General features: G+C 30.0%; 2 protein-coding genes across 2 annotated transcripts; both read right to left on the bottom strand.

Annotated features, from left to right (window-relative positions):
* Positions 1–9,728: 9,728 nt before the first annotated feature.
* Positions 9,729–10,471, bottom strand: LOC124370694 (protein gustavus-like; the record flags this gene model as incomplete). Its single annotated transcript, XM_046828980.1, has 3 exons — positions 10,287–10,471; positions 9,999–10,169; positions 9,729–9,837 (listed from the first exon to the last, which is right to left on the bottom strand). Coding segments are annotated over exons 1-3 (347 nt in total), but the record flags the coding sequence as incomplete, so codon positions are not given.
* A 47,174-nt stretch (positions 10,472–57,645) lies between these two features.
* On the bottom strand, positions 57,646–61,707 carry LOC124370693. Its single transcript, XM_046828979.1, has 5 exons — positions 61,684–61,707; positions 60,234–60,427; positions 58,938–59,089; positions 58,496–58,671; positions 57,646–57,870 (listed from the first exon to the last, which is right to left on the bottom strand). The coding sequence occupies exons 1-5, from the start codon at positions 61,705–61,707 to the stop codon at positions 57,646–57,648; spliced, it is 771 nt and encodes a 256-aa protein (XP_046684935.1).
* Positions 61,708–67,280: the final 5,573 nt, after the last annotated feature.

Raw genomic sequence — 67,280 nt, forward strand, 5'->3', positions numbered from 1 at the left:
TTTTACGTTTCGTGTTCACGTTTTACGTTTCGTGTTCACGGTTTTACGTTCCACGTTCACGTTTTACGTGTCGTGTTCACGTTTTTACGTTCCACGTTCATGTTTTCATGTTCCACGTTTTCAAAATTTTTCTAATTAAATGGTGAACGTAACTTCTGAAGAAGCGAAAAAACTTGATCAAATCGAAAAGAAATTAATCAAAGAATTTAAAGAACAGATTCGAATTGATGAAAAAGAACAAGAATTTATTCAAAAAATTAATCAACCTGTAACTTCTGCAATTAAAAATGTTGAAGGTAAAATTGAAAACGTTTTAAGCGATAATCAAAAATTTGATGAATTTGGTTCCAGTTGTACGACAATTTGCTGATATTTCGATTCCAGAATCTGAAGTAGAAGAGTTTGAAATTGCCAAAATTACCATCTTCAACACCATTTAGACCTCGAATCATTGAACACTCTACCATAGTTGAACCAATAAGTCCTGGAACAACGGATATAATAATTGGTAAAAAATTCCTTCCTAGAGTAAAAGATGATAAATTTGGTTTGTATTGGGATAAAAAAAAGAAAAGTTTTTATGATTGGAAATTTGCCCGTGAATTTTGAACATAATGATATCATTATTAATGAAAAAACATATGAAGGAACTCAAGGTTTATGGAGATTATTAACAGACTATGACGCTCCTAAAGATAATTTATATTCTGAAGAAGATTTGAAAAAGTATACAGAAATTTTATGGGAATCTGACTCAATTTACAAAAATAATGATCCATCTACTAAGAAGCCTAAGTCAAGTAGAGGTAAAAAATATATTAAATTAATTAAACCAATTTGGGAAAAACGAATCGAAGGATCTGGTATAAGAAAATACAGTGATAATAAGATTGAGTACAGATATATCGACGATTTGACAAAACTCGATGGAATTATTAATTATATTTATGCTCAAGAAAAGGCTGGAAACAACAATTTTTTGAACGAAAAGAAAGCGATTAAAGATTTTATTTCGAACAAACTTGATGAAATGATTGAAAAACCTGATGGAATTAAATATTTAAAACGAGTTTTGCCGGCAATAAGTTCATCTATGATTGAAGGTAGCGGACTTTTGAATGATTTTATCAACAATTTACCTTTTGAATTACACGTACCAACTTATCAGTATCTGGGGCCTGGCACAAAACTCGAAAAAAGACTAAAAAGAGGAGATACTGGTATAATTAAATTAGATCAAGCTGCTATGGAACACGATATTTTTTATGCAAAACATAGAGACACAAATTCCCAGACATATCGCAGATAAAGTTTTGCAAGATAAGGCAATGGATAGATTTTTATCAAAAGATGCTAGTTTAGGTGAAAGATTTGTTGCGCTTCCAACAGCTGGAGCAATGTTTTTGAAGAGAAAACTAGGAATGGGAATCGAAGAGAACTTGAAAATTTTAACTATATAAATGGAGGTGAACGTAAATTTCAGCAAAAAATCAGAAAGAAAAAATAAAATCCGCTTTTAAGAAGAAAATACCCGTTAGTATTCAATTTAAAATAGATCAACTAAAAAATGGCGAAGATAAGATATTTTTAACAAATAGACAATACAATAAACTCGAAAAACATAAGAAAAACGATAAAGGTGTCAGAATAGAATTTTCGTATAATCAGTTGAAAGAACTCAAAAATGGTGGACTTTTGAAAGATTTATTAGATTTTGGAGAAAATATTCCAGTTGTTAAAAATGTTTTTTCCTTATGTTCGTAAAAGCTGCTCCCAATCGTTAAAAAAGATGTGATTCCTATTGTTCGAAACATTTTAAATTGGTTAGATAAAGAGTTGGAAGATGTTACAGGATCTGGATTAGATGAAAAAACTTTGAATTACGTGAAATCAAACATTGAAAAAAAAATTTAAACCTTTAACATTCGGAGAATTGGAAGAAATCTGCAAAAATATTAAACATTTTAGAGGAATCTTCATGAGAGATACATTACCTGAAAAAGTTAAGAAATTTGAGTGTGGAATTGTGAATTTAGACTCGATTATGGGAAGTGGAACACATTGGATTTGTTATTATAAAAATGATAAGAATGCATATTATTTTGATTCGTATGGAAGAATTGAGGACAAACCACCTATAGAATTGATTAAATATTTGAAAAAATCAAGCGTCTACTACAATGATTCTCAGATTCAAGACTATAAAGATCCCCCCATTTGTGGCCATTTATGTGTTTTTGTTTTGAATGAACTGAGTAATGGTAAAGATTTTAAAGAAGTTGTTAACAAATTATTGCTTAATAAATATGGATTTACAAAATATTTTTGACGTATTTGGTACACAAATTATTCCAAAATGTAGATAATAGTTTCAATTTTGATAGTTTGAGAAATGAGTTTGATAACAAGTTAGAAAATTTATTACAAAACCTTCCAGATTCAGATATGTTTGCTGTCGAGATTGAAGATTTTAAAGCAGAATATGATAACAAACTTGCAAATTTCATGAGTTCAAATAAAGTTGCTGATAAAATAAAAACATTGGAAAAAGAAGTTGATGATGGTGTAAAAAATTATTTACCAATTTAATGTCTCATATCGAAAAAGCTGATAAAATTACTGAAGCGATCAAAGTTGAAAAGAATTATGTTAGTTTGGCTAATAAAAAAAGAATTGTCGGTGTTCGACCTGGTATTGACAAACATGATGTTGTTGTTAAAGAACAAATTTTAAAACCTCTAAAATTATCAGAAAACATCGATATTGTTGATTTACATGATCCGAATGTTAAAAATGCCTTAGATTTTAAAGGAAAAAGAAATTAGCAGTGTTAGTAAAGGAATTAATCCATTTGATGCTGTTGTAATGATTCAATTCGAAGATCATATTAAAATGTTAAATGAACTAAAACAAAATTATGAGAATCATAAACAGCATGTTAAAGATTTTACAACAGAAGTCTATGACAAGTTAGAAGCCAGAAATAGAAGATCAGTAGACGATGTTGGTGAAATTAATGAAAAACTTACTAAATTTAAAGAGTCTTTTGATAAGTTTTAGTTTAGATGCTACGAAAACTTTTGAGAATATTGGTCATAAATTTGTTGAATACAATGATTCTTATGCTGTCAAATTTAAAAAATTAGAAGAACAATTAAATTTTATTACAGAAAATTTTGAATTTTTTAGATTAAAACGTTACAAAGAAATTATTTCCTGAAGTAATAGAAGAAGCAGAAGGATCAGATTTTCCCTAAATAAATGACGCTCGTATATTGTGTGAGGTGCAAAGAGAAAACTGCCACAAATGATATAAAATACTATGCAAACATTAACGGAGTTAAAAGAATTTCGGGAAAATGTGCTGAATGTAACTCAAAAAAGAGTCAATTTATAAAAACTTGAAATTTTTCCCTAATAAATAGAGATGGCGGGACATTACAGTGCTTTCGATCTTTTTATAATGCAACACGAAAGAGATTTGAAAAAAGAACATTGGGATGACATTTCTCAAAAATATGAATTATCCGAGGATATGATGAGATTATACGTAAACAAATTGAATTGGTATAACATTGCAAAATATCAAACTCTGTCCCCAGAGTTCATTCAAGAAAATATACATTATCAATTAAAAGATCATATGTCTGTTCTTTGCCTCTATCAACACTTGAGTATAAAGTTTTTTGGATGAAAATAAAGAGACAGTTGATTGGAATAATATTATAGATAGCGGTTACTATCCTGTGCAGATTTTATTGAAATATGTGGCCGAAATTGCAAAATTTAAGGAAGAGAATCCTGAATATGACGAAGTAGATCATTAAAAATGACTCTAATCTTTTTAATTATTTTACTAAAATTTATATCTTTTCTTATAAAAACGTACATTAATTCGAAAAAAAAATGATACATGATGTTTAAAATTTCTAAATTTTCTCTTATTAAATGGCGGACTACAGAAAATATGCTAGTGATATTGAAAGGGCGGAGTTTAAAAATTTCTATCCAATTAGTAAACAACATTTGAATGAACCGAATAAAAAGAACTGAGTTTAATATTGATTTTGGAGATAACTTTTGCTCGTCTAACTTCCAGTTTTATATTTCTGGAACTTTAACAAAACAAGATGGTCAAGCATATCTTGGAACTGATAATGTAAGATTAATCGATAATTTTAATACCGTTTTTATTTTCTAAGATTGAAGTAAGAAAACACAATAAATTGATAGAAGAAGTCGAAAACTGTGGCCAATTAAGCACAATTAAAGGAACTATTTCGTATTCAAAAAGTGATGTTATTTCTCAAAACTTCTAATGGCTTTGAATCAGATTTTAAATTTGGTGTTTTTGAAGCAGCTGGAAATTTATCTCATTTTGGATTAGGATTTTTTGAAAATGTTACTATTCCGATCTATAAAGGAGGATTTTATCTAAGTTTTATAAGAGCAGAAGACGATGATGTGATTCTGAAGACTGCAACTGGGAAATGTTATGCCTGTTGATGGAAAAATAACAATTACAGATTTTTTTTATTAGAGTTCCAATGATTGATTATAAAACCACGAGTAAAATTAGGTTGATTGATGAAAATTACAAAAAGTCAAAACATTATGTTTAAGTTTCTAGATTGGCAATGTATTGAACAAAAAGGTATTTCCGGAACAACTTATTCGTTCGATATTACAAACATTTATAGAAATATCTTCAATCCCAAGTTCGTTATTATAGGTTTTTCAAACAGATAGACAGAATAATCAAGAAAAAAAATCCTTCAAAGTTTGATAGTTTGAATGTAAAAAATATCAGAGTAAAATTGAACGGTTCTTATTATCCAGATGAATTACAAAACTTAAACATTTCAGGAGGTCTTTTCAGAATCATGTATCAGATGTATCAAGATTTTAAGAAAGTTTACTGTAATAATAAGGAAATGTATTACAATCCTAAAGAATTTTTAGCGAATAGGACCTATTTATGTCATTGATACAACAAAGAGTTTGACAAATATTTCTGGTTTCAAAGAACGATATAATTATCAATATGGATTTTCAAAAAGCTGTTACAAACGCGATTTGTTTATGTTGTTGTTGTCTCTGAGAAATTTTTAGCCTATGACGTGATTAAGAACGATATTAGAGAAATTCAGTAGTTAATGATGTTCATATTATTCTCTTTCATTCCTTCTAATATTTCAAAAATATACTCTTTCGCCACTGAAAAATCCCGATTTCTCCCGTAATAATCTTTATAATCGTACACATAATATCCTAAATAGTTGTACAATAGAATGAAATTATTTCTATTTATCTCTGTTGTAGAAATGTAAACACAAACATTTGCGCTGAAAAATTTATATCTCGGCAGACTTAGTTCCATAATCTCCATTTATAAAAAAAATCTTTTTTGTTTAAATGGAAGAGTATAATGCCAACTGTTACACGTGTTATAATAGAGGAGAAATTATTGATAAAAAATATTTAGTTTGTAGAGATTGTAATTTAATTTTGTACGAAAGACCTAAACCTAAGAAATTTCGAAATAAACTAACACATTTGAATAATCTGCTTACAAAATTGCAATATGAAGGACAAGAAGCAAACAAAATTTGTTACAGAATTTAGAAAACAGAATAAAAATCTCTTGGAACCATTGACAAAATTATTTTCCTTTTCAAAGAATACATTAGGTTTGTAGGTATCGATACACACGTTTATTATGAAAAAGATATTACCTGTATTTTTTCATTATCTGGATGTTGAATTTGTCTACGATTTTAAGCCAGAAATCCTCGATGATTTTATAGTACATTTGGAGAAAGTAAATGAAGAACCTCGTCAAACAATGAAGATGTTGGCAATTCCCTCGACTTCTCGAGTGATTGTTAGCAAATTTCATTTTTTTCCGTCTTTGAATTTTTTCTATTTAAATGGAGTTCTTGAAGGAGTTAAATGATATTGGAGAATGTAAGTTTAAAGAGCATAAGAAGTTAAAATGAATTGGAAGAAAATAAGAAATACAAAATTTTGAATTTGGAGAAAATGAAGGATAAATTCGGGTTTACAATAATTGCCGAGTTGGAAGATTATAAAGTACACTTACCGAACAGACTTTTGACTGTTTTTGGATGAAAAAAAGATTAAAGAATTGAATAAACATGATAAATTACACTTGGTTGTTACTGGAAAGAAGACTATTAAAGATAAAGACTGTGTTACTATCAATTTTGTAGAATAAGGATTTTATTTCGTGGCTTGATCAATATACTTCCAACTCCTCGGGGCTCCAACCGCCATGTAAACGCTTGAATTTTTCAAGAATTAGATTTTCTCTTTCTTCTTTAGAATCACAAGGAATATTACGAACATTAATGTGTTTCATTTCATCCAAAATGTCATCAAAAACGAAAAGCAAGAATTCTTTGTTTTGTTTAATGAATTTTATTGATAAATCTTGATATTGACAAAGAGTTCTCTAGTAATGCTGTATAATTCCTACATCCTCTTTCATAAACACTTCTGTAGCTCCAATCCTTCATAGTTTTGATCAAATTATGGTGGATAAAGTTATAATAGTGCCCAAAAAACTCCATACAAAATTGCTTAAAATATTCTGTTTGCTGTTTTTCTTTTAACCTTTGTCCAAGATCTTTTGAAATTAATTCATACATGTCCGCTAGAGCTATCCGTGTTTGAAATATATTTGGAATCCAAGTCCTTTAAATTTAATGCTGATATCAATTGTAGTTTTGCAATATTCTGGTAACTCTTTGAACTCTTTACAATTTTCCCCCCTGGCAACTTCTTGAAATGCTAGAAAACTGAAGAGAGCTTGGTGAGTTCATGTTTTGCTATTTAGTAGAAAAGTTTTTTTATTAAAGTATGTTTTTAGTAAAAATGTTTTAAATTGATTAAATTTTATTAAGATTTCGAAGATTTTTCCTTTATTCGTAGCAGATTTGACAACATTTTACAAAGCACAGCTCAAGAAAGTAGAAGCTCAGATTCGGTTAATTTTTCATTCCTCAGGAGTAGATAGTAATGAACCGATCCTGGATCGCTTTTGGAGACGAACGACTGTAAATTCGGTTAATTTTTCATTGAGATTTGCTGTGTTATTTTCTCAGCTTCCTTTATGGTACATTGAACAGTATTTTACATTGCTTTTCGGTCGGCTCCGAAAGTGCGCTAGGACCGCCATATTATTATCTACTAACATATCCAAGTGTAACTGATGTGTCAAATACCTGAGACTTTATAAATCTATTCTTTCTGTGCGCTTTTGGTTTAAGAGACAATTAAAAAAGACCCCTTTCATGTATTTTCCAAAAGAGTACAAATGAATTGTTGTATTATGATAATCTCCATAAACAATCATTAAATTTAGAAAAATACAACATTAATATAAAATATATGATTTAAAAAAAAAAAATACTTATTTCCAAGTACTGATGTAATTATATGCCTCAGTAGATAGACTGAGACAATTTTAACTTTTCCACAACACAAAAGAGCTCTCGAGTAAGGTTTAGTAACTAACTGAATGAGTACAATATTATAGACTATATTTTCTTGAAAAGCTGTTCATTACTGCATATAAAATTGATTATTTTTAACAGTTAAACAAGAATTAGTAAGGCATTGCTAATTTATTTAGTTAGCATATACTAATTTCAATTACTTACAAATATTTAGGCTAATATATCCCGCTAGAAAAGTTATTCAGAATTAAAGTTTGACAAATGCTTCTCGTAAACAGCTTTCATATGTTTATCAACTAAGTAAAGACAATAACAAAAGTAAGATGTGGTTTTCTTATTTCGAATATCATTAGGCACCGACTCTCTCGCACGCTTTCGGTACAGAGAGGTTTCACATTTTACATTGAAAATGTCAAATTTCACATATTACATAAAAATTTCAAATTTTCACATTTAACATAAAAATTTCAAATTTAACATTTTACATTTTACACTGAAAATTTCAAATTTTACATTTTACATTGAAAATGTCAAATTTCACATTTTACATTGAAATTGTCAAATTTCACCTAAAAATTTCAATTTTTTAAAATTTGTATTTTATTTCATAAAAACAGAGCCCACATCCGAAATAACTACAATCCAGACGTATCTTAGAAATAATAAAAATTAAAAATAAATTAGAAATTACAAATAAAATTTATATAACAAGAAAATTAATAAATCTTACGTGAAATGAATTTTGTTCCAAACATTTACTAAGCTGAAACGGTTCAAAAGCCAAGGAATTAATCAAGTAAACATATAAATACTAGGCAGTACAGTCTATACGGGTAAGAACCCTATAAGTAGCAACAGAAAAACGTAACTATTATGCTAGAAGATGGGCATGATTCCTCTATTTTAACCAAAAATTCGGTATTATGAAATCTAGAACTAATTAAAATGAACACAACTTTTTGCTGTTCACGCCTTTATCCTTCGTGGGTACCTAGGAGCGCAAAGATCAAGGTAACCACAAAGGAACCCAATTCCACTCAGCCAGTTGGGACCTGGGCAGCTCCTAATTGAAAGTTTAAACAAATGATTGACAACCCCTCACATTATGAATAAATATTACATACACCTTACACAATAATAACTCCTTATACCAAATGGTTGCAATATTTTTTCTCGACAATATCCTGTTCGATGTTTCATTTCGCTTGTAACGGAACCAACTCCTTCCCACTCTCCCCCAATTGTTGATTACAAAACACACAAGTATCGTAAGTTGCCACGTCTCTCTATCTTCGACCTTTATTTGTGTTGGGCAAATAAATACTCTTTATTTAGGGTTCTCCCATTTTGGGCGAAAGTTAAAAGTTGACAAAATATGGAGTTAATTAATGAACACACTTCTTGAACTTGATGGCACTAGAATGAAAAAGGTAATAAAATAATTTTTAAACATAACCAAACGATTCTAGCTAAGTTTGTCAGAATAGGTAGGAAAGTTTGGCAATTACTTTAAAAGTTAAAATTTTACATTTTATTAGAGAGCCTTTTAAACAAGCCTTCAAACAAAATGAATATAAATAAGGAATATAAATATATTCCGCCAACCGAAAATACCGCACTTAAATATAGTTGTTCCTAATATAAAATAGGAGACGAGTATATGCAAACCTGTTGTCACATGGTAGCCTACTCAAGGGTAGCAGATGTATTGCTACGATTTCGGGAGTACCGCATACTTCATCACTCTCTCCCTGCAATGTTTGCGGAGTCACACTTCCCATCGGCTTTTCTCATGAGGGCTTTGGACCTCCAACGGCAGCCTTAAAAATGTGTTTTGGCTATCCTTCTCAATGAAGGAGCGTCATAGCCATTAACCTAAAAAACATTAGTTACATATTAAAAGCATAAAAACAAATACAAATAATAATAAACAAAATTAAACTATCTAATATAACATGCAAGATAAATAATATAATTATATAAAAGTGTATATTATTAACCATCACCATAATAAACTATAACTAAAGTATAACTTATTATAACTATAACTAAGTATGTATATAGACATGGTATTTGTATTACTGTAAAATAATTCTATTTATCAATATAATTTATTTAAAATTAAGAAGTAAACTACGTTTTAATAAACACGTCCAAAAATTATTCACTACTGCACTACCTAATTATTCTACCGTCACCAGGTCAGAAGATGGAAATAGGTTACATTAGTCCTAGTCTAATAAATACTTAATAACTGTCTGAGGCAAGTCCAGCTCTTCTATCATTTCAAGGTCGTCATCTTCAACAGTCTGCATGATGGACTTCTTGCAAATCTCCATCAAGGAGCGGGGTTCCGCTGAAACACCAAACACGTTTCGTTAGATATGTAATAACGCATAGATTTGAAATTCACCTCAGCCAAATATCTCTCAGAAACCTAATGCACATTCCATATATTTTACGTGTCTATTGTGAAACATGAAAATAAATTACAACAGAAATGAAAGGTTTACTCACAGTCCAAGCCGCCGTTGTAAGTGATGGTGACCTGGCAGGGCACTGAGCTGGTGCTAATGATGGGAAATAGCACCTTCCCACGCAGCCCAGTGAAGGCATCTCCAAGGTAACATCTTCTGTCGCCAACTCGGATGAGGAAACCCAGTGTTCCCTTATACATGTCCAGTACAACTAAAACATACAGAAACTTATTAGAATGGTGCTTGAAATATGAAATATTACGGACAAAAGTACCATGAATATACATGTTTATAATTTGTTAAATTAACAGCAGATTTAAAGTTTTACCACCAAAACTGTCGGGCACTTCAAAATCATCGTAAGGTGCTACAACAGGATAGTCGGCACTGTCCATGCTGCAGTCGTGACGTAGTCTCAGAGTGCTCAGGTTCCATCCCCAGGACTGGTCGTCACTCCCCACGATAGACTGAAACAAACAATGAGGTTTTATTCAACATTCAAAGGACATGAAAGGCGTTGTAATTCTTATAAAAAAACCTAGGAATTATGCACTGACAATATTCAATTTAATTTTTTCCTTTGGAAAATGTGAAAGGAAAAGTATGCATAGGTGATATAATATTAGTTTATGCAATCAAACAATTATGAACTATTTTGAAAAAGAAATTTATCCACATAATCTGTGTTGTAGACATGTAGAACTTACATTGATTCCGTTGCCGTGTAGATCAGCGGCTTTTGTACCCACACCCACCATAGGGTGCAAGCCACGGAGCTCAGCAGGCCAGTGGATCGCCCACATGTGGATTCCCTGGCTGAATCCAACTCTTCCCCTCACGGCATCGGCTGCCCCGGTGGACGTTGACCGGAAGCAAGTTAGCGGGAACTCCTCCTAAAATAAGGATACGATATTAAAAATAATTGTTCTATATTGTTAGTATGTCATAATTTATTTCTAAGTAAACATAATTATCTGTAAAGTAGCAATTTGCATTAAAAAATTAATTGTAAAAGATTTTAAATGAAAGGCGTAATATATCTGAAGTAGTTAAAAATGTATATTAAATCCTTAAAGCACCAAACAGTTTAAAATAAAATAGTTGAAGGTATTAATTATTCATACATAAACAATGCTATCATATAAAGATGTCAAAACAATTGTTATCATGGTTTAGATTCCCATGCTATGTTTACAGTAAGATGTTGAATACAATGTGTTTATAGGTGGTATAATTAGATAAATGATATAAAGCGAATATCAAAACCATATCTAGCCGGGTTTATTATTCTGTTTAATATCAGAATTATTTAAAAAATGTCCAAGCCAACTATAGTTAACGGTAATTATATATAAATATACCATGCTTTATTTTCAAAGTGTAGTATATAGTAGGCAATTTTAATTTTTTTTTAAGAATCAAAACGTAGTTTTTAAAAACTGGTATATTTAAATTGTTCGTTCAAAGTTGTTGAAAAGCTTGTATGAGAGTTAGGTGTGTAGCATTGTTTTTACCTACCTTGAAATGGATGTTCCTTGAACAATCTTGCGGGTTCCAGGCGTATTTCTCCAGCTCTTGGAAGAACGAAGGCGACTTTTCAGTCTCCACCAGCATCCTGACACGCTCTGGAAGTAGGAATTCTTCCAATCCATCTGCAGCGGCAGCGGCTGCTCCAACATCTTCGTCCTCGGCCCCTGTATGCAATAAGTAACGTAACTAATAAATATTACTTAATTTTGCTAACATGTATAATAAAAATACATGTTTTCATTTATCTCAAGCATGAATTAAAAAGATATTCCTGATATTCCATTTGTGACTATATGTATTTGATTAATTGTAACTTATATGATATATCTCAACATATGGAATGATGTTATACAGTAGAGAATATTATTTTTTTTATATAAAGTAGTAAAAAATAATAATAACAATTATATTAATAACTATTAATTCTTACCCAAGTCGTAGTGTTCGTCGGGTAATATATCATCAAGGGTAACGTTCGCCAGAAGCAACAGGATGGGGAAAAGTCCTGGTTCATGGCGAACCTGCCTTCTCAGTTCCCCACGGCTCACCGCCAATCTTCTACTCCTGACAGAAGAGCTGATCCTGTCAACGGGGAGAATACACGAGTTAAACTTTGTTTATAACTCATTTAGGATCTAAAGTTAAAAAATGACTCAATATATGTGTTATTGTTGAAAAACTTAAAATACTAATTATTTTATCCATAACTGGAATTTTTTTATTTTCCGGACTTTTGGGACACTGTTTCTATGATCAATAATAATGTTTGTTTATAATAATATTTCTACACTAATTATTTATGTGACCATTATTTACCTTATATTTGAATAGTACAAAATTAACACTTCTTTATTTTTAAGCCGCTAATTTAAAATACAAAGCGTATATTAAATTATTACTTCATCTGAAATATTATTATTTATACTTCAAACACTAAAACAGCACAGGTTTTATTATTATTCATGTCACAGACAATTTTCGTTCATAATATATTTAGTTTATTATTCTTTTTATTGTTTACATGTGAACGTCAAGTTTTCAAAACAAAAAAATATTTTAAAACATCTGTTGATTAAAATTTTTTATCTGTAATTACATCAAGTCTGTTCAAACTTTCTCGCACATTTATCTATTTAACTGTATTACTATGAAATCAAGTAAAGTGCTAATTATCTATTCAAAAACAAAATTAATTTTCATTAAAATAACTTTATAAATATCTTCTATCTTTATATTATATAAGAATTAAAATAATATATACATATGTCGTTCTTAAAGAGTAACATCATACAGTGAAAACAACTATAATATGAGTATAACCGTTATTTTTTTAACGCAGTAAAATGTTCGATATCATATTTTTTTAACTAGGGGTTTACTTAGAACAATCTAATAACAATAAACATAAATCTGATAGAAATTGATATAACATACCAACCGTAAGTTTATTATTTATAACAAGACAAGAAAGTAAAATAAAGCGTATTATTACTTACTAGTTAATACTTTTCGAACATTCAAGAACAATATTTTACAGCGATATAAAAAACTTATATTTTCCACGCGAGTTTAATTATTTCACTTTTTATTTTTGTTAGTATTACTTGATTTAATCATTTACTATTCACTAACAGTATAAAAAAGTTATATTTACCACGCATTTATGAATATATGAAATTTATAAACTTACTGTAACAACTCATTCTATATTAATAAAATTACTCACCTCCGCCACTTTCTAATTGAGCGTTGCCGCCTAATCAAGTTGTTGGGACGCATGGTCTTCGCTGTTAAAACTCGTACGACAAGCACAGTATCACTCCTCAAGAGAGACTGACCAAGTTCGGCGTGGTCTCTGAGGTCTCGCTGCCGATGGTGGGGGTAAGAGGAGTGGGCGGGGCAATTATGTAGTGGGGGAGCCTGGAGTGGAGGTTAACGTTACTATATTATCAGGAAATACAGAGCAGTAGAATAAGATTAGTAATTAGATTTGCCTAAAATAAATATTATAAATCCTAGGACAATACCCAGAATTTTTAAGTTCTTAGCGTAAAAAATTTAATTGGGTCAATAAACATATAAATAAAGGTATTTGCGATTTAATTTGTGCCTGTTATAATACGAACATTACATCATTAATTTATTCTTTTGGATTAAATTCATATTAGAGCGTTTAACACATTATTTATTTAATACTTGCAAATATAGCATTACTTTTTTCTACGAATTCATAGCAATCAATTTAAGTCAAGAAAGCTACATATTGTTGAATGATACATAAATCTGTTTAATATTTACGATGGCTAGAAACGTGTACATTAATAAAATAGTACGTAACTAGCAATAATTTCCCATTAATTAGCAACCTTAAAAATTATATAGGCTTCATTTATATATTAATATTATAATACATATAACTTGACACACTAAATTGGTATTACTGTGCTGAGGAAAAATTTACTATAAAGTTTCCAATGTCGGAGAGAGTCAGCTGTATGAGAGGTGGGTTGAAAATGATTAACTAAGATTATTGTAATATGTTAAAATCCTGTCTATAGGCAACTACAAAACTTAGGAAAGTTATTTTGGAAGATAACATTAGTTTACATTTCTCTATCTATATTTCTGCCTTATTATGAGGGTTTGCGCAATTACGATAGTTAGGTAATCATTAGATACGACATCTTTAACACATTGGTCTGATTGTACTGGTACTCATAAGGAACACTATAAAAGTTGCCCAGCTGCCTCTAAAGCATTTTTATAATTTCAATCTTACTATATATCATTGTAAAAGTTATTAAAGTTACCTTTTTACAGTTTAAACTTCTATATTGTGTAGTTGTAAGTAATAGGTATCTATTTTCCGGTTATTTACATTAGATTTGATAGAGAATTTTATGATGAATTTTAATTAGAATGATTCTCAAATGTCTTTAAATATATTTTCTATTGTATGGTTTTTTGTTTTGTATTCAGTAAATAGTTCAAATTATTGAAATAGCTTCAATTATTATTTTCTGTTAGAGGAGGACTATTTAAAAGCCATTTGAACCTTAAAAAGAATTATATTGACTCTAGGTACTACTAAACGAAAACATTATTTATCTATATATAAAAATGTTTTATGTACAAATTGTTTTATTTTTAAATAAACATTGATTAGCAAAACATACTTGATCCACTGTTATTGAACCCATACTCTCACTTTATGTATATTTTTAAATTTATATTTTAAACCAAACTACTATGTAACTCTTTTGTCCTATGTATAATATGAACAATACTGAAATCCTAAAAAAATGTATGTATTTCATATTTAAATGTATGACGAAAATGTAGCTTAAAAATCTTTGAAAATTCTTAACTTCCATTAACGCAAGGTTTAAATACATAATATAATGAACCAAATGATTTGAAAACACACAAATAACTAGAATTTACTTTTTTGACATTAAAAAAAATGTTCTTCATCGTTCCTCTCTATGTTCTCTTTAAACATCCGTTTTAGTGTTTTAAAACATAGCAAAAACTAATTTGTGGATAATCGCGACTAAATGTAGGCAACAAATACAGTGAATTGTTTTATGATTTGTTGATTATAATAGAGAGCAAACACGAAATGTCTTCGACATTCCTGTTGTATTTCTAAATACAGTAATCATTGACAGTTTTATTTTTAAGATACGTTAAAAATATTTAGTTATTTTGTGTTTGGACTCGGTTTGCAAGAAATAAAATGCAGATTTCATAGTTTTAAGAAATATTAACCAACATAACATAACAAATATAACAATATCAATGTTGCAGAGTAAGGCCAACTATGTGAGTCATCTCAGTCAGGGTAGGTAGGGTGGGCTGCCCTAATCACGGTGCGCGCGCATTCGGGTGTAAAGGTCGCCTTGTAATCCTCTGGGATAGCGGGCAAACTATACTTCCAAGAAGGTCGCCCGGTACCTGGCATGACCATGGTGTACTGACCTCTTTAGGTTGGAAAATTCCAGAACCGAAAGTCTACTAACCCTTGCCGACATCATAAATTATACTTTTGCGGTCTGTAAGAATGGCAGACTCTCCTTTTTATAATTCTTAGAAATAGTAATAGAACCGGCACTCAACAAGTCTGTCAAACTGTTCACGTTGCAACATTAAGTTACCAAATATGTGTCATACCCTACCCAGGGAAAAGAAATGCTGATTTCAGAATCACTTAAAAGTTTCGGAGTAATTTACATATATAGTGAAAATTTATGATTCATCGATTTACGTTGTATTTGCAAATCCCGGTAATATCAAACCTATATTTACATATATCTCTTTTATACGTGTTTTATAACTCAGATATGAAGGTTTTTATGTTGTTTTATTAACATTTTCCAATTTTCTAGTGCAATGTACTATTAGTGCAGTCATTGAAGCATTATTGCTCCGAATTTTTTTACTGTGAACCGAAATTTGCATACAATTTTGGAATTAGGTTCATCTTACCCTTAACTTCAAAAGTGAAAATGATTTGAACTCCGCTACCACCCTGGGGGTGGTTGCCACCCCATCTCAGGGGTGAATTTTTGTTTTTTCAAAATAACCTTTGATATCGATAGAAGGCCTAATTTTAAGCAAATAATCATCTATAAAGTTTTTAGAAAAATCCAATACTTTTCAAGATATTGGAAATTGAAATTTCGCAATTTTTTTACGTTTTTTTTTCATCGGTTTTTTTGCAAATATCTCCAAAAATATACGTTTTATCGAAAATTTTTATAAAGAACGACATTGTAGCAGGTAAAAAAAATGAACAATTTGGTTTTTTATAAGGTATTCTAAGTGCAATTTTAAGCTAGATATTAAAGATCAAAAGCCGTTTTTTTATTTTGTCTGAAATTTAATCGATGTGGCCAATGCCATCTAGCGGCGAGCAGATGCATTTTAGGCATTCTAATAAAAAAGGGTTTTGTAGTGCTTGAAATAAGCTTTAAAATGAGCACTATTAAAGTCTTTTGCACGTAAAATAAGTGAGCTGTATTGCAAATAAGAGGAGCATCTAATGTTTGTTTCTTTTAAATTAATGGGTTTCATAAGTGCCATTTCCACCAAAATTAAAATTAATCGTATTCCGCCTAGAATTAACTTTAATATGAAGATTTTGATAGATTATATCAGTTTGGCTGCTTCAGGACACATATTTTTCAAAAAAGTCACGATTAAAAAAATTTCAACTTAAAAAAAAACCAACGTTTTTCATAATATCTCAAAAATGACGACAGATACGTATAAAAGTGTAGGGATAACACATTTAGGTATTTTTCTGACAAACAATTTGGTTTTTTTTGTTTTTTTCTGTCAAACAAAAAGTGACGGAGATATGATTGTTTAAAGAGCGCGTGGCAGCGCAATCACAGCACCTCTCTTAAGCCCTTTAACCCTTCACCGTTTTAGAAAAAGGTGTTTTACTATATATTGCAATGCAGGATGTTGTAGCTCTCTTAATTACCTTTACAATGGTTTTTTATAAATTGTGAAAGCATGAAAATTGAAGGAGTTATGGTCCAAAAACTTATCGTATTTTTTCTACTTAGTAACTGAAAATTTCGGAGTGTGAATATTTGGAGCAATGTGAAAGTAACGCAGTATTAATAGAGACCCAAAACTGTTGTAATGTGTATATATGTATATAAATATATAATATGTGTAATAATGTGTATATAAATACATAATATGGGACATAAATTTTGGAAATTTATATTGTAAATAAAGTAAATTGTTTAATTATTTATTGACTAGCCTGGTCGGCTTTAAGGCTTATTCTCCTATTAATTTAATTAAAAATTTACTTTTTTTTAAATATTAAGGTGAGAAATCAATAAAATTGTCACCAAAATTAATCGATACATAAAATTAACTGATAATGTATAGTGCAATTCTTAATTCAACACATTTTTAGAGCTATTTGCTACATAAATATATATTACTAATTAGTTCTGCCCTACATAAAAAATATTTTAAACAGTGGAACTCGTTTTCTACCAAGTTTTTTAATATACTATATAATTCATACAATTTAATTAAGAAAATTAAAATTGACCTTACTTCACAGGGTGAAGAGGGTTTAAAAGCATCTTCAAAAGAATACTTGTGGAAGCGATTTTTTTCAATAGCTTTTCACTAATTGCGTATCTGTATTGGTAAGTTTATTTTAACTGATAAAATAAATTATCGAATAAATGGCAATTTTTTACTCTAAATTAAATTATTTTTAAATATGTTAATCATATATATTTACTGTTTGAATTTAGGGGTAGTTTTAAGGGTAGAAAAGCTTAAGAATATGATAATCATTTTCGAGAGTGTGGAATAATATTTAAATCCTTTTCATTTTATAAAAAAAATTTTTTTTAAATTTTTTATCAAGGGGTAGTTTTTCAAGGGTTTCAAGGGGGTTAAAAATGGGATAATTATTATAGAGAATATAAAATATTACTTACTCTATACTTACATCTTTTTATGTCATACCAAAAGTATTTTTTTGTGATTTTTTCAATTTAGGGGTTGTTTGCTAGGGTTGTAAGATTTTCAAGGAGTTTAAAATTATTTTAATATGTGGTAATTGTGTTATAAAACACTTTACAATTTCACCACTCACTATTAGACATGTTTTCTAGCGATAAAATGGCTCAATGTCAATTTTTCCATTAAGGGGTTGTTTACACCCCTTAAAAATAATAGGCGGAGTTCAGATCATTTTCACTTTTGAAGTTAAGGGTAAGATGAGCCTAATTCCAAAATTTCATGCAAATCGGTTTCACAGTAAAAAAATTCGGAGGTAAGACCGTATTTTTCGCTTCAATGACTGCACTATATATCCAACAACTATTTATAACTTCACGGGGCCGCCTGTATTTGTAACTATTTATTGATGTGATTTTGTTAGGTTATATATTGTGTCTAACTAAAAATGTTACGGGTAAACGTTTGCGTAATTTGACAGTTAAAATTAGTTGTACAATTGTTCCTCCAACTGAATTTGTAATTATGGTTAAACTTAATAAGACGTTACTCTCTTTACTAGTCTTCTTGGCTAGCCACAAAACGGAGGCACATTTATAAACTTAAATATGCTGTATTGGTGATTATACGTACATACATTAGGTGATTATACTTCCAATGAAAAGTATGTTTTTAAGCAATCTATAGTATCTCATAACAGCATTTTAGAATGCAGTGTTTGTTTACTTTGTTTTAAATTACGAAATGGAAATAAAGTTATTTAAAAATAGAAGATTGAATGTAAGAATGCCGTTAAGGATTTTTATATATGAAACCCCTCGATTTCCTCTGACTTGTTTTGTTTCTTGTACAATATGAGAGCTCTGGTGTAAATTTCAGAGACTAATTCATGAAGGTGCAAATTATAGATTATATTGCTTTGCAAAACTGCACTGTACTGTCTTTTTAAATAAGTAGTTTAAAAAATTTAACACAATTCAGTCAGATTTTTTAAATTTCATTCAGATAGCATACATTGCTTTAATTAAGTTGTTGTAGGTCAGATTTCGTTATATGCCCCCAATGCTTAAATTTTTTTCAATGAACTTAGAACGTTATAAAACGATGTAGTTGAGTAACAGAACTAACACTATGCCCCCAACGCTAATGTTTCATTTACGGATGATTATAATGAATTACAATTGGTTAACTAAAATAAATGGGCTCTTTAGGTCTGATTAAAAATGTAACTTAACCTCTGATCACACAATACACATTGAAATTTATTTGATATATATATATATATTTCTAAATCCCTTTGAAAAATACCATACGGTCCCACCTAATATAGACCTTCATCATAAACACTATCATTAAGAAGAAAGCATTGTTAAAAAGTTAAATGTTAAAAAGAAATATCAATTTGAAATATTCCTTTATAAGGTAATAAACATATGAACAGGCACAGTGGTCTTTTCTCTAAGGAATATTGAGAATCAGACAACAAGTAAAGCGTGGTCTTTAAAGCGCAGGAAAATATTTTTATATAATTTTATTTTATTAAAACTTTATGGATGTAAAAAACTCTTATTGATGTAAAAAACAATGAACTTAGAACGTTATAAAACGATGTAGTTGAGTGACAGAACACTATGCCCCCAACGCTAATGTTTCATTCACGGATGATTATAATGAATTACAATTGGTTACTAGCTAAGAAATTTCTCCAAACCCAAAAATTCAACAAAAACAAACATTACCAAACAAAAACAAAACTCTTTATTGAAAAAAAAAACACACGACACTTGTTTTTATTCTTGATCACACTCCGCCACCCAAAATGCGAGTGCCTCCGGCCATCAGCGCGGGGCAGCACCGAAGGTTGATTGAAAAATTAAATATTTAAATATGACTCTAGACTCTATAAGGCGAGTATATTAATATATCAATTAAATTCATTATTTGATATCTCTGTACTAGGAAAGAGATATCTGGTGTTTTATTCCAAATAATTTAATACATTTAAATCTATAGACCATAATTCTCTACTAAACTGTTTGAATCAGTTTTCAACTATTATTATTATTATTTCAACTATTACTTATAGTTTAGTATGAATTATATATAGCGTACAATTATTTCAACTTATTCCTATCTTACTGCAAATTGTCTAAACATTTTCTGTAAGACATAATTTAGAATATAGTTCTCTTAATTGTTATAGTTTTTTTATCACATATGCATGAACATATCCAAGTGTAACTGATGTGTCAAATACCTGAGACTTTATAAATCTATTCTTTCTGTGCGCTTTTGGTTTAAGAGACAATTAAAACAGACCCCTTTCATGTATTTTCCAAAAGAGTACAAATGAATTGTTGTATTATGATAATCTCCATAAACAATCATTAAATTTAGAAAAATACAACATTAATATAAAATATATGATTAAAAAAAAATACTTATTTCCAAGTACTGATGTAATTATATGCCTCAGTAGATAGACTGAGACAATTTTAACTTTTCCACAACACAAAAGAGCTCTCGAGTAAGGTTTAGTAACTAACTGAATGAGTACAACATTATAGACTATATTTTCTTGAAAAGCTGTTCATTACTGCATATAAAATTGATTTATTTTTAAGGTGGTCTCTGAGGTCTCGCTGCCGATGGTGGGGGTAAGAGGAGTGGGCGGGGCAATTATGTAGTGGGGGAGCCTGGAGTGGAGGTTAACGTTACTATATTATCAAGAAATACAGAGCAGTAGAATAAGATTAGTAATTAGATTTGCCTAAAATAAATATTATAAATCCTAGGACAATACCCAGAATTTTTAAGTTCTTAGCGTAAAAAATTTAATTGGGTCAATAAACATATAAATAAAGGTATTTGCGATTTAATTTGTGCCTGTTATAATACGAACATTACATCATTAACTTATTCTTTTGGATTAAATTCATATTCGAGCGTTTAACACATTATTTATTTAATACTTGCAAATATTGCATTACTTTTTTCTACGAATTCATAGCAATCAATTTAAGTCAAGAAAGCTACATATTGTTGAATGATACATAAATCTGTTTAATATTTACGATGGCTAGAAACGTGTACATTAATAAAATAGTACGTAACTAGCAATAATTTCCCATTAATTAGCAACCTTAAAAATTATATAGGCTTCATTTATATATTAATATTATAATACATATAACTTGACACACTAAATTGGTATTACTGTGCTGAGGAAAAATTTACTATAAAGTTTCCAATGTCGGAGAGAGTCAGCTGTATGAGAGGTGGGTTGAAAATGATTAACTAAGATTATTGTAATATGTTAAAATCCTGTCTATAGGCAACTACAAAACTTAGGAAAGTTATTTTGGAAGATAACATTAGTTTACATTTCTCTATCTATATTTCTGCCTTATTATGAGGGTTTGCGCAATTACGATAGTTAGGTAATCATTAGATACGACATCTTTAACACATTGGTCTGATTGTACTGGTACTCATAAGGAACACTATAAAAGTTGCCCAGCTGCCTCTAAAGCATTTTTATAATTTCAATCTTACTATATATCATTGTAAAAGTTATTAAAGTTACCTTTTTACAGTTTAAACTTCTATATTGTGTAGTTGTAAGTAATAGGTATCTATTTTCCGGTTATTTACATTAGATTTGATAGAGAATTTTATGATGAATTTTAATTAGAATGATTCTCAAATGTCTTTAAATATATTTTCTATTGTATGGTTTTTTGTTTTGTATTCAGTAAATAGTTCAAATTATTGAAATAGCTTCAATTATTATTTTCTGTTAGAGGAGGACTATTTAAAAGCAATTTGAACCTTAAAAAGAATTATATTGACTCTAGGTACTACTAAACGAAAACATTATTTATCTATATATAAAAATGTTTTATGTACAAATTGTTTTATTTTTAAATAAACATTGATTAGCAAAACATACTTGATCCACTGTTATTGAACCCATACTCTCACTTTATGTATATTTTTAAATTTATATTTTAAACCAAACTACTATGTAACTCTTTTGTCCTATGTATAATATGAACAATACTGAAATCCTAAAAAAATGTATGTATTTCATATTTAAATGTATGACGAAAATGTAGCTTAAAAATCTTTGAAAATTCTTAACTTCCATTAACGCAAGGTTTAAATACATAATATAATGAACCAAATGATTTGAAAACACACAAATAACTAGAATTTACTTTTTTGACATTAAAAAAAAATGTTCTTCATCGTTCCTCTCTATGTTCTCTTTAAACATCCGTTTTAGTGTTTTAAAACATAGCAAAAACTAATTTGTGGATAATCGCGACTAAATGTAGGCAACAAATACAGTGAATTGTTTTATGATTTGTTGATTATAATAGAGAGCAAACACGAAATGTCTTCGACATTCCTGTTGTATTTCTAAATACAGTAATCATTGACAGTTTTATTTTTAAGATACGTTAAAAATATTTAGTTATTTTGTGTTTGGACTCGGTTTGCAAGAAATAAAATGCAGATTTCATAGTTTTAAGAAATATTAACCAACATAACATAACAAATATAACAATATCAATGTTGCAGAGTAAGGCCAACTATGTGAGTCATCTCAGTCGGGGTAGGTAGGTAGGGTGGGCTGCCCTAATCACGGTGCGCGCGCATTCGGGTGTAAAGGTCGCCTTGTAATCCTCTGGGATAGCGGGCAAACTATACTTCCAAGAAGGTCGCCCGGTACCTGGCATGACCATGGTGTACTGACCTCTTTAGGTTGGAAAATTCCAGAACCGAAAGTCTACTAACCCTTGCCGACATCATAAATTATACTTTTGCGGTCTGTAAGAATGGCAGACTCTCCTTTTTATAATTCTTAGAAATAGTAATAGAACCGGCACTCAACAAGTCTGTCAAACTGTTCACGTTGCAACATTAAGTTACCAAATATGTGTCATACCCTACCCAGGGAAAAGAAATGCTGATTTCAGAATCACTTAAAAGTTTCGGAGTAATTTACATATATAGTGAAAATTTATGATTCATCGATTTACGTTGTATTTGCAAATCCCGGTAATATCAAACCTATATTTACATATATCTCTTTTATACGTGTTTTATAACTCAGATATGAATGTTTTTATGTTGTTTTATTAACATTTTCCAATTTTCTAGTGCAATGTACTATTAGTGCAGTCATTGAAGCATTATTGCTCCGAATTTTTTTTACTGTGAACCGAATTGCATACAATTTTGGAATTAGGTTCATCTTACCCTTAACTTCAAAAGTGAAAATGATTTGAACTCCGCTACCCACCTGGGGGTGGTTGCCACCCCATCTCAGGGGTGAATTTTTGTTTTTTCAAAATAACCTTTGATATGAATAGAAGGCCCTAATTTTAAGCAAATAATCATCTATAAAGTTTTTAGAAAAATCCAATACTTTTCAAGATATTGGCAAATTGAAATTTCGCAATCTTTTTTTTTACGTTTTTCATCGGTTTTTTGCAAATATCTCCAAAAATATACGTTTTTTTATCGAAAAATTTTATAAAGAACGACATTGTAGTAGGTAAAAAAAATGAACAATTTGGTTTTTTATAAGGTATTCTAAATGCAATTTTAAGCTAGATATTAAAAGATCAAAGCCGTTTTTTATTTTGTCTGAAATTTAATCGATGTGGCCAATGCCATCTTGCGGCAAGCAGATGCATTTTAGGCATTCTAATAAAAAAGGGTTTTGTAGTGCTTGAAATAAGCTTTAAAATGAGCACTATTAAAGTCTTTTGCACGTAAAATAAGTGAGCTGTATTGCAAATAAGAGGAGCATCTAATGTTGTTTTCTTTTAAATTAATGGGTTTCATAAGTGCCATTTCCACCAAAATTAAAATTAATCGTATTCCGCCTAGAATTAACTTTAATATGAAGATTTTGATAGATTATATCAGTTTGGCTGCTTCAGGACACATATTTTTCAAAAAAAGTCACGATTAAAAAAATTTCAACTTAAAAAAAAACCAACGTTTTTCATATATCTCAAAAATGACGACAGATACATATAAAAGTGTAGGGATACACATTTAGGTATTTTTCCTGACAAACAATTTGGTTTTTTTTGTTTTTTTTCTGTCAAACAAAAAGTGACGGAGATATGATTGTTTAAAGAGCGCGTGGCAGCGCAATCACAGGCCTCTCTTAAGCCCTTTAACCCTTCACCGTTTTAGAAAAAGGTGTTTTACTATATATTGCAATGCAGGATGTTGTAGCTCTCTTAATTACCTTTACAATGGTTTTTTTATAAATTGTGAAAGCATGAAAATTGAAGGAGTTATGGTCCAAAAACTTATCGTATTTTTTCTACTTAGTAACTGAAAATTTCGGAGTGTGAATATTTGGAGCAATGTGAAAGTACGCAGTATTAATAGAGACCCAAAAACTGTTGTAATGTGTATATATGTATATATGTAATGTGTATATATATTATGTTGTATATGTGTATATAAATACTTAATATGGGACATATATTTTGGAAATTTATATTGTAAATAAAGTAAATTGTTTAATTATTTATTTGACTAGCTGGTCGGCTTCTTATTCTTATTCTCCTATTAATTAATTAAAATTACTTTTTTTTAAATATTAAGGTGAGAAATCAATAAAATTGTCACCAAATTAATTAGATAATAAAATTAACTGATAATGTATAGTGCAATTCTTAATTCAACACATTTTTAGAGCTATTTGCTACATAAATATAAATTACTAAATTAGTTCTGCCCTACATAAAAAATATTTTAAACAGTGGAACTCGTTTCTACCAAGTTTTTAATATACTATATAATTCATACAATTTAATTAAGAAAATTAAAATTGACCTTACTTCACAGGGTGAAGAGGGTTTTAAAAAGCATCTTCAAAAGAATACTTGTGGAAGCGATTTTTTTCAATAGCTTTTCACTAAATTGCGTATCTGTATTGGTAAGTTTATTTTAACTGATAAAATAAATTATCAAATAAATGGCAATTTTTTTACTCTAAATTAAAATTATTTTTAAATATGTAATCATATATATTTACTGTTTGAATTTAGGGGTAGTTTTAAAGGGTAGAAAAGCTTAAGAATATGATAATCATTTTCGAGAGTGTGGAATAATATTTAAATCCTTTTCATTTTATAAAAAAAATTTTTTTAAATTTTTTATCAAGTGGTAGTTTTCAAGGGTTTCAAGGGGGTTTAAAAATGGGATAATTATTATAGAGAATATAAAATATTACTTACTCTATACTTACATCTTTTTTATGTCATACAAAAGTATTTTTTGTGATTTTTTCAATTTAGGGGTTGTTTGCTAGGGTTGTAAGATTTTCAAGGAGTTTAAAATTATTTTAATATGTGGTAATTGTGTTATAAAACACTTTACAATTTCACCACTCACTATTAGACATGTTTTTCTAGCGATAAAATGGCTCAATGTCAATTTTTCCATTAAGGGGTTGTTTACACCCCTTAAAAATAATAGGCGGAGTTCAGATCATTTTCACTTTTGAAGTTAAGGGTAAGATGAGCCTAATTCCAAAATTTCATGCAAATCGGTTCACAGTAAAAAAAATTCGGAGGTAAGACCGTATTTTTCGCTTCAATGACTGCACTATATATCCAACAACTATTTATAACTTCACGGGGCCGCCTGTATTTGTAACTATTTATTGATGTGATTTTGTTAGGTTATATATTGTGTCTAACTAAAAATGTTACGGGTAAACGTTTGCGTAATTTGACAGTTAAAATTAGTTGTACAATTGTTCCTCCAACTGAATTTGTAATTATGGTTAAACTTAATAAGACGTTACTCTCTTTACTAGTCTTCTTGGCTAGCCACAAAACGGAGGCACATTTATAAACTTAAATATGCTGTATTGGTGATTATACGTACATACATTAGGTGATTATACTTCCAATGAAAAGTATGTTTTTAAGCAATCTATAGTATCTCATAACAGCATTTTAGAATGCAGTGTTTGTTTACTTTGTTTTAAATTACGAAATGGAAATAAAGTTATTTAAAAATAGAAGATTGAATGTAAGAATGCCGTTAAGGATTTTTATATATGAAACCCCTCGATTTCCTCTGACTTGTTTTGTTTCTTGTACAATATGAGAGCTCTGGTGTAAATTTCAGAGACTAATTCATGAAGGTGCAAATTATAGATTATATTGCTTTGCAAAACTGCACTGTACTGTCTTTTTAAATAAGTAGTTTAAAAAATTTAACACAATTCAGTCAGATTTTTTAAATTTCATTCAGATAGCATACATTGCTTTAATTAAGTTGTTGTAGGTCAGATTTCGTTATATGCCCCCAATGCTTAAATTTTTTTCAATGAACTTAGAACGTTATAAAACGATGTAGTTGAGTAACAGAACTAACACTATGCCCCCAACGCTAATGTTTCATTTACGGATGATTATAATGAATTACAATTGGTTAACTAAAATAAATGGGCTCTTTAGGTCTGATTAAAAATGTAACTTAACCTCTGATCACACAATACACATTGAAATTTATTTGATATATATATATATATTTCTAAATCCCTTTGAAAAATACCATACGGTCCCACCTAATATAGACCTTCATCATAAACACTATCATTAAGAAGAAAGCATTGTTAAAAAGTTAAATGTTAAAAAGAAATATCAATTTGAAATATTCCTTTATAAGGTAATAAACATATGAACAGGCACAGTGGTCTTTTCTCTAAGGAATATTGAGAATCAGACAACAAGTAAAGCGTGGTCTTTAAAGCGCAGGAAAATATTTTTATATAATTTTATTTTATTAAAACTTTATGGATGTAAAAAACTCTTATTGATGTAAAAAACAATGAACTTAGAACGTTATAAAACGATGTAGTTGAGTGACAGAACACTATGCCCCCAACGCTAATGTTTCATTCACGGATGATTATAATGAATTACAATTGGTTACTAGCTAAGAAATTTCCCCAAAACCCAAAAAATTCAACAAACAAATAAACATTACCAAACTAAAACAAAACTCTTTATGAAAAAAAATAACACACGACACACCCGCTGGTTGTTTTTAATTCTTAATTCACAGCTCCGCCACCCAATGCGAGGTGCCTCCGGCCCATCACGCGGCAGCACCAGAAGTTGATTGAAAAATTAAATATTTAAATATGACTCTAGACGTCTATAAGGCGAGTATATTAATATATCAATTAAATTCAATTATTTGATATCTCTGTACTAGGAAAGAGATATCTGGTTTTATTCCAAATAATTTAATACATTTAAATCTATAGAACCATATATCACTACTAAACTGTTTGAATACATTTTCAACTATTACTTATAGTTTAGTATGAATTATATAAACGTACAATTATTTCAACTATTCCTATCTTACTACTGCAATTGTCTAAAACATATCTGTAAACATAATTTAGAATATAGTTCACTTGATTGTTATAGTTTTTTTATCACATATGCATGAACAAAATCCAAGTGGTAACTGATGTGTCAAATACCAGAGGACTTTATAAATCTATTTTTCTGTCGCTTTTGGTTTAAGAGACCAATTAAAACAGACCCCTTTCATGTATTTTTCCAAAAGAGACAAATGAATTGTTGTATTATGATAAACTTCATAAACAATCATTAAATTTAGAAAAATAGAACATTATATAAAAATATGATTAAAAAAATAAATACTTATTTCAAGTACTGATGTAATATATGCCTTAGTAGATAGACTGAGACAATTTTAACTTTTCCACAACACAAACGAGCTCTCGAGTAAGTTTAGTAACTAACTGAATGAGTAACAACATTAATAGACTATATTTTTTCTTGAAAAGCTGTTCATTACTACATATAAAATTGATTTATTTTTAAGTGGTCTCTGAGTTCCTCGCTGCCGAGGTGGGGGTAAAGGATGGGCGGGGCAATTATGTAGAGAGGGAGCCTGGAGTGAGAGGTTACGTTACTATTTTATCAGAAATACAGAAGAGTAGAATAAGATTAGTAATAGATTTGCCTAAAATAAATATTATAAATCCTAGGACAATAACCAGAATATTTAAGTTTCTAGCGTAAAAAATTTAATTGGGTCATAAACAGATAAATAAAGGTATATTGCGATTAAATTTGTGCTGTGATAATAGCGAACATTACATCATTAATTTATTCTTTTGGATTAAATACATATTCGAGCGTTTAAAACACAATATTTATTTAATACGTGCAAATATTGCATTACTTTTTTCTACCGCATTCATAGCAATCAAGTTACAGTCCAAGAAACAACATATTGTTGAATGATACAATAAATCTGTTTTAATATTTACGATGGCTAGAAACGTGTCCATTAATAAAATAGTACGAACTACAATATATTTCCCAGTATTAAGCAACCTTAAAAATTATATAGGCTTCATTTATATTTAATATTATAATACATATACTTTGACACACTAAATTGTGTATAACTGTGCTGAGGAAAAATTTACTATAAGTTTTTCCAATGTCGGAGAGAGTCAGCAGTATGAGAGGTGGTTGAAAAGATTAACTAAGAGTATTGTAATATGTTAAAATTCCTGTCCATACGGCAACTACAAAACTTAGGAAAGTTATTTTGGGAAGATAACATTATTACATTTCTCTATCTATATTTTCTGCACTTATTATGAGGGTTTTCGCATTACGATAGTTAGGTATCAATAGATACACATCTTTTAAACACATTGGTCTGATTGTACTGGTACTCATAAGGAACACTATAAAGTTGCCCAGCTGCCTCTAAAGCCATTTTTATAGATATTCTATCTTACTATTATCATTGTAAAAGTTAATTAAATTACCTTTTACTTTAAACTTCTAAATTGTGTAGTTGTAAGTAATAGGTATCTATTTTTCCGTTATTTACATTAGATATGATAGAGAATTTTTCTGAATGAATTTTTCATTAGAATGATTCTCAAATGTCTTAAATTAATTTTTCTATTGATGGTTTTTTGTTTTGTATTCAGTAAATAGTTCAAAATTATTGAAATAGCTTCAATATTAATTTTTCTGCTTAGAGGAGGACTATTTAAAAGCAAATTTGAACCTTAAAAAGAATTATATGACACTAGGTACTACTAAACAAAAACATGATTTATCTATATTTAAAAATGTTTTATGTACAAATTGTTTTATTTTTAAATAAACATTGATTAGCAAAACATACATGAACCACTGTTATTGAACCCATACTCTTCACTTTATGTAATATTTTTTAAATTTATATTTTAAACCAAGACTACTATGTAACTCTTTTGTCCTATGATAATCTGAACAATATACTGAAATCCTAAAAAAATGTATGTATTTCATATTTAAAATAGTATACAAATGTAGCTTAAAATCGTTGAAAATTCCTTAACTTCCATTAACGCATAGTTTAAATACTAATATAATGAACCAAATGAATTTGAAAACACGCAAATAAACTAGAATTTATTTTTTTACAATTCAAAAAAAATTGTCCTTCATCGTTTCCTCTCTATGTTCTCTTAAACATCCGTTTAGTGTTTTAAAACAAGCAAAAACTAATTGTGGATAACTCGACTAAATGTAGCAACAAATACAGTGAATTGTTTTTATGATTTGTTGATTATAATAGAGAGCAAACACGAAATGGTCTTTCGACATTCCTGTTGTAAATTTCTAAATACAGTAATCATTGTACAGTTTTTTTATTTTTAAAGATACGTTAAAAATATTTAGTTATGTTTGTGTTTGGACTTCGGTTTGCAAGAAATAAAAATGCAGATTTCATATTATAAGAAATATTAACCAACATAACATAACAAATAAACAAAAAATGTAGCAGAGTAAAGGGCCAAACTATGTGAGTCCAGTCTCAGTCAGGTATGTTAGGGAGGGCTGCTCTAATCACGTGCGCGCGCATTCGGTGTAAAGGTCCGCCTTGTAAATCCTCTGGGATAGCGGGCAAACTATACTTCCAGAAGGTCGCCCGGTACCTGGCATGCCCCATGGTGTACAGACCTCTTTAGTTGGAAAAATTCCAGAACCGGAAAGTCTACTAACCCTTGCCGACATCAAAATTATACTTTGCTGTCTGTAAGAATGGCAACTCTCCTTTTTATAATTCTTAGAAATAGTAAAAAGTAACCGGACTCTCAACAAGTCTGTCAAACTGTTCACTTGCAACATTAAGTTACCAAATAGTATCATATCATACCCTACCCAGGGAAAAGAATGCTGATTTCAGAATCACTTAAAAGTTTCGGAGTAATTTACATATATAGTGAAAATTTAATGATTCATCGATTACGTTGTATTTGCAAATCCGGTAATATCAAACCTATATTTACATATAATCCTCTTTTTATACGTGTTTTTTTATAACTCAGATATGAAGGTTTTTATGTTGTTTTATTTAACATTTTCCAATATTTCTAGTGCAATGTAACTAGTAATCCAACAACTATTTAAATCTTTCACGGGCCGCCTGTATTTGTAACCTATTTATTTGAGTGATTTGTTAGGTTATATATTGTGTCTAACTAAAAATCGTAACGGGTAAAACGTTTGCGTAATTTTACAGTTAAAATTAGTTTGTTACAATTGTTTCCTCCAACTGAAATTGTAATTATGTATAAACTTAATAAGACGTTACTCTCTTACTAGTCTTCTTGGCTATCCACAAACGGAGGCAAACATTTAGAAACTTAAATATGCTGTATTTGGTGATTAAACGTACATACATAAGTGATTAATACTTCCAATGAAAAATATGTTTTAAAGCAATCTCAGAATCCCATAACAGCAATTTAGAATGCAGAGTTGTTTAACTTGTTTTTTTAAATTACGAACTAGGAAAAAAATTATTTAAAAATAAAGAATTGGAATGTAAGAAATGCCGTTAAGGATTTTTATAAATGAAACCTCTCGATTTCCTCTGACTTGTTTTGTTTCTTGTACAATAAGAGAGCTTCTGTGTGTAAATTTCAGAGACTAATTCATGAAGGTGCAATTATAGATTATATTGCTTGGAAAAGTTTATAACGCACTGTACTGTCCATTTTAAATAAGTAGTTTAAAAAATTTAAACACAAGTCAGTCAGATTTTTTTAATTTCATTCAGATAGCATACATTGCTTTAATTAAGCGTAGTTAGGTCAGATTTCGTTATAAAGCCCCCAATTGCTTAAAATTTTTCAATGAACTTAGAACGTTTTAAAACGATGTAGTTTGATAACAGAACTAACACTATGCCCCAACGCTATGTTTACATTTACGGATAGATTAAAAGAATTACAATTGGTTAACTAAAATAAATGGCCTCTTTAGGTCTGATTAAAAATGTAACTTAACCTCTGATCACACAATAACACATTGAAATTTATTAATATATTATATTTTCTAATACCTTTGAAAAATACCATACGTTCCCACCTAATAAGACCTTCAACATAAACACTATCAAAAAAGAAAGCTTGTTAAAAAGGTTAAATATTAAAAAGAAATATCAATTTGAAATATTCCCCTTTATAAGGTATAAACATATGAAACATGGCAACAGTGGTCTTTTCTCTAAGAATATTGAGAATCAGACACAAGTAAGCGTGTCTTTAAAGCGCAGGAAAATATTTTTATATAATTTTTTTAATTTATTAAACTTTATGATGTAAAACGTCTTATTGATGTATAAAACAATGAACTTAGAACGTTAATAAAACGATGTCAGATATGAGTGACAGAACACTAATGCCCCAACGCTTAATTTTCCCAATCACGGATGATTATAATGAATAACAAATTGGTTTACTAGCTAATGAAATTTCTCCCAAACTCCAAAAATTCAACAAACATAAAACATTACCAAACTAAAACAAAACACTTTATTGAAAAAAAAAAAACACACGACACTTGTTTTATTCTTACTCACACTGCCCCAGACTCTGTGTTTGAACATGCCACGCACTCCGACAACCCAAAAATGCGAGTGCCACCGGCCATCAGCGCGGGGCAGCACCGAAGGGTGATGAAAATTTAACTATTTATAATATGACTCTAGAACTCTATAAGGCGAGTATATTAATATTATCAATTAAATCGATTATTTGATATCTCGTAATAGGAAAGAGATATCTGGTGTTTTATTCCAAATAAATTTAATACATTTAAATCTATAAGACCATAATTTCTCTACTAAATCTGTTTGAATCAGTTTTCAACTATTACTTAAAGTTTTTAGTATGAATTAATATACCCGCGTAACAATATTTCACTTATTCCTATCTTACTTGAGCAAATTGTCTTAACATTTTCTGTAAGACATAATTTTAGAATATAGTTCTCTTGATTATATACAGTTTTTTTATCACATATGCATGAACATAATCCAAGGTGTAACTGATGTGTCAAATACCTGAGACTTTATAAATTCTATTTTTTCTGTGCGCTTTGGTTTAAGAGACAATTAAAACAGACCCCTTTCAATGTATTATCCCAAAAGAGTACATAATGAATTGTTTGTATTATGATAAGCTCGCATGAATCATCATTAAATTTAAAAAAATACAACATTAATATAAAATATATATTAAATAAAAAATAAATACTATTTCCAATAATGAGTAATTATTATGCCTTAGTAAGATAGACTGAGACATTTTAAACTTTTTCCACAACACAAAAGAGCACTCGAGTAAGGATTAGTAACTAACTGAAAGATACAACATTATAGACTAAATTTTTTCCCTTTGAAAAGCGTTCATTACTACATATAAATTTATTTATTTTAAGGAGTCTCTGAAGGTTCTCAGCTGCCAGATGGTGGGTAAGAGGAGTGGCGGCAATTCTGTAGTGGGGAGGCCTGGGAGTGGAGGTTAACTTAAACTATATTATCATGAAATACAGAGCAGTAGAATAAGATTAGTAATTAGATTTGCCTAAAATAAATATTATAAATCCTAGGACAATACCCAGAATTTTTAAGTTCTTAGCGTAAAAAATTTAATTGGGTCAATAAACATATAAATAAAGGTATTTGCGATTTAATTTGTGCCTGTTATAATACGAACATTACATCATTAATTTATTCTTTTGGATTAAATTCATATTCGAGCGTTTAACACATTATTTATTTAATACTTGCAAATATTGCATTACTTTTTTCTACGAATTCATAGCAATCAATTTAAGTCAAGAAAGCTACATATTGTTGAATGATACATAAATCTGTTTAATATTTACGATGGCTAGAAACGTGTACATTAATAAAATAGTACGTAACTAGCAATAATTTCCCATTAATTAGCAACCTTAAAAATTATATAGGCTTCATTTATATATTAATATTATAATACATATAACTTGACACACTAAATTGGTATTACTGTGCTGAGGAAAAATTTACTATAAAGTTTCCAATGTCGGAGAGAGTCAGCTGTATGAGAGGTGGGTTGAAAATGATTAACTAAGATTATTGTAATATGTTAAAATCCTGTCTATAGGCAACTACAAAACTTAGGAAAGTTATTTTGGAAGATAACATTAGTTTACATTTCTCTATCTATATTTCTGCCTTATTATGAGGGTTTGCGCAATTACGATAGTTAGGTAATCATTAGATACGACATCTTTAACACATTGGTCTGATTGTACTGGTACTCATAAGGAACACTATAAAAGTTGCCCAGCTGCCTCTAAAGCATTTTTATAATTTCAATCTTACTATATATCATTGTAAAAGTTATTAAAGTTACCTTTTTACAGTTTAAACTTCTATATTGTGTAGTTGTAAGTAATAGGTATCTATTTTCCGGTTATTTACATTAGATTTGATAGAGAATTTTATGATGAATTTTAATTAGAATGATTCTCAAATGTCTTTAAATATATTTTCTATTGTATGGTTTTTTGTTTTGTATTCAGTAAATAGTTCAAATTATTGAAATAGCTTCAATTATTATTTTCTGTTAGAGGAGGACTATTTAAAAGCAATTTGAACCTTAAAAAGAATTATATTGACTCTAGGTACTACTAAACGAAAACATTATTTATCTATATATAAAAATGTTTTATGTACAAATTGTTTTATTTTTAAATAAACATTGATTAGCAAAACATACTTGATCCACTGTTATTGAACCCATACTCTCACTTTATGTATATTTTTAAATTTATATTTTAAACCAAACTACTATGTAACTCTTTTGTCCTATGTATAATATGAACAATACTGAAATCCTAAAAAAATGTATGTATTTCATATTTAAATGTATGACGAAAATGTAGCTTAAAAATCTTTGAAAATTCTTAACTTCCATTAACGCAAGGTTTAAATACATAATATAATGAACCAAATGATTTGAAAACACACAAATAACTAGAATTTACTTTTTTGACATTAAAAAAAATGTTCTTCATCGTTCCTCTCTATGTTCTCTTTAAACATCCGTTTTAGTGTTTTAAAACATAGCAAAAACTAATTTGTGGATAATCGCGACTAAATGTAGGCAACAAATACAGTGAATTGTTTTATGATTTGTTGATTATAATAGAGAGCAAACACGAAATGTCTTCGACATTCCTGTTGTATTTCTAAATACAGTAATCATTGACAGTTTTATTTTTAAGATACGTTAAAAATATTTAGTTATTTTGTGTTTGGACTCGGTTTGCAAGAAATAAAATGCAGATTTCATAGTTTTAAGAAATATTAACCAACATAACATAACAAATATAACAATATCAATGTTGCAGAGTAAGGCCAACTATGTGAGTCATCTCAGTCAGGGTAGGTAGGGTGGGCTGCCCTAATCACGGTGCGCGCGCATTCGGGTGTAAAGGTCGCCTTGTAATCCTCTGGGATAGCGGGCAAACTATACTTCCAAGAAGGTCGCCCGGTACCTGGCATGACCATGGTGTACTGACCTCTTTAGGTTGGAAAATTCCAGAACCGAAAGTCTACTAACCCTTGCCGACATCATAAATTATACTTTTGCGGTCTGTAAGAATGGCAGACTCTCCTTTTTATAATTCTTAGAAATAGTAATAGAACCGGCACTCAACAAGTCTGTCAAACTGTTCACGTTGCAACATTAAGTTACCAAATATGTGTCATACCCTACCCAGGGAAAAGAAATGCTGATTTCAGAATCACTTAAAAGTTTCGGAGTAATTTACATATATAGTGAAAATTTATGATTCATCGATTTACGTTGTATTTGCAAATCCCGGTAATATCAAACCTATATTTACATATATCTCTTTTATACGTGTTTTATAACTCAGATATGAAGGTTTTTATGTTGTTTTATTAACATTTTCCAATTTTCTAGTGCAATGTACTATATCCAACAACTATTTATAACTTTCACGGGGCCGCCTGTATTTGTAACTATTTATTGATGTGATTTTGTTAGGTTATATATTGTGTCTAACTAAAAATGTTACGGGTAAACGTTTGCGTAATTTGACAGTTAAAATTAGTTGTACAATTGTTCCTCCAACTGAATTTGTAATTATGGTTAAACTTAATAAGACGTTACTCTCTTTACTAGTCTTCTTGGCTAGCCACAAAACGGAGGCACATTTATAAACTTAAATATGCTGTATTGGTGATTATACGTACATACATTAGGTGATTATACTTCCAATGAAAAGTATGTTTTAAAGCAATCTATAGTATCTCATAACAGCATTTTAGAATGCAGTGTTTGTTTACTTTGTTTTAAATTACGAAATGGAAATAAAGTTATTTAAAAATAGAAGATTGAATGTAAGAATGCCGTTAAGGATTTTTATATATGAAACCCCTCGATTTCCTCTGACTTGTTTTGTTTCTTGTACAATATGAGAGCTCTGGTGTAAATTTCAGAGACTAATTCATGAAGGTGCAAATTATAGATTATATTGCTTTGCAAAACTGCACTGTACTGTCTTTTTAAATAAGTAGTTTAAAAAATTTAACACAATTCAGTCAGATTTTTTAAATTTCATTCAGATAGCATACATTGCTTTAATTAAGTTGTTGTAGGTCAGATTTCGTTATATGCCCCCAATGCTTAAATTTTTTTCAATGAACTTAGAACGTTATAAAACGATGTAGTTGAGTAACAGAACTAACACTATGCCCCCAACGCTAATGTTTCATTTACGGATGATTATAATGAATTACAATTGGTTAACTAAAATAAATGGGCTCTTTAGGTCTGATTAAAAATGTAACTTAACCTCTGATCACACAATACACATTGAAATTTATTTGATATATATATATTTCTAAATCCCTTTGAAAAATACCATACGGTCCCACCTAATATAGACCTTCATCATAAACACTATCATTAAGAAGAAAGCATTGTTAAAAAGTTAAATGTTAAAAAGAAATATCAATTTGAAATATTCCTTTATAAGGTAATAAACATATGAACAGGCACAGTGGTCTTTTCTCTAAGGAATATTGAGAATCAGACAACAAGTAAAGCGTGGTCTTTAAAGCGCAGGAAAATATTTTTATATAATTTTATTTTATTAAAACTTTATGGATGTAAAAAACTCTTATTGATGTAAAAAACAATGAACTTAGAACGTTATAAAACGATGTAGTTGAGTGACAGAACACTATGCCCCCAACGCTAATGTTTCATTCACGGATGATTATAATGAATTACAATTGGTTACTAGCTAAGAAATTTCTCCAAACCCAAAAATTCAACAAAAACAAACATTACCAAACAAAAACAAAACTCTTTATTGAAAAAAAAACACACGACACTTGTTTTTATTCTTGATCACACTCCGCCACCCAAAATGCGAGTGCCTCCGGCCATCAGCGCGGGGCAGCACCGAAGGTTGATTGAAAAATTAAATATTTAAATATGACTCTAGACTCTATAAGGCGAGTATATTAATATATCAATTAAATTCATTATTTGATATCTCTGTACTAGGAAAGAGATATCTGGTGTTTTATTCCAAATAATTTAATACATTTAAATCTATAGACCATAATTCTCTACTAAACTGTTTGAATCAGTTTTCAACTATTACTTATAGTTTAGTATGAATTATATATAGCGTACAATTATTTCAACTTATTCCTATCTTACTGCAAATTGTCTAAACATTTTCTGTAAGACATAATTTAGAATATAGTTCTCTTAATTGTTATAGTTTTTTTATCACATATGCATGAACATATCCAAGTGTAACTGATGTGTCAAATACCTGAGACTTTATAAATCTATTCTTTCTGTGCGCTTTTGGTTTAAGAGACAATTAAAAAAGACCCCTTTCATGTATTTTCCAAAAGAGTACAAATGAATTGTTGTATTATGATAATCTCCATAAACAATCATTAAATTTAGAAAAATACAACATTAATATAAAATATATGATTTAAAAAAAAAAATACTTATTTCCAAGTACTGATGTAATTATATGCCTCAGTAGATAGACTGAGACAATTTTAACTTTTCCACAACACAAAAGAGCTCTCGAGTAAGGTTTAGTAACTAACTGAATGAGTACAATATTATAGACTATATTTTCTTGAAAAGCTGTTCATTACTGCATATAAAATTGATTATTTTTAACAGTTAAACAAGAATTAGTAAGGCATTGCTAATTTATTTAGTTAGCATATACTAATTTCAATTACTTACAAATATTTAGGCTAATATATCCCGCTAGAAAAGTTATTCAGAATTAAAGTTTGACAAATGCTTCTCGTAAACAGCTTTCATATGTTTATCAACTAAGTAAGGACAATAACAAAAGTAAGATGTGGTTTTCTTATTTCGAATATCATTAGGCACCGACTCTCTCGCACGCTTTCGGTACAGAGAGGTTTCACATTTTACATTGAAAATGTCAAATTTCACATATTACATAAAAATTTCAATTTTCACATTTTACACTGAAAATTTCAAATTTTACATTTTACATTGAAAATGTCAAATTTCACATTTTACATTGAAATTGTCAAATTTCACCTAAAAATTTCAATTTTTTAAAATTTGTATTTTATTTCATAAAAACAGAGCCCACATCCGAAATAACTACAATCCAGACGTATCTTAGAAATAATAAAAATTAAAAATAAATTAGAAATTACAAATAAAATTTATATAACAAGAAAATTAATAAATCTTACGTGAAATGAATTTTGTTCCAAACATTTACTAAGCTGAAACGGTTCAAAAGCCAAGGAATTAATCAAGTAAACATATAAATACTAGGCAGTACAGTCTATACGGGTAAGAACCCTATAAGTAGCAACAGAAAAACGTAACTATTATGCTAGAAGATGGGCATGATTCCTCTATTTTAACCAAAAATTCGGTATTATGAAATCTAGAACTAATTAAAATGAACACAACTTTTTGCTGTTCACGCCTTTATCCTTCGTGGGTACCTAGGAGCGCAAAGATCAAGGTAACCACAAAGGAACCCAATTCCACTCAGCCAGTTGGGACCTGGGCAGCTCCTAATTGAAAGTTTAAACAAATGATTGACAACCCCTCACATTATGAATAAATATTACATACACCTTACACAATAATAACTCCTTATACCAAATGGTTGCAATATTTTTTCTCGACAATATCCTGTTCGATGTTTCATTTCGCTTGTAACGGAACCAACTCCTTCCCACTCTCCCCCAATTGTTGATTACAAAACACACAAGTATCGTAAGTTGCCACGTCTCTCTATCTTCGACCTTTATTTGTGTTGGGCAAATAAATACTCTTTATTTAGGGTTCTCCCATTTTGGGCGAAAGTTAAAAGTTGACAAAATATGGAGTTAATTAATGAACACACTTCTTGAACTTGATGGCACTAGAATGAAAAAGGTAATAAAATAATTTTTAAACATAACCAAACGATTCTAGCTAAGTTTGTCAGAATAGGTAGGAAAGTTTGGCAATTACTTTAAAAGTTAAAATTTTACATTTTATTAGAGAGCCTTTTAAACAAGCCTTCAAACAAAATGAATATAAATAAGGAATATAAATATATTCCGCCAACCGAAAATACCGCACTTAAATATAGTTGTTCCTAATATAAAATAGGAGACGAGTATATGCAAACCTGTTGTCACATGGTAGCCTACTCAAGGGTAGCAGATGTATTGCTACGATTTCGGGAGTACCGCATACTTCATCACTCTCTCCCTGCAATGTTTGCGGAGTCACACTTCCCATCGGCTTTTCTCATGAGGGCTTTGGACCTCCAACGGCAGCCTTAAAAATGTGTTTTGGCTATCCTTCTCAATGAAGGAGCGTCATAGCCATTAACCTAAAAAACATTAGTTACATATTAAAAGCATAAAAACAAATACAAATAATAATAAACAAAATTAAACTATCTAATATAACATGCAAGATAAATAATATAATTATATAAAAGTGTATATTATTAACCATCACCATAATAAACTATAACTAAAGTATAACTTATTATAACTATAACTAAGTATGTATATAGACATGGTATTTGTATTACTGTAAAATAATTCTATTTATCAATATAATTTATTTAAAATTAAGAAGTAAACTACGTTTTAATAAACACGTCCAAAAATTATTCACTACTGCACTACCTAATTATTCTACCGTCACCAGGTCAGAAGATGGAAATAGGTTACATTAGTCCTAGTCTAATAAATACTTAATAACTGTCTGAGGCAAGTCCAGCTCTTCTATCATTTCAAGGTCGTCATCTTCAACAGTCTGCATGATGGACTTCTTGCAAATCTCCATCAAGGAGCGGGGTTCCGCTGAAACACCAAACACGTTTCGTTAGATATGTAATAACGCATAGATTTGAAATTCACCTCAGCCAAATATCTCTCAGAAACCTAATGCACATTCCATATATTTTACGTGTCTATTGTGAAACATGAAAATAAATTACAACAGAAATGAAAGGTTTACTCACAGTCCAAGCCGCCGTTGTAAGTGATGGTGACCTGGCAGGGCACTGAGCTGGTGCTAATGATGGGAAATAGCACCTTCCCACGCAGCCCAGTGAAGGCATCTCCAAGGTAACATCTTCTGTCGCCAACTCGGATGAGGAAACCCAGTGTTCCCTTATACATGTCCAGTACAACTAAAACATACAGAAACTTATTAGAATGGTGCTTGAAATATGAAATATTACGGACAAAAGTACCATGAATATACATGTTTATAATTTGTTAAATTAACAGCAGATTTAAAGTTTTACCACCAAAACTGTCGGGCACTTCAAAATCATCGTAAGGTGCTACAACAGGATAGTCGGCACTGTCCATGCTGCAGTCGTGACGTAGTCTCAGAGTGCTCAGGTTCCATCCCCAGGACTGGTCGTCACTCCCCACGATAGACTGAAACAAACAATGAGGTTTTATTCAACATTCAAAGGACATGAAAGGCGTTGTAATTCTTATAAAAAACCTAGGAATTATGCACTGACAATATTTCATTTAATTTTTTCCTTTGGAAAATGTGAAAGGAAAAGTATGCATAGGTGATATAATATTAGTTTATGCAATCAAACAATTATGAACTATTTTGAAAAAGAAATTTATCCACATAATCTGTGTTGTAGACATGTAGAACTTACATTGATTCCGTTGCCGTGTAGATCAGCGGCTTTTGTACCCACACCCACCATAGGGTGCAAGCCACGGAGCTCAGCAGGCCAGTGGATCGCCCACATGTGGATTCCCTGGCTGAATCCAACTCTTCCCCTCACGGCATCGGCTGCCCCGGTGGACGTTGACCGGAAGCAAGTTAGCGGGAACTCCTCCTAAAATAAGGATACGATATTAAAAATAATTGTTCTATATTGTTAGTATGTCATAATTTATTTCTAAGTAAACATAATTATCTGTAAAGTAGCAATTTGCATTAAAAAATTAATTGTAAAAGATTTTAAATGAAAGGCGTAATATATCTGAAGTAGTTAAAAATGTATATTAAATCCTTAAAGCACCAAACAGTTCAAAATAAAATAGTTGAAGGTATTAATTATTCATACATAAACAATGCTATCATATAAAGATGTCAAAACAATTGTTATCATGGTTTAGATTCCCATGCTATGTTTACAGTAAGATGTTGAATACAATGTGTTTATAGGTGGTATAATTAGATAAATGATATAAAGCGAATATCAAAACCATATCTAGCCGGGTTTATTATTCTGTTTAATATCAGAATTATTTAAAAAATGTCCAAGCCAACTATAGTTAACGGTAATTATATATAAATATACCATGCTTTATTTTCAAAGTGTAGTATATAGTAGGCAATTTTAATTTTTTTTTAAGAATCAAAACGTAGTTTTTAAAAACTGGTATATTTAAATTGTTCGTTCAAAGTTGTTGAAAAGCTTGTATGGGAGTTAGGTGTGTAGCATTGTTTTTACCTACCTTGAAATGGATGTTCCTTGAACAATCTTGCGGGTTCCAGGCGTATTTCTCCAGCTCTTGGAAGAACGAAGGCGACTTTTCAGTCTCCACCAGCATCCTGACACGCTCTGGAAGTAGGAATTCTTCCAATCCATCTGCAGCGGCAGCGGCTGCTCCAACATCTTCGTCCTCGGCCCCTGTATGCAATAAGTAACGTAACTAATAAATATTACTTAATTTTGCTAACATGTATAATAAAAATACATGTTTTCATTTATCTCAAGCATGAATTAAAAAGATATTCCTGATATTCCATTTGTGACTATATGTATTTGATTAATTGTAACTTATATGATATATCTCAACATATGGAATGATGTTATACAGTAGAGAATATTATTTTTTTTATATAAAGTAGTAAAAAATAATAATAACAATTATATTAATAACTATTAATTCTTACCCAAGTCGTAGTGTTCGTCGGGTAATATATCATCAAGGGTAACGTTCGCCAGAAGCAACAGGATGGGGAAAAGTCCTGGTTCATGGCGAACCTGCCTTCTCAGTTCCCCACGGCTCACCGCCAATCTTCTACTCCTGACAGAAGAGCTGATCCTGTCAACGGGGAGAATACACGAGTTAAACATTGTTTATAACTCATTTAGGATCTAAAGTTAAAAAATGACTCAATATATGTGTTATTGTTGAAAAACTTAAAATACTAATTATTTTATCCATAACTGGAATTTTTTTATTTTCCGGACTTTTGGGACACTGTTTCTATGATCAATAATAATGTTTGTTTATAATAATATTTCTACACTAATTATTTATGTGACCATTATTTACCTTATATTTGAATAGTACAAAATTAACACTTCTTTATTTTTAAGCCGCTAATTTAAAATACAAAGCGTATATTAAATTATTACTTCATCTGAAATATTATTATTTATACTTCAAACACTAAAACAGCACAGGTTTTATTATTATTCATGTCACAGACAATTTTCGTTCATAATATATTTAGTTTATTATTCTTTTTATTGTTTACATGTGAACGTCAAGTTTTCAAAACAAAAAAATATTTTAAAACATCTGTTGATTAAAATTTTTTATCTGTAATTACATCAAGTCTGTTCAAACTTTCTCGCACATTTATCTATTTAACTGTATTACTATGAAATCAAGTAAAGTGCTAATTATCTATTCAAAAACAAAATTAATTTTCATTAAAATAACTTTATAAATATCTTCTATCTTTATATTATATAAGAATTAAAATAATATATACATATGTCGTTCTTAAAGAGTAACATCATACAGTGAAAACAACTATAATATGAGTATAACCGTTATTTTTTTAACGCAGTAAAATGTTCGATATCATATTTTTTTAACTAGGGGTTTACTTAGAACAATCTAATAACAATAAACATAAATCTGATAGAAATTGATATAACATACCAACCGTAAGTTTATTATTTATAACAAGACAAGAAAGTAAAATAAAGCGTATTATTACTTACTAGTTAATACTTTTCGAACATTCAAGAACAATATTTTACAGCGATATAAAAAACTTATATTTTCCACGCGAGTTTAATTATTTCACTTTTTATTTTTGTTAGTATTACTTGATTTAATCATTTACTATTCACTAACAGTATAAAAAAGTTATATTTACCACGCATTTATGAATATATGAAATTTATAAACTTACTGTAACAACTCATTCTATATTAATAAAATTACTCACCTCCGCCACTTTCTAATTGAGCGTTGCCGCCTAATCAAGTTGTTGGGACGCATGGTCTTCGCTGTTAAAACTCGTACGACAAGCACAGTATCACTCCTCAAGAGAGACTGACCAAGTTCGGCGTGGTCTCTGAGGTCTCGCTGCCGATGGTGGGGGTAAGAGGAGTGGGCGGGGCAATTATGTAGTGGGGGAGCCTGGAGTGGAGGTTAACGTTACTATATTATCAGGAAATACAGAGCAGTAGAATAAGATTAGTAATTAGATTTGCCTAAAATAAATATTATAAATCCTAGGACAATACCCAGAATTTTTAAGTTCTTAGCGTAAAAAATTTAATTGGGTCAATAAACATATAAATAAAGGTATTTGCGATTTAATTTGTGCCTGTTATAATACGAACATTACATCATTAATTTATTCTTTTGGATTAAATTCATATTCGAGCGTTTAACACATTATTTATTTAATACTTGCAAATATTGCATTACTTTTTTCTACGAATTCATAGCAATCAATTTAAGTCAAGAAAGCTACATATTGTTGAATGATACATAAATCTGTTTAATATTTACGATGGCTAGAAACGTGTACATTAATAAAATAGTACGTAACTAGCAATAATTTCCCATTAATTAGCAACCTTAAAAATTATATAGGCTTCATTTATATATTAATATTATAATACATATAACTTGACACACTAAATTGGTATTACTGTGCTGAGGAAAAATTTACTATAAAGTTTCCAATGTCGGAGAGAGTCAGCTGTATGAGAGGTGGGTTGAAAATGATTAACTAAGATTATTGTAATATGTTAAAATCCTGTCTATAGGCAACTACAAAACTTAGGAAAGTTATTTTGGAAGATAACATTAGTTTACATTTCTCTATCTATATTTCTGCCTTATTATGAGGGTTTGCGCAATTACGATAGTTAGGTAATCATTAGATACGACATCTTTAACACATTGGTCTGATTGTACTGGTACTCATAAGGAACACTATAAAAGTTGCCCAGCTGCCTCTAAAGCATTTTTATAATTTCAATCTTACTATATATCATTGTAAAAGTTATTAAAGTTACCTTTTTACAGTTTAAACTTCTATATTGTGTAGTTGTAAGTAATAGGTATCTATTTTCCGGTTATTTACATTAGATTTGATAGAGAATTTTATGATGAATTTTAATTAGAATGATTCTCAAATGTCTTTAAATATATTTTCTATTGTATGGTTTTTTGTTTTGTATTCAGTAAATAGTTCAAATTATTGAAATAGCTTCAATTATTATTTTCTGTTAGAGGAGGACTATTTAAAAGCCATTTGAACCTTAAAAAGAATTATATTGACTCTAGGTACTACTAAACGAAAACATTATTTATCTATATATAAAAATGTTTTATGTACAAATTGTTTTATTTTTAAATAAACATTGATTAGCAAAACATACTTGATCCACTGTTATTGAACCCATACTCTCACTTTATGTATATTTTTAAATTTATATTTTAAACCAAACTACTATGTAACTCTTTTGTCCTATGTATAATATGAACAATACTGAAATCCTAAAAAAATGTATGTATTTCATATTTAAATGTATGACGAAAATGTAGCTTAAAAATCTTTGAAAATTCTTAACTTCCATTAACGCAAGGTTTAAATACATAATATAATGAACCAAATGATTTGAAAACACACAAATAACTAGAATTTACTTTTTTGACATTAAAAAAAATGTTCTTCATCGTTCCTCTCTATGTTCTCTTTAAACATCCGTTTTAGTGTTTTAAAACATAGCAAAAACTAATTTGTGGATAATCGCGACTAAATGTAGGCAACAAATACAGTGAATTGTTTTATGATTTGTTGATTATAATAGAGAGCAAACACGAAATGTCTTCGACATTCCTGTTGTATTTCTAAATACAGTAATCATTGACAGTTTTATTTTTAAGATACGTTAAAAATATTTAGTTATTTTGTGTTTGGACTCGGTTTGCAAGAAATAAAATGCAGATTTCATAGTTTTAAGAAATATTAACCAACATAACATAACAAATATAACAATATCAATGTTGCAGAGTAAGGCCAACTATGTGAGTCATCTCAGTCAGGGTAGGTAGGGTGGGCTGCCCTAATCACGGTGCGCGCGCATTCGGGTGTAAAGGTCGCCTTGTAATCCTCTGGGATAGCGGGCAAACTATACTTCCAAGAAGGTCGCCCGGTACCTGGCATGACCATGGTGTACTGACCTCTTTAGGTTGGAAAATTCCAGAACCGAAAGTCTACTAACCCTTGCCGACATCATAAATTATACTTTTGCGGTCTGTAAGAATGGCAGACTCTCCTTTTTATAATTCTTAGAAATAGTAATAGAACCGGCACTCAACAAGTCTGTCAAACTGTTCACGTTGCAACATTAAGTTACCAAATATGTGTCATACCCTACCCAGGGAAAAGAAATGCTGATTTCAGAATCACTTAAAAGTTTCGGAGTAATTTACATATATAGTGAAAATTTATGATTCATCGATTTACGTTGTATTTGCAAATCCCGGTAATATCAAACCTATATTTACATATATCTCTTTTATACGTGTTTTATAACTCAGATATGAAGGTTTTTATGTTGTTTTATTAACGGTGACGGGTCTTTTACACTACTAATCGTTGACTCAACGACCCTTTCTGAGAAAATAACAAATAAGACAGGGTCATTTAGTCTACAGGTCGTGGAGACAACGACCCCATTTTGATATTTAAGATTTTCTACATAGGTTCGTTGTGACAACGACCCAGTAAAATGAATGAAAAGGGTCAATTACTCAACTGGGTTCGTAGCAACAACGCCACTTTTTGCATGTTTAGTTGAATATTTTCAAAAAGATGGGTCGTTGTCTCAACGACCCTAAATTATATTAAATGCTTATATTGAGAGAACCAGGTCTTTTACTCAACCATTCTTTGTGTCAACGGACCAAAATGGAGAAATGTATAAGCAATGTGAAGAAGGGTCGTAGCGACAACAACCCATTTTTTTTTCAAACTCAATGGATAAAATATAGTAAGAGGGTCGTTGATACAACGACCTACTTTAAAACTGTTCAGAGGTTCTTTTAGTCTACTAGGGTCTTTGTGTCAACTGCGTGCCAGCCGGACAATGTGGCGAGATGTTGCCGCGCACAGTCGTACGGCGCTGAATGTTGCGCTCGTATTGATGTAGCGTAAATTATTCTCTTGCTACTATAAATTTTTACAAATGTAATAATTTGTTTTGTATTAATTTAAAACTATATTAATATATTACCCTTTTACCGGATACAGATTTACTTTATAAGCAATAATGATAAGACATTACCAAGTAAGAGTGATAAAAATGGAATACAAATAAATATTAAAAATGGGAAATTGTAACGATAAATAGCAATTCTAAAATATCAAGAATATAGATCAAATTAATAATAGTATATATAAAAATTACATACAATTTTGAGAGTAATCAGTAATTTAGCTCATATACAATGAATTATTAACACGTAAAATGTTCATTATTTAAAACTTACATTTTTACGAATTAGTTTGATTCTCTATATAAACTATACAATTCATGCCAAATAAATATATAATTTTATAAAATTAGTTTATTTGTAATATTTAAACAAATTAATAGAATTTTAGTGCTGTTCACAGCAAAATTGTACTTTTATTTTTCGTTCACTCCTCTTCTAATTTCAATATGTTATTGACTTATCTATATCTCTCTCTTAATTTATAAATAATTTACTTTGTGGATTGAATAAAGTTGATACTTGAAGTTTAATAAATGCTTCTAATACCTGCACGGAATATTGATATATACATGTTCATACACATTTATGCTTATTAATAATGTTCGAGGTGAAAAAAGAAGTCATGGAGAGTTTCTTTAGAGGATTAAGATTTAATATATTAAGATATAATCGTATGTAGTAGTCTAAGGAGAATCTTAACTGTAAGAATAGGTTAAGTGGATACCATCATTTAACCATTCTTCATTGTAGAAAATTAATTAAATGAGGAGAATTACATTTCGACTATGCCGAAAAAACGTGTCGTCAATACATCTTTTAAAAAGGAGAATTGAAAATAATACCTATAAAGTTATATGCTAAATGTATTAGAATGTGACTAATAATAACTAAAAAATAAATTATGGAAGCTAAAAATATGTTAAAAGTTACATCATAAAACTTCTTTTTCCGTTTCAAAACCACCATATAGAAATCACGTGGTACAAAATGTTATTATAATTTTAAAATGCCCCTTCTAGCATTTTGTGATTCTTCTTTGCTAGTTTGTGATTCTAGCATTAGCTCTTAAAATTATGATTCGATCTAATCCTTGGGGTTTGTTATTTGATTTGTCAGTTTATAGTTAAATTAAAAGATTATAAATACTAAATACTATTTATTATTTTCAAATCACCAGAGATCTAACCATATACTTAGTCTAAAGGAACAAATCATTTAAAGAATTACGACATGTTATATATTAACGTTCCAGCTCTCTAAGGTCTCTATACTACAAGAGTCCACTGCAAAAGGGACTCAGTATTCAACCAATTGATCTAAAATTATTTATTAACAATTCATTAATATTGGAATCTTTGAAACTGTTCAAGCAAGCAAAATTTCAGTTATTTAAATAGTGCAAATAGAAATGTTTCACTTCCGACTTCAGAATTCTAAAAACATCTTTACTGTCATATGTAATTAGTGGGAAAATGGATTTATACGTGGAATTTTCTTTCATAACCATCCATTTATGTCGGAAATGCCTGCTTTGCCATTTAAAAAAGGATGTTTCCGTAACGCATCTGTCATGCGAGCAAAATTGAGTGTGAATCTAAGGGTATCAGTGAGGGTAGCTATTGTTACATGCAACCAATTGTACTCATATTTTAATAACAGCCACTAAAATTGAAATTGTTAAAAGATAACTAGCATAAATAACAATAATAAAATATATTAATTGACAACAACAATTAACATTGAGTATTGATACAATTGTATCACTTAAATTATTGAAAAATGCAGTAATAAGTATTGAGCCTTTTTTAACCGTTACATACATATGCGGTCTATTTAGTAATTTGAGCAGTATAAAAACACGTTTGGGTGTATATAATTTAATCAGTAGGTTATTTCAGTCAATGCATTTAGTAATACAAATAAAGCGAATTTCTCTCTCATCAATTACGAAGTAGAAAAATGTCTGGCTATTTCTCGCCCATACCCGTATTCGACCAGCTTCCGACTTTAATATTAATTTTAGAAGTACGATTTTCAATCATTATTTTTCTAATTACATTCTCTTTAAATTAGATTATGTTACTTCCCTTGATACACTCGTCAGTTCCATACACAATCACCAAAATGTTTAAAATTTGTATGTTTAAAAGTTATAATTTTATGTTTTGTACTTTAATTATTTTATTTTTTACGAATTGAAAAACACAGCATGTTTTGCATATTTTATGAAAATGTTTTAAATATAACTAAACCTATAGTATTATGTAAAGAAAAGAACTTGGAAAATGGCTAGAAAACAAAAATATCCCCAATAAACATAAAATTTAAAATTATTACCTTTAACAGTTAACTTACCTCTGCAGTTCCCTCGACAATAGTAAAAAAGTTGATTAAATAGATTAACATTTCAAATATTTTTGTTTTAATGTTGCAATGTTAAAGGCGTTTTAACAAATAACTTTTCCTTTCTTAAAAGGTTTTACTGTTAATAACTATATAAACTAATTATGTCAGATAGTATATATAAAATTATTTTGTATTTTAATATTTAATCGAAAAATAACATGTGTTTGTTTATAAAAAAGCTCATGCTAATAGCTAGTTTGTGAAAATGCTTGTGTCTGCAGTTTGGAAAAAAGTTGGAAAAGTATTTATGTGTTTTCGGATAATGTTTCGTTATTTAGAGTTGGATCTATTAGTAGCCTATAGATGAAATAAAATAGTCTTCAAAATCTTTAATAATGCTTACACCTGTTTCATAAATAAGCAATTAAAGTATAAAGGTTTCTATTGGCCGAACGCAGTAAAGCCTATGAGGGCTGGAAAGATATAATTTATTTCTGTGCACAGGACATCTTGAGAACAAACTGACGTTATATTATATATAATAGATATACACATTATAGGATTAGATAGCCCAAAATATATAAAACGCTGCAATATATATTAAGGTATACATACTCGTAATACGGGTAACTACGAACTAGTTGTGTAAAAGAAACAAACCATTCTTTTTAGACACTTTTAATAGAACAATATATTTTACAGTTACATTGTTTTAAAAACGGTAAATATATGATTAAAATGGTTTTTACAAAAGCACCAACAATTGCTCTACAAAATAGGACATGTTAGTGGCAGGCGTATATGTGTTGTAAATAGTTCCATCGCCATTTGTGACCTGATGAAATATTTCATACTCGGTCATAGAGACGGCGCACAGCCTGCACACTACAATGTGTCCACAAGGTGTGGCCATCAATTCATCGTAAGACACACGTTGCAACGCGTGTCTCCACTTCCTGGTTCTGAAGCCCCTTTCGTCGTTTAAAGCGAGGCCCATTTTTATTTCGCTAATCTGCCGCTCGATTTCATGAGATGTCACAAATTCAGTAGTGTCATTGATGGTCGGCACGAGCCTGTAATTTTATATACCTCGATGGTCTTACGTCGGATTGTGCTCGCGCTGCATCTTTTAAATGACGTTGCCTCTTATATCTCATGAAAATAGTAAGTAAAATTTGTAGGCTAATTAACAATATATTTCTTCTAACCTCACATATATTAAAAAAAAAAACAAATTATTTTAAATTTCATTCATTATTTTGCATTTAGTTTATTTCTGTTTTTATCTGCAACAATTTATTTTCAAATGTGTCATCAATTTTTTTACTATTGTAAAGTTTTTAACTATTGTTGAGGGTTTTTTGTAATCACTGAATCATATTTAGAGTTATTATATCGCATGGTTGTATTGTATTTAAATGTCGTGTGATATAGGATATTAGGGGTTCCCTAATTTCTGCTAATTTTTCAGTGTTAGATGTGGTTGAGGCTTGAGAAAATTTATTCTTATTGCTGACACCTGGTAGGTAGGAGCAGATGTTATAATATGGAAGAAAGGCTATTATTATGTAGACTTATCTCTTTACCCAATACCCCTCACGGAATTTTCTGAGAATAGTTTTATAACCCCTTCCACGTTAATTTCATTAGACCCATTCAGAAGGGAACACGCAAACTCGAGACCGGTTGCAATAAAACTATTGCATTTTCTGTTAACGACACCATTTTTGAGGAAGGAACCACCTCACCCGAGCCTTTACCTGAGACTACCTCACTGTTGTTTCTGTAGTTGTAGTTAGAATATTTAAGTTTCATTCCATTGATATTTGACCATAGATTAATTTAAACTGTTAAAACTATCCAATGCAAACAAACCTCTTTTAACAACTTATACATGTAATTAACAAATCGATTACATGGTATAGTTGATACGCTAAATTATTCTACAGTTACACGATGGGATTAGCTACTGAGTGGTAAGAAAGGTTTGATATCAGATGATGTATATAGTGTCGACTACAGTAACTCACCTAGACTTATAAATGAAACTCAGTCAGATATAATAAAACTAACACACGGGTAGTGGAGCGCACAGAATTCAAGTACGTATATGTTACAATATACCTAATATATTACGCTCAGCCGAAAAGCATGAGTATACATACGCCAAAATGGAGCTCCTTCTTGTCTATGTATAAATAAAGATTCATATAAAATTTAAAGCATACAAAAAAGACATTTTTTAGAAATATCTTTGCAGATGGATAGGGTACTTGTGTTACCATGCCACATCTAAAAATGTCATATGACTGTACACAGTTTGCTTACAAATTTATTTCTTCTGCGATTTTCCCGTCACTGTAACGGTTAACCGCAATAGCAATTTAAAAGTGATCGCTATAATTCAATAACCATATATAAATCAATTCGTTTTCGATATATTGTGCGGTCATACAGACATTACAGAAATTAAATCTTTCGTCCTTCTCAGATGAGTGGCTGCGGCACTGTCAATAGAAATTCCTCATAGTGCATGTTTGGAGTTGTAGTTGTCAAAATCTAGTATTAGTGTTTTTAGTGTTTTCATTTGTTTGCAACGTTTTCATTTTAACTTTATTTGAACGTTGGGTACTGTTTGATTAACCATTTAATAATAATTAGAAACCCTCACCTGTTCCGACAGAAGTAGAAATATTGAATGATAGTTACATTATTTCAGTTTATGTACATGAGTGAAATATATTTTGAATACATAAACAAGAAAATGGGAATCATAACAAGAAATGCATGTCTTAAAAATATTTCTTATATTTTATAAATACAACTGTTTACACAGACTTTAAATCTATTTCAATAATATACACGTATAATAAACAAAAAATATTTACATATAATACTTATACAAAGTATTTACCCTTATATCAGATGTTAGGACTAAACTCGCACAGACGCAGCGCCTTCATGCCTACCGGGCTAGGAGTTGACTGATTGACCCTGTTTCGTTTGAAAGCGCTTGTTTGGGAACGGAGGGGCGTTGAGACAACGATCAGTTGAGTAAACGCCCTAGAATGTCTTATTTGAGGTTAGATGCATTATAGGGTCTTTGAGTCAACGACCCCTTAATACATATATTTCAACTTATTCTGAAACTAGGTTGTTTTATTCAACGAACCTTTTTCTACTTTTCAACTTTTTATTTATATTTGGGCCGTTGATACAAAGATCCGTAGTGGTAAACGGCACCAATTTAATGAATTAGATAAAAAAAATATGGAAAAAAGGGTCGTTGTGTCAACGAACCCACTTGTAGTTCTATTCTTATATTCGGTATATGGGTCGTTGTGACAAAGAACCATTGGATTGAACTTTTAGTTTTCTTAGTAAATCGGGTCGTTGTCACAACGCTTCGTAGAGTAAAAGACCCCCTGTTATTTGTTTATTTTTTAGAAAGGGTCGTTGAGTCAACGATTAGTAGTGTAAAAAGACCCAACACTAATATTGCAAATATAAAAATAGGGTCGTTGAGACAACGATTCGTAGAGTAAAAGAGCTGCCCCCTTATTAACATTTTCCAATTTTCTAGTGCAATGTACTATATCCAACAACTATTTATAACTTTCACGGGGCCGCCTGTATTTGTAACTATTTATTGATGTGATTTTGTTAGGTTATATATTGTGTCTAACTAAAAATGTTACGGGTAAACGTTTGCGTAATTTGACAGTTAAAATTAGTTGTACAATTGTTCCTCCAACTGAATTTGTAATTATGGTTAAACTTAATAAGACGTTACTCTCTTTACTAGTCTTCTTGGCTAGCCACAAAACGGAGGCACATTTATAAACTTAAATATGCTGTATTGGTGATTATACGTACATACATTAGGTGATTATACTTCCAATGAAAAGTATGTTTTAAAGCAATCTATAGTATCTCATAACAGCATTTTAGAATGCAGTGTTTGTTTACTTTGTTTTAAATTACGAAATGGAAATAAAGTTATTTAAAAATAGAAGATTGAATGTAAGAATGCCGTTAAGGATTTTTATATATGAAACCCCTCGATTTCCTCTGACTTGTTTTGTTTCTTGTACAATATGAGAGCTCTGGTGTAAATTTCAGAGACTAATTCATGAAGGTGCAAATTATAGATTATATTGCTTTGCAAAACTGCACTGTACTGTCTTTTTAAATAAGTAGTTTAAAAAATTTAACACAATTCAGTCAGATTTTTTAAATTTCATTCAGATAGCATACATTGCTTTAATTAAGTTGTTGTAGGTCAGATTTCGTTATATGCCCCCAATGCTTAAATTTTTTTCAATGAACTTAGAACGTTATAAAACGATGTAGTTGAGTAACAGAACTAACACTATGCCCCCAACGCTAATGTTTCATTTACGGATGATTATAATGAATTACAATTGGTTAACTAAAATAAATGGGCTCTTTAGGTCTGATTAAAAATGTAACTTAACCTCTGATCACACAATACACATTGAAATTTATTTGATATATATATATTTCTAAATCCCTTTGAAAAATACCATACGGTCCCACCTAATATAGACCTTCATCATAAACACTATCATTAAGAAGAAAGCATTGTTAAAAAGTTAAATGTTAAAAAGAAATATCAATTTGAAATATTCCTTTATAAGGTAATAAACATATGAACAGGCACAGTGGTCTTTTCTCTAAGGAATATTGAGAATCAGACAACAAGTAAAGCGTGGTCTTTAAAGCGCAGGAAAATATTTTTATATAATTTTATTTTATTAAAACTTTATGGATGTAAAAAACTCTTATTGATGTAAAAAACAATGAACTTAGAACGTTATAAAACGATGTAGTTGAGTGACAGAACACTATGCCCCCAACGCTAATGTTTCATTCACGGATGATTATAATGAATTACAATTGGTTACTAGCTAAGAAATTTCTCCAAACCCAAAAATTCAACAAAAACAAACATTACCAAACAAAAACAAAACTCTTTATTGAAAAAAAAAAACACACGACACTTGTTTTTATTCTTGATCACACTCCGCCACCCAAAATGCGAGTGCCTCCGGCCATCAGCGCGGGGCAGCACCGAAGGTTGATTGAAAAATTAAATATTTAAATATGACTCTAGACTCTATAAGGCGAGTATATTAATATATCAATTAAATTCATTATTTGATATCTCTGTACTAGGAAAGAGATATCTGGTGTTTTATTCCAAATAATTTAATACATTTAAATCTATAGACCATAATTCTCTACTAAACTGTTTGAATCAGTTTTCAACTATTACTTATAGTTTAGTATGAATTATATATAGCGTACAATTATTTCAACTTATTCCTATCTTACTGCAAATTGTCTAAACATTTTCTGTAAGACATAATTTAGAATATAGTTCTCTTAATTGTTATAGTTTTTTTATCACATATGCATGAACATATCCAAGTGTAACTGATGTGTCAAATACCTGAGACTTTATAAATCTATTCTTTCTGTGCGCTTTTGGTTTAAGAGACAATTAAAACAGACCCCTTTCATGTATTTTCCAAAAGAGTACAAATGAATTGTTGTATTATGATAATCTCCATAAACAATCATTAAATTTAGAAAAATACAACATTAATATAAAATATATGATTTAAAAAAAAAAAATACTTATTTCCAAGTACTGATGTAATTATATGCCTCAGTAGATAGACTGAGACAATTTTAACTTTTCCACAACACAAAAGAGCTCTCGAGTAAGGTTTAGTAACTAACTGAATGAGTACAATATTATAGACTATATTTTCTTGAAAAGCTGTTCATTACTGCATATAAAATTGATTATTTTTAACAGTTAAACAAGAATTAGTAAGGCATTGCTAATTTATTTAGTTAGCATATACTAATTTCAATTACTTACAAATATTTAGGCTAATATATCCCGCTAGAAAAGTTATTCAGAATTAAAGTTTGACAAATGCTTCTCGTAAACAGCTTTCATATGTTTATCAACTAAGTAAAGACAATAACAAAAGTAAGATGTGGTTTTCTTATTTCGAATATCATTAGGCACCGACTCTCTCGCACGCTTTCGGTACAGAGAGGTTTCACATTTTACATTGAAAATGTCAAATTTCACATATTACATAAAAATTTCAATTTTCACATTTTACACTGAAAATTTCAAATTTTACATTTTACATTGAAAATGTCAAATTTCACATTTTACATTGAAATTGTCAAATTTCACCTAAAAATTTCAATTTTTTAAAATTTGTATTTTATTTCATAAAAACAGAGCCCACATCCGAAATAACTACAATCCAGACGTATCTTAGAAATAATAAAAATTAAAAATAAATTAGAAATTACAAATAAAATTTATATAACAAGAAAATTAATAAATCTTACGTGAAATGAATTTTGTTCCAAACATTTACTAAGCTGAAACGGTTCAAAAGCCAAGGAATTAATCAAGTAAACATATAAATACTAGGCAGTACAGTCTATACGGGTAAGAACCCTATAAGTAGCAACAGAAAAACGTAACTATTATGCTAGAAGATGGGCATGATTCCTCTATTTTAACCAAAAATTCGGTATTATGAAATCTAGAACTAATTAAAATGAACACAACTTTTTGCTGTTCACGCCTTTATCCTTCGTGGGTACCTAGGAGCGCAAAGATCAAGGTAACCACAAAGGAACCCAATTCCACTCAGCCAGTTGGGACCTGGGCAGCTCCTAATTGAAAGTTTAAACAAATGATTGACAACCCCTCACATTATGAATAAATATTACATACACCTTACACAATAATAACTCCTTATACCAAATGGTTGCAATATTTTTTCTCGACAATATCCTGTTCGATGTTTCATTTCGCTTGTAACGGAACCAACTCCTTCCCACTCTCCCCCAATTGTTGATTACAAAACACACAAGTATCGTAAGTTGCCACGTCTCTCTATCTTCGACCTTTATTTGTGTTGGGCAAATAAATACTCTTTATTTAGGGTTCTCCCATTTTGGGCGAAAGTTAAAAGTTGACAAAATATGGAGTTAATTAATGAACACACTTCTTGAACTTGATGGCACTAGAATGAAAAAGGTAATAAAATAATTTTTAAACATAACCAAACGATTCTAGCTAAGTTTGTCAGAATAGGTAGGAAAGTTTGGCAATTACTTTAAAAGTTAAAATTTTACATTTTATTAGAGAGCCTTTTAAACAAGCCTTCAAACAAAATGAATATAAATAAGGAATATAAATATATTCCGCCAACCGAAAATACCGCACTTAAATATAGTTGTTCCTAATATAAAATAGGAGACGAGTATATGCAAACCTGTTGTCACATGGTAGCCTACTCAAGGGTAGCAGATGTATTGCTACGATTTCGGGAGTACCGCATACTTCATCACTCTCTCCCTGCAATGTTTGCGGAGTCACACTTCCCATCGGCTTTTCTCATGAGGGCTTTGGACCTCCAACGGCAGCCTTAAAAATGTGTTTTGGCTATCCTTCTCAATGAAGGAGCGTCATAGCCATTAACCTAAAAAACATTAGTTACATATTAAAAGCATAAAAACAAATACAAATAATAATAAACAAAATTAAACTATCTAATATAACATGCAAGATAAATAATATAATTATATAAAAGTGTATATTATTAACCATCACCATAATAAACTATAACTAAAGTATAACTTATTATAACTATAACTAAGTATGTATATAGACATGGTATTTGTATTACTGTAAAATAATTCTATTTATCAATATAATTTATTTAAAATTAAGAAGTAAACTACGTTTTAATAAACACGTCCAAAAATTATTCACTACTGCACTACCTAATTATTCTACCGTCACCAGGTCAGAAGATGGAAATAGGTTACATTAGTCCTAGTCTAATAAATACTTAATAACTGTCTGAGGCAAGTCCAGCTCTTCTATCATTTCAAGGTCGTCATCTTCAACAGTCTGCATGATGGACTTCTTGCAAATCTCCATCAAGGAGCGGGGTTCCGCTGAAACACCAAACACGTTTCGTTAGATATGTAATAACGCATAGATTTGAAATTCACCTCAGCCAAATATCTCTCAGAAACCTAATGCACATTCCATATATTTTACGTGTCTATTGTGAAACATGAAAATAAATTACAACAGAAATGAAAGGTTTACTCACAGTCCAAGCCGCCGTTGTAAGTGATGGTGACCTGGCAGGGCACTGAGCTGGTGCTAATGATGGGAAATAGCACCTTCCCACGCAGCCCAGTGAAGGCATCTCCAAGGTAACATCTTCTGTCGCCAACTCGGATGAGGAAACCCAGTGTTCCCTTATACATGTCCAGTACAACTAAAACATACAGAAACTTATTAGAATGGTGCTTGAAATATGAAATATTACGGACAAAAGTACCATGAATATACATGTTTATAATTTGTTAAATTAACAGCAGATTTAAAGTTTTACCACCAAAACTGTCGGGCACTTCAAAATCATCGTAAGGTGCTACAACAGGATAGTCGGCACTGTCCATGCTGCAGTCGTGACGTAGTCTCAGAGTGCTCAGGTTCCATCCCCAGGACTGGTCGTCACTCCCCACGATAGACTGAAACAAACAATGAGGTTTTATTCAACATTCAAAGGACATGAAAGGCGTTGTAATTCTTATAAAAAACCTAGGAATTATGCACTGACAATATTTCATTTAATTTTTTCCTTTGGAAAATGTGAAAGGAAAAGTATGCATAGGTGATATAATATTAGTTTATGCAATCAAACAATTATGAACTATTTTGAAAAAGAAATTTATCCACATAATCTGTGTTGTAGACATGTAGAACTTACATTGATTCCGTTGCCGTGTAGATCAGCGGCTTTTGTACCCACACCCACCATAGGGTGCAAGCCACGGAGCTCAGCAGGCCAGTGGATCGCCCACATGTGGATTCCCTGGCTGAATCCAACTCTTCCCCTCACGGCATCGGCTGCCCCGGTGGACGTTGACCGGAAGCAAGTTAGCGGGAACTCCTCCTAAAATAAGGATACGATATTAAAAATAATTGTTCTATATTGTTAGTATGTCATAATTTATTTCTAAGTAAACATAATTATCTGTAAAGTAGCAATTTGCATTAAAAAATTAATTGTAAAAGATTTTAAATGAAAGGCGTAATATATCTGAAGTAGTTAAAAATGTATATTAAATCCTTAAAGCACCAAACAGTTCAAAATAAAATAGTTGAAGGTATTAATTATTCATACATAAACAATGCTATCATATAAAGATGTCAAAACAATTGTTATCATGGTTTAGATTCCCATGCTATGTTTACAGTAAGATGTTGAATACAATGTGTTTATAGGTGGTATAATTAGATAAATGATATAAAGCGAATATCAAAACCATATCTAGCCGGGTTTATTATTCTGTTTAATATCAGAATTATTTAAAAAATGTCCAAGCCAACTATAGTTAACGGTAATTATATATAAATATACCATGCTTTATTTTCAAAGTGTAGTATATAGTAGGCAATTTTAATTTTTTTTTAAGAATCAAAACGTAGTTTTTAAAAACTGGTATATTTAAATTGTTCGTTCAAAGTTGTTGAAAAGCTTGTATGAGAGTTAGGTGTGTAGCATTGTTTTTACCTACCTTGAAATGGATGTTCCTTGAACAATCTTGCGGGTTCCAGGCGTATTTCTCCAGCTCTTGGAAGAACGAAGGCGACTTTTCAGTCTCCACCAGCATCCTGACACGCTCTGGAAGTAGGAATTCTTCCAATCCATCTGCAGCGGCAGCGGCTGCTCCAACATCTTCGTCCTCGGCCCCTGTATGCAATAAGTAACGTAACTAATAAATATTACTTAATTTTGCTAACATGTATAATAAAAATACATGTTTTCATTTATCTCAAGCATGAATTAAAAAGATATTCCTGATATTCCATTTGTGACTATATGTATTTGATTAATTGTAACTTATATGATATATCTCAACATATGGAATGATGTTATACAGTAGAGAATATTATTTTTTTTATATAAAGTAGTAAAAAATAATAATAACAATTATATTAATAACTATTAATTCTTACCCAAGTCGTAGTGTTCGTCGGGTAATATATCATCAAGGGTAACGTTCGCCAGAAGCAACAGGATGGGGAAAAGTCCTGGTTCATGGCGAACCTGCCTTCTCAGTTCCCCACGGCTCACCGCCAATCTTCTACTCCTGACAGAAGAGCTGATCCTGTCAACGGGGAGAATACACGAGTTAAACATTGTTTATAACTCATTTAGGATCTAAAGTTAAAAAATGACTCAATATATGTGTTATTGTTGAAAAACTTAAAATACTAATTATTTTATCCATAACTGGAATTTTTTTATTTTCCGGACTTTTGGGACACTGTTTCTATGATCAATAATAATGTTTGTTTATAATAATATTTCTACACTAATTATTTATGTGACCATTATTTACCTTATATTTGAATAGTACAAAATTAACACTTCTTTATTTTTAAGCCGCTAATTTAAAATACAAAGCGTATATTAAATTATTACTTCATCTGAAATATTATTATTTATACTTCAAACACTAAAACAGCACAGGTTTTATTATTATTCATGTCACAGACAATTTTCGTTCATAATATATTTAGTTTATTATTCTTTTTATTGTTTACATGTGAACGTCAAGTTTTCAAAACAAAAAAATATTTTAAAACATCTGTTGATTAAAATTTTTTATCTGTAATTACATCAAGTCTGTTCAAACTTTCTCGCACATTTATCTATTTAACTGTATTACTATGAAATCAAGTAAAGTGCTAATTATCTATTCAAAAACAAAATTAATTTTCATTAAAATAACTTTATAAATATCTTCTATCTTTATATTATATAAGAATTAAAATAATATATACATATGTCGTTCTTAAAGAGTAACATCATACAGTGAAAACAACTATAATATGAGTATAACCGTTATTTTTTTAACGCAGTAAAATGTTCGATATCATATTTTTTTAACTAGGGGTTTACTTAGAACAATCTAATAACAATAAACATAAATCTGATAGAAATTGATATAACATACCAACCGTAAGTTTATTATTTATAACAAGACAAGAAAGTAAAATAAAGCGTATTATTACTTACTAGTTAATACTTTTCGAACATTCAAGAACAATATTTTACAGCGATATAAAAAACTTATATTTTCCACGCGAGTTTAATTATTTCACTTTTTATTTTTGTTAGTATTACTTGATTTAATCATTTACTATTCACTAACAGTATAAAAAAGTTATATTTACCACGCATTTATGAATATATGAAATTTATAAACTTACTGTAACAACTCATTCTATATTAATAAAATTACTCACCTCCGCCACTTTCTAATTGAGCGTTGCCGCCTAATCAAGTTGTTGGGACGCATGGTCTTCGCTGTTAAAACTCGTACGACAAGCACAGTATCACTCCTCAAGAGAGACTGACCAAGTTCGGCGTGGTCTCTGAGGTCTCGCTGCCGATGGTGGGGGTAAGAGGAGTGGGCGGGGCAATTATGTAGTGGGGGAGCCTGGAGTGGAGGTTAACGTTACTATATTATCAGGAAATACAGAGCAGTAGAATAAGATTAGTAATTAGATTTGCCTAAAATAAATATTATAAATCCTAGGACAATACCCAGAATTTTTAAGTTCTTAGCGTAAAAAATTTAATTGGGTCAATAAACATATAAATAAAGGTATTTGCGATTTAATTTGTGCCTGTTATAATACGAACATTACATCATTAATTTATTCTTTTGGATTAAATTCATATTCGAGCGTTTAACACATTATTTATTTAATACTTGCAAATATTGCATTACTTTTTTCTACGAATTCATAGCAATCAATTTAAGTCAAGAAAGCTACATATTGTTGAATGATACATAAATCTGTTTAATATTTACGATGGCTAGAAACGTGTACATTAATAAAATAGTACGTAACTAGCAATAATTTCCCATTAATTAGCAACCTTAAAAATTATATAGGCTTCATTTATATATTAATATTATAATACATATAACTTGACACACTAAATTGGTATTACTGTGCTGAGGAAAAATTTACTATAAAGTTTCCAATGTCGGAGAGAGTCAGCTGTATGAGAGGTGGGTTGAAAATGATTAACTAAGATTATTGTAATATGTTAAAATCCTGTCTATAGGCAACTACAAAACTTAGGAAAGTTATTTTGGAAGATAACATTAGTTTACATTTCTCTATCTATATTTCTGCCTTATTATGAGGGTTTGCGCAATTACGATAGTTAGGTAATCATTAGATACGACATCTTTAACACATTGGTCTGATTGTACTGGTACTCATAAGGAACACTATAAAAGTTGCCCAGCTGCCTCTAAAGCATTTTTATAATTTCAATCTTACTATATATCATTGTAAAAGTTATTAAAGTTACCTTTTTACAGTTTAAACTTCTATATTGTGTAGTTGTAAGTAATAGGTATCTATTTTCCGGTTATTTACATTAGATTTGATAGAGAATTTTATGATGAATTTTAATTAGAATGATTCTCAAATGTCTTTAAATATATTTTCTATTGTATGGTTTTTTGTTTTGTATTCAGTAAATAGTTCAAATTATTGAAATAGCTTCAATTATTATTTTCTGTTAGAGGAGGACTATTTAAAAGCCATTTGAACCTTAAAAAGAATTATATTGACTCTAGGTACTACTAAACGAAAACATTATTTATCTATATATAAAAATGTTTTATGTACAAATTGTTTTATTTTTAAATAAACATTGATTAGCAAAACATACTTGATCCACTGTTATTGAACCCATACTCTCACTTTATGTATATTTTTAAATTTATATTTTAAACCAAACTACTATGTAACTCTTTTGTCCTATGTATAATATGAACAATACTGAAATCCTAAAAAAATGTATGTATTTCATATTTAAATGTATGACGAAAATGTAGCTTAACAATCTTTGAAAATTCTTAACTTCCATTAACGCAAGGTTTAAATACATAATATAATGAACCAAATGATTTGAAAACACACAAATAACTAGAATTTACTTTTTTGACATTAAAAAAAATGTTCTTCATCGTTCCTCTCTATGTTCTCTTTAAACATCCGTTTTAGTGTTTTAAAACATAGCAAAAACTAATTTGTGGATAATCGCGACTAAATGTAGGCAACAAATACAGTGAATTGTTTTATGATTTGTTGATTATAATAGAGAGCAAACACGAAATGTCTTCGACATTCCTGTTGTATTTCTAAATACAGTAATCATTGACAGTTTTATTTTTAAGATACGTTAAAAATATTTAGTTATTTTGTGTTTGGACTCGGTTTGCAAGAAATAAAATGCAGATTTCATAGTTTTAAGAAATATTAACCAACATAACATAACAAATATAACAATATCAATGTTGCAGAGTAAGGCCAACTATGTGAGTCATCTCAGTCAGGGTAGGTAGGGTGGGCTGCCCTAATCACGGTGCGCGCGCATTCGGGTGTAAAGGTCGCCTTGTAATCCTCTGGGATAGCGGGCAAACTATACTTCCAAGAAGGTCGCCCGGTACCTGGCATGACCATGGTGTACTGACCTCTTTAGGTTGGAAAATTCCAGAACCGAAAGTCTACTAACCCTTGCCGACATCATAAATTATACTTTTGCGGTCTGTAAGAATGGCAGACTCTCCTTTTTATAATTCTTAGAAATAGTAATAGAACCGGCACTCAACAAGTCTGTCAAACTGTTCACGTTGCAACATTAAGTTACCAAATATGTGTCATACCCTACCCAGGGAAAAGAAATGCTGATTTCAGAATCACTTAAAAGTTTCGGAGTAATTTACATATATAGTGAAAATTTATGATTCATCGATTTACGTTGTATTTGCAAATCCCGGTAATATCAAACCTATATTTACATATATCTCTTTTATACGTGTTTTATAACTCAGATATGAAGGTTTTTATGTTGTTTTATTAACATTTTCCAATTTTCTAGTGCAATGTACTATATCCAACAACTATTTATAACTTTCACGGGGCCGCCTGTATTTGTAACTATTTATTGATGTGATTTTGTTAGGTTATATATTGTGTCTAACTAAAAATGTTACGGGTAAACGTTTGCGTAATTTGACAGTTAAAATTAGTTGTACAATTGTTCCTCCAACTGAATTTGTAATTATGGTTAAACTTAATAAGACGTTACTCTCTTTACTAGTCTTCTTGGCTAGCCACAAAACGGAGGCACATTTATAAACTTAAATATGCTGTATTGGTGATTATACGTACATACATTAGGTGATTATACTTCCAATGAAAAGTATGTTTTAAAGCAATCTATAGTATCTCATAACAGCATTTTAGAATGCAGTGTTTGTTTACTTTGTTTTAAATTACGAAATGGAAATAAAGTTATTTAAAAATAGAAGATTGAATGTAAGAATGCCGTTAAGGATTTTTATATATGAAACCCCTCGATTTCCTCTGACTTGTTTTGTTTCTTGTACAATATGAGAGCTCTGGTGTAAATTTCAGAGACTAATTCATGAAGGTGCAAATTATAGATTATATTGCTTTGCAAAACTGCACTGTACTGTCTTTTTAAATAAGTAGTTTAAAAAATTTAACACAATTCAGTCAGATTTTTTAAATTTCATTCAGATAGCATACATTGCTTTAATTAAGTTGTTGTAGGTCAGATTTCGTTATATGCCCCCAATGCTTAAATTTTTTTCAATGAACTTAGAACGTTATAAAACGATGTAGTTGAGTAACAGAACTAACACTATGCCCCCAACGCTAATGTTTCATTTACGGATGATTATAATGAATTACAATTGGTTAACTAAAATAAATGGGCTCTTTAGGTCTGATTAAAAATGTAACTTAACCTCTGATCACACAATACACATTGAAATTTATTTGATATATATATATTTCTAAATCCCTTTGAAAAAATACCATACGGTCCCACCTAATATAGACCTTCATCATAAACACTATCATTAAGAAGAAAGCATTGTTAAAAAGTTAAATGTTAAAAAGAAATATCAATTTGAAATATTCCTTTATAAGGTAATAAACATATGAACAGGCACAGTGGTCTTTTCTCTAAGGAATATTGAGAATCAGACAACAAGTAAAGCGTGGTCTTTAAAGCGCAGGAAAATATTTTTATATAATTTTATTTTATTAAAACTTTATGGATGTAAAAAACTCTTATTGATGTAAAAAACAATGAACTTAGAACGTTATAAAACGATGTAGTTGAGTGACAGAACACTATGCCCCCAACGCTAATGTTTCATTCACGGATGATTATAATGAATTACAATTGGTTACTAGCTAAGAAATTTCTCCAAACCCAAAAATTCAACAAAAACAAACATTACCAAACAAAAACAAAACTCTTTATTGAAAAAAAAACACACGACACTTGTTTTTATTCTTGATCACACTCCGCCACCCAAAATGCGAGTGCCTCCGGCCATCAGCGCGGGGCAGCACCGAAGGTTGATTGAAAAATTAAATATTTAAATATGACTCTAGACTCTATAAGGCGAGTATATTAATATATCAATTAAATTCATTATTTGATATCTCTGTACTAGGAAAGAGATATCTGGTGTTTTATTCCAAATAATTTAATACATTTAAATCTATAGACCATAATTCTCTACTAAACTGTTTGAATCAGTTTTCAACTATTACTTATAGTTTAGTATGAATTATATATAGCGTACAATTATTTCAACTTATTCCTATCTTACTGCAAATTGTCTAAACATTTTCTGTAAGACATAATTTAGAATATAGTTCTCTTAATTGTTATAGTTTTTTTATCACATATGCATGAACATATCCAAGTGTAACTGATGTGTCAAATACCTGAGACTTTATAAATCTATTCTTTCTGTGCGCTTTTGGTTTAAGAGACAATTAAAACAGACCCCTTTCATGTATTTTCCAAAAGAGTACAAATGAATTGTTGTATTATGATAATCTCCATAAACAATCATTAAATTTAGAAAAATACAACATTAATATAAAATATATGATTTTAAAAAAAAAAATACTTATTTCCAAGTACTGATGTAATTATATGCCTCAGTAGATAGACTGAGACAATTTTAACTTTTCCACAACACAAAAGAGCTCTCGAGTAAGGTTTAGTAACTAACTGAATGAGTACAATATTATAGACTATATTTTCTTGAAAAGCTGTTCATTACTGCATATAAAATTGATTATTTTTAACAGTTAAACAAGAATTAGTAAGGCATTGCTAATTTATTTAGTTAGCATATACTAATTTCAATTACTTACAAATATTTAGGCTAATATATCCCGCTAGAAAAGTTATTCAGAATTAAAGTTTGACAAATGCTTCTCGTAAACAGCTTTCATATGTTTATCAACTAAGTAAAGACAATAACAAAAGTAAGATGTGGTTTTCTTATTTCGAATATCATTAGGCACCGACTCTCTCGCACGCTTTCGGTACAGAGAGGATTACAAACCGTATAAAACATTAATTATTAATACATATGCTTCAAATAATCAGCTTTATCTATATATATATATATATATATATATATATATAAAACCGATCATTATGAAAATTTGTATGTGTATGTATTTTACTACGGAGAAGGTTTATATGCTTTGCCCATTGATGTAACTCACCACCAGGTGGCGCTGCAAAGGATAAAAGTTTCCAAGCGCCTGCACATTAAAAACTGCAATTACGAGACAATTACGTATATTAAATAGGCAAACACTATTTGAAGACGATAATTTTTTATGTATATTGGACTTTAAGATCAATTTCTGGTTGAACTTAAAGCTTGAGTGTTAGACCACTTGATAATAAAGTACATGTACGTGTACAATAGCTATAAACACACACACACACACACACACACACACACACACACACACACACACACACACACACACACACACACACACACACACACACACACACAGTATGAAGGGGGGAGAGATTCTAGTAACATGCACTTGAACCAGAAGTGCTCATAAACAGGCAAGGCTTACAAGAAGCGTGCGAAACCGCGGGAAACAGCTAGAATTTTTAGAAATTACTACCTGTTTCCCGTGGCTTCCCACGCTTCTCGTAAGCTTTGCCCTTTGATGTATCTGGAAATAGTTTGTACTCGTATCTGATTTATGCCTTACATCATAAGTGCTTTCACTAAGTAGATTGGTATAAGGACTACAATTTTGAAAATTGCGTGTCAAGGCGAGAGCAATAACTATTAAAAGTAAATAAAAAACGTCATAATTAACTAATAAGAAACATAATTAACTTAAAAGTTTAACGCATCTCGAGTTTCTCTACTATAAGAGTACGCTGGAGAGTATAACGTTTATTGTAACAAATAACTTAACTGTTTTATGTTATAGGAATGTAATAGTGAAGAATCGGTTTTTTGAATAACTTTTAATTTACTAAAGGTGTTAAATATATCCCCCACTGCATTACGCACAAATTATAACGATTTTAATACTCCATGTTACTCTGCTTTGTTGATGATTTTTGTTTCCAAATAGAGAATACAATTTTGGTAAAGCATGGGGACGTGCCACCCTCAGACTTTCTTTCACTAACCATCCAAAAAGTAGAATAAATATTCAAATAGTTTACAAATACTCATAAAAAAAGTTTGTAAAATGTTTTGGATTTTTAAAATCTTTTTTAGAAATCTACTTTTTGGATTATGAGCAAATGGGTCATTATCCGTTTACGAATTTTATCGTTCGAATCCTATTACTACTACTTGCAGGCTTGAAAAATATTTTATTCCAATACCTTAAAACCAGAAGATGACTGTGAGTCATCGGCACAGGGACGGCAGGTAGGCCGGCGGCGCGTGTGACGTTGCGTGTGCGTTCGGGTGCAAGGGTCTTCTAGTAATCTTCTGAGGCTCTTGAGTTAGTGGACAAACTATACTTCCAAGAAGGTCCGTCAGTACCTGGTATGACCTTGTTGTCTGAATGACCGATTTCTGACGCCTGAAAAATTCCTTAACTGAGAGTCCATTAATCGTACATTATTATAAATAATATTACCAATTATTGTGTTTATATATTAATTTCACTATGGGAATATGTTTAGAGCTTGTTACAGCAACTCTGTAATTTATTGTAACATTGAAATCGTTACTGCAATTTTAATACTAAACAATTAGATAATGTAAAAATATTTTACGATCGTTTAAACGTGTTTTTTATGTAGTAAAACACTGAAGACTGTCATTTAAATGTATACGCATAAGGCACTTCTGGAGTTGAGAAGAGGTCGCGTACAGTGGGCTGATGTCGGCTATCCTCACATAGTCTTCTAGAACAAACAAAATT

The sequence above is a fragment of the Homalodisca vitripennis genome, unplaced genomic scaffold, assembly GCF_021130785.1.
Source record: "Homalodisca vitripennis isolate AUS2020 unplaced genomic scaffold, UT_GWSS_2.1 ScUCBcl_413;HRSCAF=2351, whole genome shotgun sequence".
In the NCBI taxonomy this organism is placed as follows: Eukaryota; Metazoa; Arthropoda; class Insecta; order Hemiptera; family Cicadellidae; genus Homalodisca; species Homalodisca vitripennis.

Excerpts from the sequence above, each read along its gene's own strand:
- LOC124370693 (XM_046828979.1), bottom strand. The coding sequence starts at position 61,707 with ATGGGTTCAATAACAGTGGATCAA. Across the intron at positions 60,428-61,683 it reads GTTCAATAACAGTGGATCAA|GCTCCCCCACTACATAATTG; the intron begins GTATGTTTTGCT and ends CCTCCACTCCAG. Across the intron at positions 58,672-58,937 it reads CGACGAACACTACGACTTGG|GGGCCGAGGACGAAGATGTT; the intron begins GTAAGAATTAAT and ends TATTGCATACAG.